This window comes from Chenopodium album, chromosome 2 (genome assembly GCF_948465745.1).
Source record: "Chenopodium album chromosome 2, dcCheAlbu1.1, whole genome shotgun sequence".
Lineage (NCBI taxonomy): Eukaryota > Viridiplantae > Streptophyta > Magnoliopsida > Caryophyllales > Amaranthaceae > Chenopodium > Chenopodium album.
In genome coordinates, this window is record NC_137835.1 from 7444995 (window position 1) to 7497753 (window position 52759).

At 32.9% G+C, this 52759-nt stretch overlaps 2 protein-coding genes, 2 long non-coding RNA genes and 2 pseudogenes across 4 annotated transcripts; 2 read left to right on the plus strand and 4 right to left on the minus strand.

The window, feature by feature from the left end:
• Window positions 1-743: 743 nt before the first annotated feature.
• Window positions 744-6467, minus strand: LOC145594933 (protein NRT1/ PTR FAMILY 6.3-like). Its single transcript, XM_081651287.1, has 5 exons — window positions 6249-6467; window positions 5929-6106; window positions 5527-5566; window positions 4355-4920; window positions 744-1924 (listed from the first exon to the last, which is right to left on the minus strand). Exons 1-5 carry the CDS (start codon window positions 6364-6366, stop codon window positions 1045-1047), a joined length of 1782 nt encoding a protein of 593 aa, XP_081507413.1. The 5' UTR covers window positions 6367-6467; the 3' UTR covers window positions 744-1044.
• Window positions 6468-15941: 9474 nt separating this feature from the next.
• LOC145567675 (14 kDa proline-rich protein DC2.15 pseudogene) lies at window positions 15942-16358 on the minus strand (annotated as a pseudogene).
• A 4044-nt stretch (window positions 16359-20402) lies between these two features.
• On the plus strand, window positions 20403-21242 carry LOC145594945 (putative lipid-binding protein AIR1 pseudogene; annotated as a pseudogene).
• Window positions 21243-24944: 3702 nt separating this feature from the next.
• Window positions 24945-26578, plus strand: LOC145581643 (uncharacterized). Its single transcript, XR_014099656.1, has 4 exons — window positions 24945-25064; window positions 25161-25222; window positions 25682-25819; window positions 26309-26578. It is a non-coding gene; the product is annotated as an uncharacterized LOC145581643 (long non-coding RNA).
• Window positions 26579-27309: 731 nt separating this feature from the next.
• Window positions 27310-29370, minus strand: LOC145581650 (uncharacterized). Its single transcript, XR_014099657.1, has 2 exons — window positions 29149-29370; window positions 27310-27688 (listed from the first exon to the last, which is right to left on the minus strand). It is a non-coding gene; the product is annotated as an uncharacterized LOC145581650 (long non-coding RNA).
• An 889-nt stretch (window positions 29371-30259) lies between these two features.
• LOC145594955 (uncharacterized) lies at window positions 30260-31257 on the minus strand. Its single transcript, XM_081651307.1, has one exon. It carries the CDS (start codon window positions 31115-31117, stop codon window positions 30539-30541), a length of 579 nt encoding a protein of 192 aa, XP_081507433.1. The 5' UTR covers window positions 31118-31257; the 3' UTR covers window positions 30260-30538.
• Window positions 31258-52759: the final 21502 nt, after the last annotated feature.

The following is a 52759-nucleotide window of genomic DNA, read 5'->3' on the forward strand; positions in this document are numbered from 1 at the left end:
GGAATCAAGAATGAAATCATAGTGGTTTGGTTTGGAATTTGATTCTTAATACCATATGTTTGGTATGCTTATGAAATGCAATTTTTTTTTCTTTTATTTGATACCTAAAAGTATGAGAATGAGTCAAACCCACCTCCTCCCCAAGGTTTCTAAACCCCATACCTTAATGGGTTTGAGGTATGGGTTTGAAACTCTTAAAATCATAAAACAAACATAAGGCATGGGTTTAAACCATTCTAAACCCATACCATATACCTTAGTTATGTGAACCAAACGTCCCCTGAATGGTTTGTAATGTTGATTCATTTATCAACAATACTACTCCTTTGCGTATACTGGTGAGTTTTTTTTTTTTTTTTTCCCCAATAGACGGGTTTCGCATGGTATTAATTGTCTTCTTTGTTGGTAATTGGTGGGAAATATTACAAAATAGATAACACACTCTAATTTCATTTCATTTAGAACATCATACTTAAAATAATAGAAAACATTTGGACAAATGTACTCATTCACAGCAAATCAGGCCCAATATGCATTAGGGTTGCTAAGAGGGATGATTGGGCCTATAAGTGTTTTTGATACTTGTGGGATAGCATGGGCCATCAATAGTTTACCATCAGGGCCCAAGTAAAGGTTAATAGTTTAAGCTCATTTTTATTATTACAAGTAAAAAAAATAAAAACAATAGAGAAACAGGAAAGAAAATCACACAATTGCAAGATGAGCAGATGATAAGGCGCAGAGAAAGAAAAGGGAGTTGATGTATATTGAAAATTTGTGTATGATACAAGAAGGCCCCTTATTCAAACCGTTCTTACGACCCGGTTGTAGCCATATGCGTTTCGGCCGTTGACAAAATTAAGTCATCCTACTTATGGAGTATATATATATGTAATATGTTACACCTCCATTTCTTGCTTGTTTCTATCTTATGAATTCTTGACGACGGAGGAATTACTTATGATCTTTTCAAAGACAATATAATAGTTACAAAAAAACACGCACGTACATGCAAAAGATTGTACTTGTTCTGTCTTATGGGCCTCAGTGACAGGATGGGCCTGGTGTCTCGTCCATCTCTATTTCAAATCCCTCAGCAGCCAGCCATTTCTCCTTGTACACATACCACTTTGCACAGAACAAGAATAATACAAAATTCACCAAACTTATGATTGCCAACAACCAATAGAAGTTGTATAGCCGCCCTTCGTTGAGGTTGTCCGCCAACCAAGGCGTAGTGTGGGCAGTTACTGAGTTCACTAACGAAACCACCACCGTGCTTAAGAAAAACCCTAGGGCTAGTGTGCTTAAAAACAACCCTGTGCTTATAGTCTTCATTCCCTTTGGACATTCTCTTAGGAAAAAATCTAGCTGTCCTGCATATATCATGGCTTCTCCAGCACCAGTTAATATAAACTGTGGAATCAGCCAGAATACGGATATTGGTACAATCGCGTTTGCATCATGCTCTAATCCATGGGACTTGGCCACGTGCAACCTTTTGATCTCAGTGAGGGCAGCCACCCCCATCGCGACTGTGGCAAAAAATAGGCCAACACCAACACGGCGAAGGGGTGAGAGGCCTTGTGGGTTTTTGAACAACCGAGCTGCAATAGGAGCCACAATACGGTCGTAAATAGGGACTGTAAGGAGAATACTAGCAATGAGGAAGGCCGTCATTGAGGCTGGTGGGATTTGGAATTTAGAACCAATGTGACGGTCCATAGTCACTGCTTGTGACACAGAGAATGTAGTCATTTGAGCATGAACAGTCCAAAACTCTATTGTTGTAGCCCAAATTGGAAGCATTCTTACGAGCATTTTCACCTCTTCCACATCGGTCAGTGTCATTAAGTCCCATTTGCTTACGGTGGCCAAGTCTTCGCCCATTTCAGCTGTCTTTATGGCAGCCCTGTCCAAAAACCTATATATTGATCAAGAATTATAAACGTTAGTTCTTCAGTTATTTTATAAACCAAATATATTAATAAATATCTAGGTCAAACACATGAAATAACAAGTTGAGACAATAATAGATGATAGTCTATGAATTAGGGATAGCTAGGTGGATCATAGTAGATAGTACTGTTATAGGATTGGCATACCAAATCATATGCAGCAGAAAACAAAATTAATTCAACGAATTAGATTATAATTAGGTGAACAAGATTATTTAAATTAATTAAACTTATTGCCGTATGTAGAAAAAAATAAATTGCTGGGATCATCTATAGTGTTGGTTACTTGAGGGACAAATACTTTGAAAAAAGGGGATCCAATGAATCTAGCTAGCAAACTGTGCAGTATCGACGACTAAATTATTACGAGTATTAGTATTTAATTAACATTATTAATGAGGGGCAATTTGCGAAAATCAAAAGAGTAGATTCCAAGTGAAGAAATGAATATTCAAAGAGTTTGAGAGTGGGCGGTGTGTACGCTAGCATAGAGCACAGCTAAGAGAAATATGTCACACTCTCTCTTTCTTGTATTGATCTGTTTGTTTATATAACTGGGGGAGGTCATTTCTCTCGTATTGACATTGAATAAAACAACCAAGCCCCTCCCTCATCTTTGTAAACGTGCACTGTGTTTTGCGGGTGACATGCCACTCTACTTACGTGCTTGCTCGTGACTGACATATTATTCCAAATTCAACACCTTCCTGCGAGTAAAATACTCTAGAGTTGATCTTAACATATTGGTCTACTATATCTATCCCGGTTAGGTCTAATAAAGTATGAGTTTGGACAGTCTAACTAAAAATGTGTTTTTACGCCGAAAATTAAATCTAGCTTATGGCTTTAATAGCGTGACTATAAAATGAACTAATCAATTGTAGTAGCAAAAGTATAAAGTATGTGAGAAAAGTAGTTAACAAAATCAAAATCAAAATCACTGCTTCTAAACATATTTGTGCAAACAGAGCCATTGAATACCATTAAAATCTTCAAAAGACAAAAGTTAAGTTTGACCAACTTTATAGAATCATAGGAAAGAATCTCGGAGTGTTTGATCATAATTGATGGATGTGGTGTATGGAAATATCTAAGTGGCAGCCAAAAAAGTTAGAAAAGTAGTGGTTTGTTGAATTTTATGCCAAAGAATCTGATCTGAATCTTTACAACACTAGTAACATTTTTCCAAAACTTGTCTTGACATTATTAGGTTAAAAGTTAATAAAAGCAGACAAATACAAATTTATGTTATGTGGTCACAACAGCCAAACTTAATTTTTAGGTGGTCACACTCAGATTGGGATGTGCAGCCTCTCTGTTTCTTACCTAGTTACCTTTAATTTGATTCATGCATTTAGTATTTCAGTCCTTAACATCACATGGCTCACTTCTAATATTGAAAATAATAATAATGACATTTTGTTTTTGTTTTTTTGTTTTTTATTATTATTATTTTTTTTAAATTTGTGTTCTATCTAATACGTAATTACGTAGTTGTTTCACTACAAGAATAAACATTTTAATTACTATCTACGAGCAGTTTAAATTTAGTTTAAGTGTACTATGATAATTTAGTAGGGTTGGACTTTGTTCTAATTCAAGACAAGTGTGTGATTTAAATGGTATTTAGCGGACAATTATCAATGACGCTACATCTTTATGATTTATTTGTGAGTTCCGATGAGGAACAAATTGATATTGCTAATTCATGCAACGACATTTCATGTAAATTTATTTTGTTTATCAGTATGTGTAATACTAAAACCCTTGCCTAACTAAAATAATTGAAATAGTTAATCCAGATAAGAGCTAACAAAATGAGGGACTATCATTCACTTAACATGATAATCCTAGTGGCTGATGTTAATGTTTTAGTACTCTTCTTAAATTAGCAAAACAAATACATAATAATGATAGTTTGTCTCTGTTGGATGAATATATAAAAATATATATGGTCCATATATACACAATATATCATACTAGGATGTATGATGTATCACTACTTGCCACTTATTGCCAGCTAATTAATCAGTAACCATCCCTGATTCCCTGCCCAACCATGGTCTATAACGTTCCTAATTTATTATTTTTAATAACTAATTGGCTCAAAATATAATACGGAGTAGTAGTTTTTCTACTGATTTTTTAGATATTTGTAAGAAGTTTTGTACGCAGGACAAACTATCTGAAAACACAATTTAACTAATATGAGAAGTGCACCTAATCGGCAGATAATTACAAAACATTCCAATAATGCAGCCTAATAAGTTTCACTAAACATGCAATAATAAGAGTAAAGATGATTGGTATTTAAAAAGACGAATCTAACTTAATTTCAGATGACTAAATATTTGTAACCTAAACGAAAAAAAAAGGACAAGAGTATGAAAACAGACCTGAATTGCTTGCTGTGAGGAAGTTTTTGCTTAGATTTAACACTAGTTTGTGCAATTTCATCAACGGTAAAGAGTTGAGAAGAGTCAGCAGGCAGTTCAACCTTTCTCTTTCTCCATGCGGCGACAACCACTGCGCCTACTTGAGAGAGCGGGCTACCAGCAAGCTTCTTAAAACGGTATTGTTTAGTTCCCAAAAGAAACACTATTAGGCAAACCACTACAGCACAAGCGCAAATTCCATAACCCCACTGCCTTCCCAAATTATCTTCAATGTAGACCAACACTGTAACTGCTGCTAGTGACCCAAAGCTTACTATGAAATAGAACCAATTAAAGAATTTTGTCATCATACTTCTTTCATCCTTGTCCTTGTCATCGAATTGATCTGATCCGAACCCTGATACACTCGATTTTAGACCGCCTGTTCCTAAGGCTGTCAAGTAGAGTGCTAGGTGGAGAACACCAAGTTGCGTCCCGTTGGCTTTAATACACGTTGAGGAGTTCTCCGGGCATGGGGGTGGACGCAAATTCGGAATTATAGTTGATATGGTTAATATTGTCACACCCTACACAATCAACATATACATACTTTCAGTTTCAAGCAATACATAATTATTATTAGGGTCATTTCTAATATATATATATATACAAACTGTTTATGTTAAAGTTATGATAGATCAAAAGTTATGTATTGGCCAATTGAAATATTCTGTGCATTATTAATTTATTTTGCAAATATAGTATTATTACTAAAATCATCATCAGATTCATCCCTATGATTGAATGGTAAATTTCACTTTCCAATAAAGGAGTTGATTCAATATGTAACATTCGTGAGCTTTTTAAATAGGAAGTCTTTATTTAGACGCATGGTCCATATTAATAGATTCAATTGATAGTATTGGGGAAAAGGGAATCTTTTTAGAGCGTATTTTATTCATCTAATTTCATTTAACCTTTTCTTATCTTATCTAAATTTACCTAATTCAAATAATTAAAATTTATATTAGTTGTATGTAATTTGAACTTTGGTAAGTCTTATCATAAATTATTTTCTTGAACTTATTTTTTCTTACATGCATGAGTGAAAATAAGTTAAATGAAAAAGGCTCTAAACCGGCCTATTTCATAAAGAAGGATGTTAAAAGAAGATTGTGATCTTAATTAATTACCAATGCTTGGACCGTGGCGAAGATAGCAATGGTTAAGTACCTGTTAAACAAAAATCCAAGAATAAAAGGAATCAGAAATTCAGAATACTATAATTAAGCAATCAATATCAAAAAACAATTTGCGATTTTATATAAATGCTACTTTTTGGAGGGCTAGTGACCAACAATTTTAGGGATAGCTCATGAATCATGTTAATTAATTATTGTTTTTTTAAAAAAAAAACAAATATTACGTTTTTTTGAATTTTTATCATGGAGAATATAGACCACGCTTTTTATAAAAAGTTTTTTAAATGCAATTTGTTTAGCTATTGGGAGGGCTTAGAGTTACTGTATACGTAACTTTTTTTTTTTTACAGGTACTAAAATTCAAAAGAAACGTTGGAAGAGGGAGAAACAAACCGGCCAAGAAAGGTGTCAGCAATGAAACCACCAAGGAGGCAGAGCATGAAGGAGGTACCGAGGAAGTTGGTGACCGTGTTAGCCGAGGTAGCATTCCCTAAATGCATTACCCCGGTTAAGTATGTTACCAAGTTAAATGCGATCCCTAGTGTTATCAACCTCTCACATGTCTCCACACCTAGTCCACAAAAAACAAATCTAAATTAGATGTGTTTTCAAATAATGTGACAATTATATAACGAGTATCTTCTTTCTTGAAAACAAACAGACAAACTTAAGCGAGAGAATGAAATATATATATAAGGATAAGAAATGGCGACCTAAAATCATGGCGGAGGGAATCCAACCGCCAGTCTTACTGCGGTTAGCAGGAAGACCTTTGTAGTCCCAGGCATCACTAAGAGTTTTTCCAAAATCATCAGTTACGGGAAGAGCCATTATTATTTTGGAAGTGAGTTGCACTTTGTTGTTTGAGCTATATTCTTGTTATGAGGAGAAGAAAATAAGAAATGAAAGTAGTAAGGTAATAGGAAAAGAGAAACAAGGGAAATGTGATATATTCACGTTAAAGAGGAATCCAACCCCTTTTATAGCAGTGGCTTAGGGAAGACTCTCCTAAAATTGTATCCTACGTGTTGTGATACATAATAGGACCCACTTTTTATTTGTTATAGAATATACTAACTGTATTACGTGACTGCATCTTACTTTAATGGTCCATTCGTTTACATAATTTACGGCCGAGAATCAAGAGTGGACCTTAACAGAAACAGAGACAGAGGAGGGTTGTTATTGGGGAAGGATAATTATATTATTGCTACACCCTACATAGTACATACCATGGTTTTAAAAGATTGTAAAATTAACAATACTGGTATTGCACACAACAAATTTTAATTACTACCTCTGTTATAGATTATGTGCAATGATTTGACATAAAGCAGAGAGGGAAAATGTCTAATCGTTGCACATAACTTATAACGGAGGTAGTAAATCATTTCTAGTAATAATATACAAGTACCAAAGAAAGTTAGGTTTCCACTAGTGTTGGAAAAGTGTTTGTTACTTTTGGAAATCTCCTCCAATGTTGGGTCCAATGCACCAGGAAAAGTCAGAAAAAGGCTGTTTAAAAGTAGTCATATTGATTTTGGGCATCTGCCACCGTTCATGGTGCTTCATTTTATCATCATGCCTAGTACTAATTGCATTGCATGCATGTTTTTATTTCCGTTTTTTTGTTCACTACTCAGTAGTCATCTAGGGCTATTTTCGGAAACTTCATACAACGTAGGTTAACCTATATGTGTTCATTTCGTATACAATTAGCTTAATCTACCTTTTCCTTTACTTCATTTTCACCAAATCATAACACAAGCTTCCTATAGCCTTCCCACATAAATTCTGAAAACTTTTTTTTTCTTCCTTTTGGATGGTATCGAAAAGTCTTATTACTACCTCCGTTACACGTTATGTGCAACAATTAGACAATTTCCCTCTCTGCTTTATGTCAAATCGTTGCACATAACCTGTAAAAGAGGTAGCAGGTAGTATTATATACTAATAACAATTTGTTTTCATTGTAAATTGATGAACTTATTTCATTCATTAGCTCTATGAATAATCTCTTTTATATAAAAAAAAAAAGTATTTGTTTATATATATATTTGTTTGCATTGGTTCATATATATATATATAAAAAAAAACTTATTATAAATGAGCATTGGTTCATATAATAACATATACTAGTGTAATGGATTACGTTGAATGAAAGGAATAAACAGTGGAAAAAAAAAACTACAACTTTATATATATATTTGTTTGCAAATAAATTAAAGAAGCCATTGCGTACGTCAAGGATTCTTGGATATAACAAATCATACAAGCTCAATTGTCTGAGTTGCTCATCATCAAGGACCTTCACAGCTCAACATATGTCAAAAGCCTATGGAGCACCTAGCTCTATACGAATTTCCCACCACAAACCTCGGATTTAATTAATTAGAAATATAGAACATGATTTTTTTTTTTTTCTTTCTTTTTCTACATTAATCAATTTGAATGTTCCAAATTAAAGTTGAAGTTCCAATCATAAATAGAATTAATAAGTAATAAACATTTTTATTGGTCAAGGTTAAGTTTAAGTGGCCTTTAACAACTATATGGTGACATCTATAAGAGTAAAATATTAAACAGAGGGCCAAACTGACAAAGTTGTAAATAAGGAGTTAATTAAAAAGTAAAAAAATACGTTAAATACTTTTTAGTATCTTATGACTGGTGATTTTAGTTTCTAATTTAAGCTTTTTTACACTATATGCAAGAATGCAACAATTTAATTTACATCATTGTATTTTGAATGCCATATGATTCTATATTATCAATACATACATCAAATTAAGGGGATGTATAATCGTTATTATGTAATAATTAAGGGCATGCGATTGCAGAATATTAAAATTTAGGAGAATCATATATATTAAAGTTAATAATTACATCATGGGTTACAACTTATAAACCCCATATATATAATCCATAAACGATAATTGGAATGATTAATATGGATAGGTTATTGCTTAAAAAAGAAAAGACTATCCTATGAAGTTGGCATTGTTGCAAAGGAAACTTTACTTATAGAGAAGAATTAAGGGAGATCCAGAAAAATAAGTATAACCAAGAGAATATGAGGAAAGACAGATGATTCACTTATTGAAGAAAGGGTATATACAGGAAACATCAAATAATTAATGTGCTACTAATTAAATTAAGTCAAATGGCTTGATATCATTAATTTAGTAATATTTAAGTTTTGTATGTAGCCAGCTCTTTCAGGAGATCCAAAAGGCAATGGGATTCCATCGACCACCACAATACAACTTGATTCTTCTTTATAAAACGTCATTAATTATTTATACTTAATATATATTATTATACAATCAATTATTGAGATGTTGAGTTTCTTATTGTTTTTTCTTGGGGGGTATGAGTTGTTAAACTTCAATTCTTACTTAGCTTAATTGGACATGCATTATAATTTCATTATTTGGACTGACGTAGAGTGTATATATTGTTCCCTTCAATATAAGATTACACCTAGATAATTGCCGTTGATATATAGTAAGTTTAATTTACGTACTAGTCCTATGTCTAATGCACTTCCTAATTACGTTGTATTTTTCTTTTGTCACAAAACTAATTTCGATCAAGTAGTCTGATCATGTGATTTTTTTTTTCAATGTACTTAATAGTTATCTAACTGTTTGATTAAAAGAAGAATATTTATCATAGTCCACTTTACATGAAAACATACACCCTTTAAACAGAAAACTCTATGGAAATTTTGTGCATGTCAACAAATTAGATTGATTGAGGAAGGAACTCTGATCTAGTTGAGTTGTTAAACTATTGAAGAGTTGAAGAAAGGCTTAGAAGAAGAAAAAAGGATCATCAATTGAAGGGCAGACAGAGCGCGTGGGGTGTACTTTCGGTGAGAGCCACTAAAAAAAAGCTAAAATAAATCCACTAAGGAGATGGGTTGACCGATTAATTGTCCAAAATCCAGATGTAGCGATGTAATTAGGCCCAAAGCTTTTGGAATACGAAAGTCAAATCTCCTATAACAAAAGATTCTTTGCAGTGTTGTAGGGGTGGCAAAAGTGAATCATTTTGGGTCCCCTTTAATTAAGCTCTTATCTTTCAATGTTTCTTTGCATAATACAGTATGGAAAACATCCAGGAAAGACCAACGAGGAGCAATTATTACATGGTATTTATTCCCTCTTAAACTAATTAGGCTATGCTATGTTCATCTTAATCATATCTTAATATTACATTGGTTATTCAAAACTTTTTAAGGGTGCACGGTGCATGTTTTAAATCTCCAACCTCCATAAGAAACAGTTTTTATTTCTTAAATTTTTTCAAGGATGGAAGGGTGTTAGATATTGGAATCTATAGGCTAGAGTAGTATATTCTCTAGAGAGGATAAAAAAATAAGGATAGAGTTTGATGATGGGTAAAAAACTGTAAATGAAAAATCCAACGTGAGAAAATATGCGTTATGCTTGGGAGGCATCATGCATGTTTCTCGGTTTGCGACATGAGTAAGATAGACCCATTGGGACAACTTAAGGCCGGGACATTATATAACATGATTCCTTCAATTTTTATTTTTTAATTAAGAAAGGATTCCATCAATTTAATTATAATTAAGGTATTCCCTTTTCCAAATTCAGAACAAGACTAGCTTGCCCAAGTTCATACATTTATCAGTATATCAATATATATATATGAGCATGACAAACGAACCAATATAAGTTAATTTTTAATTTGTTATTAGTATTATTTATTTATTTTATGGAGTTGATGAGTATTTTATTAGTTTCAAACACACATAATCAATCAAATTATTTGTTTAAAATTGGCTTTTTAATATTTGATTAGATGCATACCCGAAAAGAATAATTTTGATCTATCATTTTTCTTGGTTTCTTATTATGGAAATTTGTTTCAATGTACCAAGAGGTCATTTAATGCCTAGACCGGGGCCTTAGTTTATGTAATTCTAGTTGGATTATTGGGTTTGTGATACTATGTATCATTTTTGTACATCAGTGGTCTAAAATTTTACAAGCGAACAACTCATTATCAAATACTTATATTTAAATCAGTCATACTTTTCTAAATTTAATAATTTATACGAAGTAATGTCTATATATACATACAAGACTAAAAGTAAGAATTATATATTATAATTATAATAAATAAATAAAAGCGATGGTGTAGTAGTAGTAAAATTTTACTATAGGGGAATGAAGTCAACTGCATTCGTGGCATCGTCCAGAAGATGTTGATCTGTTTGCCGTCAGTGTAAGGATTAAGGAGCCGAATACAACTGTATATGTTAGTAATAATCCTCAAATTGATTCGGTAAGCTAAGAGACAAAATTATTGTATAATACTGATTCATCGCATACAAAGTACTAATTGTGAATAAACAAATGAACAATGATACAATTAACAAATATGAAAATTATACGAGTAAAACAATCAAAACTAATTTAATAGTGTGACGTGAATATCCGACCCTGATTCTACCGTGATGTGAATATCCGACTGTGGATCCAAAAACCGTTATTTAATTGTTTTTGAGATGCCTTTTGCTCTTTCTCTAAAGGCATCTCAATTAAAATAGAATTAAAGACGATAAAAACTTGTTTACACGTAAATGATTCAATTAGATGATGATGACCGCATCACTTATTTAATTAGCACCTCCCTCAAACATAAACTATGTAGATAAGTGTCGTGGAATCAGCTGATGTAATGTGTGTTCAAATTTTAAATTTGGAAGGTCAATTGATTGGATTTGTTTAGGAATTTATAATTCTACATATGATACGTTTATAAGAAATTTAATTGCTAAATTACCATTTCAACTAAACTAGTTTGTGGCTACTTGTTCATTATTACAAGGTACGTTGAATTTTGGGCTTACATCAAACCCCATTTATCCTAGTCGCCACGAGAATTCAACCTCATCAGGTTGATCTCCCACTTGGAATTTAAAGGGAGCTACTTCACCATCACCTCTGCTCAAGTTAATTGCACCCCATTAATTAGCTTATATTATTTGACGAAATCCCAATTCTTCTAATTTAATTTTAGCCAAGAAAATTGTTTATATGCATACCTGTTGAAGTGTAATTAACCTTTCCAAATCTATTAAAAAAAAAAAAAAATTAACCTTTCCAAATAACACAGGTAATGTTATACGTTAATAAAAGAAGAGAAAGCCCTAAACAATTTATATATCTCTAATTACTCTTTTTATTGCAAAATAATTTAATTTTGGAATGAAACCTCTTTATTTAGACTTTTGTGAAGTGGACTTTTTCTTGGTGATGAGTGTGACCCAAACATGTATTTAACAATGTCAAACTTGTAGTTCAACTTGATTTTTTTTTTCTTTTCTTTTTGCTGAATTTTGCTAAATAGTTTAAATTTGTTAGAACTTACTAGTATTTTAACTCAGCTATAATAAGACTCAGCTATAATAAGGGTCTATTCACATTTACTTAATTTCTGTTCAGTTCAATTCAGCTCCTAGTTTCCCTCTCTAATAAAATATTCATCTTAGCTCAGTTCAATTCAGTTTAGTTCAGCTCCAATCAGTTTAGTTAGCTTCAATCAGTTCAGTTCAGCTTATTTTAGTAAATGTGAACATACCCTTTAGTTGAGGTAAGCATATTCGAAAGGACTTTTTGTCAAAAAACTATCTAATTTAAACCCAGATTTTGTGAAAAACTACCTAATTAATAGAGAAAATATTGTAATAAACTACCTAATAATGATTGTAAATAAACTACCTAAAAAGGTAAAATATTATAAAAATACTACCTATACCGGGTTTTCACCGTTGACCAACCTCAAAACACTCTCAAAACCACAACTTTCATTCCCAAAACTAACACAACTTGTTTGAAATCACCTCCACCACACCTAAACAAACTTTCAACCCCAAAACCACCACCTCTTACCCCAAATACCACTATCTTGAAGCACTAATCTACCCTCATCATCAACTCGGAATATCCTCCAACTACCTCAAAAATAACCTTACCACCTTGAAAACCAACCCTCATGGTGGTTTCGAGGGAGTTTTAAGGTGGATCAACGTCGTAATTAAGTCAATGGTGAAAATTCGGTCAAAGTTAGTATTTTACAATATTTTACCTTTTATTAGGTAGTTTATTACAACATATTTTTTATTAGGTAGTTTCTCACAAATTTAATTTTATAAGGTAGTTTATCACAAAAAGTCCTATTCGAAATTGTCTTTGTCATTTTTTATGATTCTTCTCAAAAGGGTATTTTTTTTCAATATTCTATATTAATTTTTAATGCCTTGTTATTGAATTTATAGTCAATATTATTGATATGATACAAATAAAAGTGTATATGCACAATATTTGCAATACTCTTGAAAGGGAATTTTTCCTCTATTTTGCATCGGCTCTTCCAAACATTTTATATAAGATATAGGTAGGTATCACGAAGTAGTGTAATATTCATCGATTGATAATCCTTTCAGACTTCGTAAGTATGCATGGACTGTAATTGCGCCCCTAGCAATTGGCCGACTTGTCATATATTTATTAAAAACTACATATATAGTATATATATGAACTTGGTAAATCATTAGATTGCACAATATAATAAATATGACGTAGAAGATGGAAAATGACAATCTACTAAAAGAATAAAAAGGAAATTGACAAGAAGTACTTGACAAAATTTACAATAATCTTTTAGGTGTAAATAAATAAGAATAGAGGAATAGATAATAGAGGATGATTGGTGGTTAGAAAGAGTTGTGGACTGAAAGTGTTTGAGCAAATTTATGTATAATTTGAGTCAACTACTCAAAATAGTGTGATAAGGAAACATGTAATATTGTATATGTGCTTGTCACCTTTGAAGGTTGCCATGAGCCATTATAAAGAATTTGTCGTATCAATCAATCGCTTATATCTTATCCTATCATTAAACCTTAGTTATGTATGAACAGTTCGTCACATAGGTCTCCACTAGAATAACCTTAATCAATTTATTCATTATTATTTCATTTTTTGTATCTTGATCATATGTTGAGAAGCGGAAATTCAAGTATAACTAGTCTAAATAATTAGTTCATTCTGATGCAACTGCTGTTCTTGCTTCAGACTTAGTTTCTGATTAATTTAATTCGAATATTTTCTGTCAAAAAAAAAAAAAAAAAAAAAAAAACCTAGTCTAAAATAATTACTACAATTATCTCAACATTGAAATTTATGCTATGAAAACTATTCTCGGTGTGTGCTTCCATGTTTAATTTGTGTTAATGATAGCTTATCTAAAATACTACATTCAATTATACAAATCGAGTAATAATTGGAATTTTTATTTTATTTTATCAAAGTTTCGGCATTCTATCCTTTGGGTATTGTACAACAATCTTAATTTAAAGCATTATCCAAAGCTTTAATCAATTATTTGACATAGTATACATACAAATTCTTCAATATATCTTGTTCACATAAATTTAGTGTGAACCATTAATATTAGATTTGTTATAGTCGTTTTATTAATAAAAAAAAAATTATAATGCTAAAATAAAGGTTATTATATTAAACTGAAAGTCATTGTGTGTAAAAGTTAATTTTTTAATGGACTTTATAAAATACTAGTCATTTGAATAACAAAGGCAACTATGTTAATATTTGTGAAAATTTGAGAACAAGGATAAAGAAAAATAAAATCTTTTTGAAAAAGCAACATATTACATGTTGATCTTATAATTATCGCAAAGTATTCGGTGAGTCTGGTTTCATCATGAGTTCGAGTGTGTTCGGCAAAATATAGCTATGAAGGTAGTTGTAGCTGTGGCATGTGGAGGCATCTGTTAGCTGTGTAGGTAGATTTTTGCTGTCAACAAGCTGTTAGCTGTGAGGATAAATAGTTTAGATATGAGTGTTCGGTAAAGTAGTGGTTGACTAGCTGTTACATATAAAAATTAATATTTTGTTTTTAAAACTATAGATTAAATTTTCATGAAAAGGTACCTCTAATTTCAAAATCTAATCTTTCTAACTTTTCACAAAAACTACCTTCACCACTAAAAACTACCCTAACCACTACTTTGCCAAACACTCACATTTTTTTTGTTAAAAAGCTACTCAAAAGGTAACGCCGAACACGCCCTTTATCCAATCATACATATATAACTAATATATAATGCTAAACTTTTAGCCTAGGCACGAGACAACAACACATAACATTTCAACTTTTCACCAAGTGTCGCACCACGTTGGATTGTTTAGATATATACTTCATAGGATAAAATTGTTTAGTTTAGAATTTTATTTTCAATCAAATTTGAATTAAATTTAGGTTAAAATTGTTAATTTAGTGTTCTATTTTTGATAAACTGCCAATAAGTATCATATAAATTTATTTTTTATATCATAATATTTTTTGGAGTGTAGAAAGCAGTTCAAAACGTACCACATTTATCAATCGGGTCGGGTAACAAGTCATTTCGAATAAGGTTAAGAAATGTTCAACCTTAGCCCAATGTTTTGGGTTTGGGTCAACCCAACGGGATTGAAATAAGTTTTTACTTAATTTAATTTTAATTTGCTAATTTTTAGAAATTTTTAATATTTCATGCTTACTTTGCTAATTTTTTATTATGTATTTAAATTACCACAAAAACACATCAATTCTTAATTAATTTTGTATCAATCCAAATTTATCTTAAAGTACTGTAAATAAACAATCCATACCGTGAAGCGTTGACGTAGCATAGTGATGATCGAAGGCTTGCAGTAAGCATTCTAGAAATATGACCTCGTTTATATACTAAGGCCCAAATGAAACATGGAAGTAGGTTGGGCTAACATTAGCCTGACATTACAAAATCCGATTGGAGAGATCGAGATCTCTTCCTGTGGATCGTGGTCCGCCCAACTTAGCAGCATTGGCCAATGGCATTTTTATATATGTAAAGAAGCATAAATCATACAGTGATTAATTTATGTCTCAACAATATCAGCCAGACAGGGCTTCCATTAGTAGAGAAAAATGATGGACCAATCAACATACATAATGCTTAATTACTTTAATTCATTGAGAGCTATTTTGCCTCAATAACGTACGTAATTAATACAAAGACAGAAGCAAAAACTTGAGAAAGCAAATTGATTTTACTACATTTGATGGAGTAAAATTGACATGAATACATTCATTTACTACCAAACAAGCATAAGATCTTACTCATCAGTATGCATGCATGAATAGATAGTACGTAGATAGGACTATCAAACATCGACAGGAATATATAATAGGAAAAATCAAAGTTAAAACGTTCCTAAAACAAAACCCACAAATCAAAATGAATACATTAAAATCGAAAAAACATTATGTTGTCGATCAATAAACCAGTTCAATGTATGATTCCGATGTACGCGGATCAATTAGGCACATTGGAAGTCGGTGGGAGTTTTCTTGCCACAAACATTGATAAGAAGGTTAAGAGCAATGGGAATATTAAGATTAATCCCAAGAATATTAGCCTTAATGGCAGTGCAAAGGCATATGGCAGCTTCTAAATCAAGAAGGCCAGCAATGACACTACAGCAAGGGTGGGTTGGCGGGGTCCCAATCACGGCACTCACGGGGCCATTCAACACATTGGCGCATATGCCAAGTTTTAAGGCATCCCTTGGGCAGTGACCACCTCGCGAGCTACCACCCCCAGGGACAGGGTTGTTTGGATATGGTACATTTGGTGTGTTAGGCTGCCCACAAAGGTTACAACTCTGAACAAGGTTACATGAAAGGAGGTTTAGTGAAAGGAAAACAATGGCAATAGTGGAGCTCTTGCACTTCATCGTCTTTTTGATGTTAAGTGTACGTGTTTTGGGCTAATTCAATGAGTGGATATATAAGAATTAGAGCTTGGTATTTATAGACCGGAATAGAAGATTAGGATTATATATTGTATAAATATACTTTAGACTACGTATTTGTTTAAAAAATAGTTGCACCATTTCATATTTTTGGTATGCCCATATGAATGAATTGGTTGTGGTGCTGCTTTGGTGTAAGTTGCGAATGGAAACAAATGATGTACGTGATGTTAGGCTGGTTGGAGATTTGTCTTATGCAAATTTAGTAATAGGACGGATTCATTAAAATAGGCTCCAACATCTATGTTAAGTTGGCCCGTGAAGAATAACCACATTCAGGAGTTGTCATTGGTGTATATGTCGATCCAAGTGCATAAACCACCTTATTCTGCCCATTGATTGGCTCTTCCAATATCATCCTTAGCTAGTTTTAAATTTATATCACAAATTGATCTATCCACATTCACAATATATAGGGAGAATTTAATAAGTAAAAGTAGTATTCTTTCAACAACCCCCCCCCCCCCCCAAAAAAAAAAAAAAAAAAAAAAAAAGTAAAAGTAATATTTGTGAAGGTCTCTAGCATTCACTCTTATACTGTACTTAACTTAGTCTTTGGACAACTTCGTTTAAGATCACAGCACAGTACATACTTGTTTCAAGAAGATAACAAGCTTATTGTATATGAATTTCAATCATATATATGACCTTATGTTTTTGAAGAAGTAATTTTCAAACAAGTGTAGATAAGTCTAGCTAAAATGAATACTAGTTATAAGTGTTGAGAACCAAGTATAGAGAGCTACGGTGTACCGTATGGAGTAGCTAATAATTTTATCTCAATTCTTAGGTGTCACTCTTAATATATATATATATATATATATATATATATATATATATATATATATATATATATATATATATATATATATATATATATATATATATATATATATATATTTTTTTTTTTTTTTTTTTTTTTTTTTTTTTTTTTTTTTTTTTTTGTAAAACTAATCTCAGTGACATCCTCACCTAGTAACATAATTAGTTGTGAAGGATTTTATTTGTCTAGGTGAGTCTGTTAAATGATGTTTGATATATATAGTTAAGGGTGATTTATACGGAGTATCAAGTTCAAAAGTGGATAATTAGCGTAATAGCCAAGTGGATAAATAGAGTAATAGCCAAGATATGTGGTCATAACTCATAACTAGAGATTTTTCCAAGCTATATGATTGAGGAGATTAAAACCTACATTTTGCACAATCCGCTAATTGATAGTTAGTCTATGATGAGCAATTTATTTAGTTTGGACTTTGATAATACGAGATATTCCACACCATTGCTATAAGATTAAAAACCTTTGTTTAAAGGTAATGATTGAAGATTTATGATGATAAGGGCCTCCCAATGGGCCTTTTTTTAATAGCATGGGCCCATTATATTTCATTAGATCTTTTCATAGGAAAACAAGCCCATATTAAAGTAAAGCCTCAAGCTCAACCCTAACTTTTTCCTTTTTTTTTTTTTTTTTTTTTTTTTTTTTTTTTTTTTTTTAAAAAAAAAAAATAACATCTACTCGTATATTAGTGACTTACTGTGTTTTTCAATGCCCAAACAGTTGAGCAATGCAATTATTTGGGAATAATATAAGCAAGTGGAGAGAGTAGTGCAAGCTAGAAAGAATACTTGAGGCACAAGCAACGGCAAGTCGGCAATGACATATTGAGGTGGAAATGGAAAACCCTTTTTTCTTAGAAAAATAATGGGGTTAGTAAGGCCCGTGATTACGTCCAACTTACGAAGCAACCTTGACCCAGCTAGCTAATTGCTAAATTACAAACGTTTTCTGATTTCTCGACAAATTGCTCGCTAGAATGCTTGATTGTTTTGCTTAATAAAGTCGTTACATGCTGTCAGCAAAACATCATTATATATAATTGAAATTAGTATACAAACTTACTATTCCACTAACACCAAAACATTTTGAACCAATCGATCGGTCGATCCCACCTAAAAGGTTCAATGCCAAGATTGCCAACCGTCATATGGATTGGATGCCAATTTCATTTTCAATATTTTACGCATATATTGTAAATAATTATTGAAAGGGATTTGTACACTACTCGTTGTGTCTCACTTCACTTTAGTTGGGATAAGTGTCGTAGTTGATAGACATAGTAAAGTTGACTCAATTTAAATACCCGATATGAAATACCTTACTCAACTTCATTTTATTTTATTTTTTTAAAGGAGAAATATATTGTTTTAATAAACATTCATTATATAGTATTTTAAGAAAACGATATCGCCATATATATTACATTATTAGTACATAGAGTTAATAGCGTACCAAGCAAATCTTGGTCTAGTGAAAATGATTGTACGGAGGTTTGATGTCCAACAGGGACACTTAAAAGATGGGAAAACTTTATCATTTCTCCCTTACTTTCAAAGTGTTTAACCCGTAAATACTATACTAAAAAAATTATGAGGGTTGAGGTCTAATTAAGGTCCTCCTTACCTTAAAAAATATAAATTAATATAATTAAAAAAAAACCGATAGAGTTAATAATGACATGCATTACATAATCACTAGTACTATCTTGAAGCGATTTCATTTTTTTTTTCTAGGTTGGAAATTAATCAATTAAGCATTTAAGCTTTATATATACACCTCTCGAGACCCCTTGGGTATACGACTTCAATAATAAAAAAAAAACTCAACCAAACAAAAATTAGATGAAATGGATTCTAACTCCATTTTAACTAATTCCAAATGATCCAACCAAATAAACGCACCCTAATAGAATTTTACCTAAACTAGGCAGCCAAAGCGTGGCCAACCCTTTTGGCTTAATTTTTCTTGGCTTGTGTTTGCACTTGACAAGGAGTTAATGGACTTATAGATGAATATCTCTCTATTGCTTAGCCTTAATTTTTCTTGCCTTGTGTTTGCACTTCACATGGAGTTAATCGTCCGCTACCGAAGGCTCTTGTCTTTTATGTTGTAGAATATTCTTGGAAATGTGATACAACATGCTGCACCCTTATTTATTTAAGTAGTGAAAAAACACAACGTGCTAACATTTTATATAGGAATTTATGATTTTAATATATCTTTTGCGTTCATTGACCTATTTGGAAACTAAAAGGTACATCATATAGCAGAACATGATGGAGCGGCATTAATACATTATAGTATTCAAATACACATGATTTCACAATGCTAAAAAATTAACAAATATTCAGATTATGAACTCGGACAAAATGCTTCTAACAATTTGGTTTTGCAGTAAATTAACCCTTTGCAACCCATAGTTCCCTTAATAATTCCCTTGAATCCCTTCTTGCTTTTTTCCCCTTTTCACCGTAGTCAATTTGGTTTCCTTTCTTTTTAGTACATCTAGTTCGGCACAATCATAGATTAATTTCATTAGTTTTAATGTCCTTAAACACAATTATGTGTAAGTCGTTAATTTCGACCTTCACACAAAAAAAAAAAAAAAAAAAAAAAAAAAAAAAAAAAAAACCTCCCAAATAAAGCAACAACCTTTCGTTGTCTAGTGACTAATGCTGTCATGTAATAAAATCATAACCCCCTTTAAACTATATATAGAAAATTTTAAACTTTATTATTCTATTCTTCATTTAATTTCTAATTAATTGATGGGTATTAAGAAAAATTACAAAATTTCACTTGGGAGTAAGGTAAAAAAAAAAAAAAAAAAACATTTTGAGGGGTATAATAGTCCGTGCACTATTCATATGAACAATCTCCCACTTTTTATAAAGTGGGGAAGTAGGGAAGTAAGGATAGCCTATTTGACATAATGAATATGATGTAATACCGTTAACACATACAAAGTATATATAACTCAAATATACTAACATGGAATTAATTATTGCCTCCAAAATAAAAAATAACTTGATGAGAGAATAATGTTGTTTACCTACAATAAATAATACAACTCTATTCATCAAATAAATAATGCCTTTAATAAGCCTATATAAACCCCTCTATGACCTTCCTTTTATATCATCCCAAACCCTTCTCTAATAATAATAATCATACCCAAATTTAACTTGTAACACAATGGCCTCCTCTAAGACCACTTCAGCACTAGCCCTCTTTCTCTCTTTCAACCTTCTTATGTTCTCTGCCACCATTCATGCAAATTATTCTCCTTACACTCCCTCTGTACCTTCCGGCGGAAGTGGAGGTGGAGGAGGAATTATAGGCGGAGGTGGAGGTGGAGGTGGAGGTGGAGGAGGAGGTGGAGGTGGTGGAGGCATTGTAGGTGGAGGTGGCAGTGGGGGATCGTCTAGGGGAAAATGTCCTCTTGACACCTTAAAATTAGGGGTATGTGCCAACTTACTTGGAAACCTTCTTAACCTTCAAATAGGTACTCCTCCAGTTCAGCCATGCTGCTCCTTGATCCAAGGCATTGCAGACCTTGAGGCTGCAGTATGCCTATGTACCGTGATTAGAGCTAATGTTTTGAACCTCATCAACCTCAATTTGCCTGTTAACCTAAGCTTGCTTCTCAATGCATGTGGAAGGAGAGCTCCCAGGGGCTTCCAGTGTCCTTGATCAATTAATTAGGGGATCATATGATGTCTTCTAATCAAACAAATTTGTTCTAGTACGTTATGAATTTTGGTTAAATTAAAGCTTAAAGTACGTGTGTGAGTGTGTGTTTGTGGCATTTAATACTATGCAGAGTGGTTTGTTGAATGATTTTCTCATCTATTTGGCATGGTGTAATATTGTGCTTTGTTGAAAGTAAGCACGCTTTATGTTTCATTTGTTTTTGTACGATCATTTGATGTTGATGAATAAAGGACTAAAGTACACTACGTAAATGTATGTGAGTAAGTGCTTAAATGTTTTGTTTCTTTGTGTAATATAGAATCAAAATTACCCAGCCATGCATTCTTAATACTACCTCCGGATCGTATTATATGCAACTTTGGAATTTTTTATATCCCAAAGTTGCATATGATACGATCCGGAGGTAGTATAATAATAATATATCTATGTCATAATATAGCAAGCTAAGCATTTGGCTATTGGTTGGCTTTTGTCTCTATTTCTTGTAAGTTTTGTGACCATTCACCTAAATTTAATAACGTACATATATATACAGCTCCAATGATTTTATATATATATTCATGATTCAATAATCATGATGATACGGATGCTTTAGGGTGGGATTGCTCTAGTCTGTTGTTTACAAGAAATAAAGCCACAAATTTACTTACCTAAGAGAACTAGCTAGTTAAACAACTTTAATTAATTTATTTTTTTTTACCCAAAAAGACCTCTAAACATATGAACATGTTAGACATATGAGATATCGGAAAAATATATGTGTGATATATTTTCCGTAGATTTCATTTAAGAGATTAATATATTTAGTTTATGCTAAGATATTATTTAGAGAATATATCATTAGGATATATGGTATATCTTTTAGGAATATTGTTTCCTATCTTATGAGCGTAGGTTTTGTATAAATACTCTACCTATTGATGAATAATAAACAAGTCATTCCATTCTCTTCTCCCTAATTTGTCAGAACACAAATACAAATTTACAATTATTTCAATTTTTGTATTTATCAATAAGAGTAGATGAGTAAGATCATAATAATTCTATCAAGTAATGTACACATAAGAAATTGCCAAATTTGCTTAGGTGACTCAATAATTGTTGATCTCTAATAAGTTTATCAATTTCAAACTCATTCAGTTGATTGCCATGCCCACCTATATGGCAGTATGACGCTCCAATTAAATCACTAAATTTCCCCCAAAAAATCTGCTACATATAAATCATGCATAGAGTTTTCAAATTACATTTTTTTTTTTTTTTGGTGAACACAGGGCAAGCCCCAAAAGAAGGAAAAAGCTATAAGCTACGAAAATGGAAAAAAAAAAAAAAAAAAAAAAAAAAACAACCCAAAACAAAGCAGAAAAACAAAACCAAACAACAAAAACAAAAAAGAACCAAAACTAAGAAGAGCAAGAGCTCTTTAATTTATTCCCGTCTCCGGAGGAAGAGGAACCATCCTCATCATCGACACTCCCCTCAAGTCCTCCAATAAAACGGCACGAAGGTCCTTCGAGACCGCCTCAAAGAAGACTATTTTTTCCACCGACGTTACTCTAAAATTAGATAGCCAGTCTGCCACAGTTAGCGTCTTTGTAGCAATGTCCTATAGTAATCTCCCAATTACGATGAGCAATTAGAGACTTACACTTTTTAATGATATGTAAGAACGGGGAATTGGCTAGAGTAGGGTCAACCAACATATGCATAATAACCTCAGAGTTAACCGTGACTTGAACTTTGCGATGCCCACTATTCCAAGCCACTGCTAGCCCCCTCATAACAACTAATAATTCAGCTTTCGTGTTAGAGTAACCGCCACAGTTCATAGCAAGCATCTGGAACAACTCTCCTCTGTGACCACGAATCACACCACCTGCTCCAGAGGGACCCGGGTCCCCTTCGACGCGCCATCTGTGTTGAGACGAACCCAACCATCACGGGGGGAAGTCCACCTGATTGGAACTTCAAATTACTTTTTTCAGCATAAATAAACCTTTAAATAAGTATTGGGACAAATCAAACAAAATCATACATTAATAGATTTTTTCTTACCTATTCTGTTTGCTAAAGATCGCTTATATTTGTTAGATTTCTTGAGCTTTTTACATCTTCCTTGAACATTTGTAACTACGGGTTATCTATTTTAGGTAACTTTCACTAGTAGAAAAAACGAAATTGGCACCGGTTCAAAACCCCTCAATGTCACCGGTTTTGAACCGGTGAGTATTTAGGGGGTGCCAATAATCGCATGAAAAGCCACCGGTTTGAACCGGTGGGAGTACTTCTTCTTGGCACCGGTTAACCAGTGCCAAAAGTACCCAAAAAAATATAATTGTCTACTTTTGGTACCGGTTAACCGGTGCCAAAAATGTCCAAAAAAAATATATTTTTTTTTTTTTTGTCTTTTTTCACTTAAAATTTGCAGAAAATAATATTAACAATAATCACACAAGCGCAAAAAACAATGAAATATAACATTATATTCAACTGTTATTGTACAATACAAAAAAAAATTACAATGAATATAATCATACAATAAAATTCAACGTTAAATTGTTATTGAACAAAAAAAAAATTACAACATCAAAAACAATATTCCAAAATCAAAGTCTTGAATCCTTGTGCATCAATTAAAACCCAGAAATCAATAAAACTCACAAAAAATGCGAAAAAAAAACCAGAAAACTCATGCATCACTTGTGAACTCAGAATATAATGTACGAACTCAAAAATCAAAATAATAAAATAAATAAATAAATAACCGAAAAAATCCAAAAAATTCGAAACACAATTAACCCCAAAATTTTCGAAAATCAATTAAACCCCAAAATTTTTGAAGATCAATTAACCCCAAATTTCGAAAATCAATTAAACCCCAAATTTTTCGATGATCAATTAACCCAAAATTTCGAAAATCAATTATTCCCGAAATTTTCGAAATCAATTAAACTCAGAACCCAGAAAAATCAATTTCGAAAATCAATTAAACGCAAAAAATTTCAAAATCACCCAAGAAAATTCCAAAATCAATTAAACCCATCAATTTCGAATAATATTACAACAATCAAACCCAAAAAAAATCAAGGCATTTACCAAAAATAATCAAACCCAGAAACCCTTACCTCGAATATTAAACCCAAAAACATGCAGGGTGGCGGCGGTGGTTAGTGGCGGTGGTGGTGGTGGGCAGAAGACAGAAGAGAGAAGAAAGGTCGGAGAAGAGATCGAGGGGAAAGAAGAGGAGATAGAGGGGATAGAGATCGGACAGAGAAGAGATCTCAGGTCGTGGTCGGAGAGATCGAGAAGGAAGGAGGACAGAGAAGAGAGAGGCGCCTAATAAGAGAGAAGCCGAGTTCTCATTTAGGGTTAGGAATAATATAAATTAAAGGACAACTAAGGAATAAAGCTTGAGCCGGTTTTTTTTTTATTTTTTTTATCTAACAAGGCCACCGGTTCAAAACCGGTGGGATTAATGTTTTACCCACCGGTTCAATTGAACCGGTGGCAATAATATACCCGCCCATTTTTCGCCTATTTTTTCCCACCGATTTTCGAAAACCGGTGGCCATTGAGCGGTGCCCTTTTGTATTTTTCTACTAGTGTTTATCGACTTAATATCATTTTTCAATCGAGGATTATACAAACAAGAATATATATATATATATATATATATATATATATATATATATATATATATATATATATATATATATATATATATATATATATATATATATATATATATATATATATATATGGAGAGGCTCATGTGAGAACACCACTCTTATATGAGAACACTTTATATGTGAGAATAATTTATTACCATTGGATCAAACAAGATCCAACGCTCCACATTTACCCTGGTCAAAATAATGGCAATATTGTAAATTTTAGATTGTATACAAGAAAAATTAAAAAAAATTGTCTAGCTTTTTCTCTCTCAAGAAATTGAACCAGCTCTTCCCTTTCTCTCTCTTCTTTCCCCAAAAATTTCTGAACGAACACTGGTTTGATCGATCTTAATGCTAAGATATCTTTGAATTTCGACTTGAATCTACAAATATTGTTAGGTATTTGCTGTTTTAACTATTTTTCCTTTGATATTTGGCTTCAATGTTCAAATTTTTGTATTGAATAAGGTTTTTGTGATTTTGTTGAAACCCTAGAAATCGCAAATTCTTCATCAAATGGATTCAATCTAAGCTATTACTACTTATGAACGAAGGATGTAAGTATCAATTTATTGATTTTGGGCATTTTACTTTGTTTTTATGTGAATTTTGGTAGTATCAATTTAAATTGAAGGATAATAATATTGGTGCTCTAAAGCTAAGCTCTTGAATCTGTTAGTTTATAGGAAATTGATTGTTTATTTTGGGATGTTTACTTATTGGATTTAATGGATCAATAATATGATTATGATGTATTTCTCTCTCTTCTTCATTATCATCATTGTTTATAATCTGCAATAGTATTCTTGATGTTTGATTTTTTGCAAATTTAGAAATCACTTTTAGATGCTCATAACCTATTCGATAAAATGCCAAGCTGAAATTTAACTGCATGTTGCGTGTATGATTATGTAAATCAATATTGTTGTTTTGACTATCTTAGCTTAGATTAGCAAGTGTAACCTTGTTTTTAATCTCTGTTTTAAGCGTCTTTTTTTTTTTTTTTTTTCAAATAGAGATGGTGATGAAGCACTTGTCAAAAAGAAAAAAAGTGATGGTGATGATGAAGCTGTAAAAATTGATGATCAGTGGTCTAGAAGTCCAATTGTGGAGTCATCTTTACTAGAAGCTATAAACAATGATCAAATTCAAAGGTTGGTTATCATCCATGGATATTGTTCAATTTTTTTTATAAATGTTAGATGTGTTCTAAAATTTTACTCATATGTTTTTTTTTTTTTTTGAGATTAAATTTTACTCATATGTTCTAAAACTTTACTTGTATGTTCTAAATTTAATTCAATTCTAATTTTAATTCTTATTTTACTCACATTTTATGTTTTCTACTAGAATTTTGTTGAGTATGCAGTATATATACATTCTAGTCCAATTGTTAATTTTTGCTACAACTTTATATATGTCTAAATTTTTTACCCATATGTTCTAAATTTTTATACATATGTTCTAAATTTTTATACATATGTTCTAAATTTAAACTCATAAGTTCCAAATTGTATAATGTAAGTAGCAGATTTAATTGAATCATGTAAGTTGTGTAAATCTATATTTTTTTTTTTTATAATGATGTAAAAAATGGGATAGCGGATACCAAAGTCTAATGATTTTATCTTATTATATTGCAGATCGATCAAATGAAGAAATTGAGGGTGGATTTTTGTGCTAAAATATTATCACACAAGGAAAATGAGCTACATCATGAGATTACTTCAAGATCACGGAAATGGCGAAAGAAAATAATTTGTAATAAAATTTTAGAAATAGCATGTAGAATTTTATATAGTATAATTATACTAAAACTATTTTTCTAAAAGGTTGTATTCGAATATATAAGCTTGTCTTGTCTTTCTTGTGATCTACTTCATTGTTATGCATGCAAGAATATAAAAATACAATTTATTATATATTAATACTCATATGTTCCAAATTTTTATCCATATGCTATAAATATTAATGTGAAAATATATAATGTTATATAAATTTTTATGTTCTAAATTGCTATTTAGAAATCCCCTTAGAACAAAAATATAGCATGTTATTGTAAAATATTAGTCATATGTTCTAATTTTTTACCCATAAGCCCATAAGTTCTAAATTTTTATAAATTGGTTCTAAATTATTACTCATATGTTCTAAAATTTTAGCCTTATATTCTAAATTATATGTTTATATATGTTTTAAATTATAACTCATATTTTTTATATTAAAACTCATATATTCCATTTTTTACTCATATCCTCCCACCCAAATACATCTGAATGAAATTTAAAGTCATGCAGCACACCCTCCCACCAATTTAAATCATTATGGTCTAAATTTTTAATTTTGAAATCCCATCGAAAACATACAAAACACATGAATTAAAAAATAGTACTTATGTATTCAAGAACTAAGAATTTAAGTGATACATACAACACACATGATTACTAATTATGGTCTAAATTAAAATTTTGAAATCGCATCGGAAACATACAACACACATGATTACTAATTATAACTCATATGTTCTAAATTTTTAGTCATATGTTCTAAACTTCAATACATACGAAGTATATGTATTAAATTCAAACTATAATCATTTTTATACTACAAAAAAAGTGTTATTCAATACACAAATTCAAAAAAATGTTCTAAAATCATTAAGTATCATCTAACTTTCTTTGGACAATTTTGAATATCATGGTGACTCAATTCCCCACAACATATGCTAGTAGCATTATTTTCAACATTACTTCTTGCATTCCTCTTAGCTTCCAAATTCAGCCTCAATCATTGAAGATTAATCACAAAGTCTTTGATATCTTCATCATCGCCCTCTGCCAAACTAACACAATCATGTTTTGAACAACCACTCAAATGATTCAATATCTTCCTTTGCTATGAAACCAGCCGCAAAAGTGATGCAACTCTTGTGATGATCAACCCTTGTAAATGGAGTAAATGCCATGTTGCACTTGTTTAGAACAAGAAGATCAAATTTCATTACACACGAAATATAGCAGTACCTATTTAGAACACGTGATTAAATATTTAGAACATATTAAAAATTTAGAACACGTGATTAAATATTTAGAACACGTGATTAACTCAGAACAGAAGACATTATTTAGAGAATAGATTTAAGGCTGAAGTTTACTTAATTATTTAGAGCATAAAGGTAATGAGTTTATAAAACATAATTTGGACCATTAGACTAAAACTTTATAACATTAAAAATAAATTTTACAACATGTGAATAAAATTTAGAACATATGATAAAAAATTTTAGAACACGTGATTAAATATTTAGAACATATGATTTGAACAGAAGACTAATTTTTAAGAGCTTAATTTCAATAATGAAGTTTATTTAATTGTAATCGGAACATAAGAATCACTATTAAGTACATTTGAATGAAGAGTTAGTTGTTAAAGCTTATGAGCATATAAAATATAATTTGGAACATTAGACTAAAAATTTAGAACATTAGAAACAATTTTTAGAACATTTGAATAACAATCTTAGATCATGTAAGTTTTTTAGAAAAAACAATTTAAGATTTAGAACATATGAGTATGAAATTAGAACAATATTATAATAATTAATTCAAAGTGTACATGCAAATTTGATTTAAAACAAAGAGATTTATTATATATAGAGCATAAATTCAAAACTAAAGTTTACCTAATTAAGATGTTTGTTCTAAATTTTTACTTATATGTTCTAATTTATGACTCATACGTTCTACATTGTTATTTAGACACCCCCTTAGAAAAATCAGAACATGTTCCAAAATTTTACTCATTTGTTCTAAATTATTTATCAAATGCTCTAAATTATTCATCAAATTTTACTCATCTACATCCTCAATTATTACTTTCCCTTGCTTTTTTAACACGTTCTAAATTTGTACATACATGTTAGAAAAATTTCAACCATGTTCTACGATTTTTGTTCATCCATAATTTTCAACCTAATATTATGAACCTGCAAAAATTCAGATTACAAATTTCAAATGAAACACTGATAATATACACAAATTCAATCCAAGCAATCAAGATCAATAAATTTATATATATATATATATATATATATATATATATATATATATATATATATATATATATATATATATCAATTTAAAATAAAATTGAAACCATATTTTTGATTGTAAGAATCAAATTTAAATCAAAAATTCGAAAATAAGATGGAAATTCGAAAAAAAACGCATATAAATCGCAAAAATCGAACAGAAACCAAAAATCGAACATAAATCAAACATAAAACGAACAAACTCGAGCATAAAAATCGCCAAAATCAGGGAAAAAATTGTGAAAAAACTAAGAAAAATTGCATAAAAATCGAAGCAAAAAATCGCTTAAAAAATTGGGAAAAATCGCATAAAAATGCTCAAACAAATCACAGCAAAAATCATAAGAATATAATGAGTAAAAAGAATTGAATCATAAGAATTGAATTACTTACCTAAGAACAAGAGGAGAGAGAAAGTCAAGCTTTATGGAGAGAGAGAGAAGCTGGTAATTTGAGCATGGGTTTGGAGGATGAGTTGAATGTGTGGGTAGGAAGGGTTTTATTTGAGCGCAAATTTACACTTTTGCCATTACTCTTGGAGTGATCTCAGCTGTTGGATCTTGTTCTATTTAGGGTTGTGATGTATTCTCATATATGATAGATTTCTCATATAAAGAACTATTCTCACCGGATCCCTCCCCTATATATATATATATATATATATATATATATATATATATATATATATATATATATATATATATATATATATATATATATATATATTTGTTGCGACACATTATTGTCCAGTGCTAATGCCAACAATCCCAGACTACAACAACTAATTGGTAAATTTGCATTTGGTGCTACTAAAATCCGATTGTTACAAAGGGCTACTCCCTTTGCATTCTATATAAATGACTGGTTGGAATAATAATTGATTGAACAAATATTTAGTCGTCAATAATTCAGTTCTGTTTACGTTTCATAAAGTACATTATTAAAGTTATAATGTGGTTAACTATCATCCAAAATTAAAAGCGTTAATAATGGCCCTCAAGATAACTTCTTTTTTTCGCATTGAACATTTTTGGAGTAGATCGATTGGCCTGCTCTACATTTGTACCCCAATCTCTTGAAACATGACCCAAAGAGACCCTTAGTTAAATGTATGTGCAAATAATGATATTGGAGTGTAAGTAACCTTATCAAGCTTGATGCTTCCATCTGTCTTTGAACTGCAGTCCATGCCAATATCTTAAACATTGGTCCCCTTAACATCCCCATTGATCTTATTCTTCTAATCGTAATTAGCAAATGTGGAAATGAAGTTCCAAAGAGTTATGAATGACCACCACTACCCGTGCCTAATTTTCTACTTCCTTTGGGGTACGCGGTGGTTGTAATTTTGTATTGTTGTACCAATTTCAATTCCTAAACATGTGAAATTTGCTTTCACCCTTATTAGTATTATTTGGGCCGACTGAGGGTGTTATCTCACAGGTGAAGTGTCTATTAAATATAGAAGAACAATCTATTTATGTTCTTCATTTGGGAAGAGACGTATTCAAAACAATTAATAGCACATAGTATAATACTCGTACACAATAGTAAAAATTGGTAAATGGTAATTAAATACGAAATACTATACTGCAATGTGGCAATTAAATGGAAACAAGAAGTTAACCATTATGCCATCGCTTATTCATTTTTTTGATGTCAACTACAATAGTAGTACATCATATTAGATCAAGCTAGACGTTATAGATTAAGACGACTCGTCAAAATAATAATGGACACGGCCACGTAAGATGGTATATGGCATATTAAAGCTAGTCAATTATTAAGGACACTGGAAGCCCCGAGGAACATTGGTGCCGCAGTAGTTAACAAGCAAGCTAAGAGAGAGAGGGATGTTCAAGTTGATGCCCAAGATGTTAGCCCTAATGGCAGTGCAAAGGCATACAGCAGCCTCGGCATCGATGAGCCCTTGAATGAGGGGGCAGCATGGTGTCTTTGGTGGTGTACCAATGTTAAGGTTGAGCAAACCACTTAGCACATTTGCACACACACCCAATTTAAGGGCGTCAGTTGGGCAAGCCCCAATTGATGAGCCTCCACCCCCGCCTCCACCACCACCACCTCCTCCTCCTCCTCCTCCTCCACCTCCTCCTCCTCCTCCTCCACTTCCACCTCCACCTCCACCTCCGGTTGAGGGGGTGCCTCCAGATCCTGGGTAACCCCTACCTGGGGTTCCGCCGCTTCCAGGGTATGGTGTACTAGGTTTGGGGCTGGGTTTGGGGTTGGGCTTAGGGTAACCGCTTCCACCACCACATTCTCCACAAGCGGAGACGAGGGAGAAGAAGAGAAGATTGAGGGCAAGGAAAAGGACTAGGGATTTGGAGAATAATGTAGATGCCATGTTATTATTGTTTTATATAGCTCTACTTAATTAGTATACGTAGAGATGAAGAGAATGATGTTAAAGGGGTGGTATTTTATAGGTTTTATGCATGACATTGTAAGAACGAATTTAGACAACATTTTAGTGTATAGTTTAATTTCTCTATATAAAATAAACCAAAAAAAGATCGAGTTGCATCTATAGCATGCATGTGTGAGCTTAGAAATTTAGCTGGCAAAACACATATAAAAGGGGACATAGTTTTGGTCTTTTGTGAGACAATATGGTTGGAATTGGAATCATATCACAAATTGCTCAAACTAGTTGTACTTCTTCAATTTTTATAATAATGTGTCATCACTCATCAAATCAGTAGTGCAAGTGTAATATATATGTAAAATAGTTGGGTATTTTTTTTGTGAGATATTAAAAAAATTTAATTGTTGCTTATAATGTAAAATGGAGGAGTACTCACTTTTCAATTCTTGTAAGAGATTCGACTTGTTTGAACAAATAAACAACGTATGTAAACATTTAGAATTCTTACTTATTAATGCAATTAGGGTTAGTGTAGTTGGAGTAAAGGAGGGTAGTTAATTAAGAGTAATATGTACATAATTATTGGATATAAAAACATTGAATCTCATTAAGATAAAATTGGACAAAACCTTTTTACTTTCACTCTGATCTATTGAAAAATAATGTACTTGTAACCTGACCGGTTTAGTTGATACCCTATAAAAGATAATAGCTGTAAGAATAATTTTAAATGTAATCTAACAAACAATATAACAATCAAATATCACAATGTATACATTTATTAAATGAAATGATCATATATCAATATGAAAGTATTTTGGACATTTATCAATATGAAAATGAACATTAATAATTTTAATTTAAGAATGAATTGTAAGATAAGTGTTGGTTTGATCACTACTTTACCCGGTTTCATCTTAAATTATCTTTTTGGTTAGTTTTATGAAAATAGTGAAAAGCCATGTTTTGGGTCTCTACTCTCCCCCCTACAGATTTATCGGTCCTAATTTACCACTCTATTTTTTTTAGGGTACGAAATATTATTGTTCGGGAAATCGAAAAGACTATCACGATTAATGAAGTTGTTTGAACATTTAGATTTTTGTTTATGAACATATTGCTTTTCTTATATGAGCATTGAGTTTTGTATTATTGATCATAAATGACTGGTTTACTTTCATAAGGAAGAGCAATCAATATTAAAAATATCGAATGCATGAATAAGATGTTTTGTATCACATAGCTACCAATATTAGAATGAATTCATAAATTATTAGAAATAAGCATTTATTTAGTAGATTCCAAAATGTAAAAATTTGTTAGGAAATGATCCTACATGTTCAATACGAGAATGAACAAGTATTAAAATATAAATGAACATCTTTCAATATGAACCTGAACAAGTGTTAAATTCAAACAAGCATATAAAATATATAGTTTTCAATATTAACTAAATTAATTAGACCTATAGAAAATATATGAATAAGGTGGCCAAAACTAGACAATATTAGAATTCTAAATCGTTTATTAATATGTGAATGACCGTTTACTAATATATAAATGAACATTTATGTAAAGGAATATTAATCGACCCAACACACTCCTTAAAATGATCAAATATACTATGGTATTTGTTGATCATTTAGATTACAATAGAGATCTATATCATTTTTTTAAAAATATGATTCTCATATTGCTCATCTTTAAAGAATAATATATTATTATTTGCTTAGAAAGAATGATGGCCTCCGAATGTAAAATCTAAATCATTTTCTTGGTTTTATCATTCATTATCTTCTCTCTCTCTTTTTTTTTTTTTTTGAAAATAATATTTTTTCTTGTATCATACTCTTTTTTTTTCCTTTTTTTTTAAGAACGTTTTTTCTCTTTTTTTTCCGTTCTATTTCTCTTTTTTTTCGTGTGAGGCAATCATCCCAAGTAAGGTTCTCGGGATTTTCTTTTTAAACCATAGAAGAGGTAAATAAATTATACTCTTAAATCAAGGTTGATCAATTTACAACTAAAAAAATAATGAACACGAAAATGTTTACGTTTAAGAATAAACATATTGATGACGTCCTATTAAGGGATGCGAACTTCTAATGACGAACCTCATAAGAAGTAATGTCATTAGTTCAATTATAAAGTACGTAAACGAATCATCATAATAAAAAATATTATCGCGCGCAATATTCCGTCTTGCGCTAAGGTGGTACGTGGCTAAGTGCAACTTCAAGAGTAGCATCTACCACATGCTTTCTTTTTTTTTTTTTGCAACGATAGAAAACTTTGTTTTGAAATTTTTGAAAAAGGCGATAAAAGTAACTAAGTTAGACAACGTTGTTAGCTAAAGAGATTTTTAGCACCTACTTAACGATAAACCTTGAAGCGGTAATATCGTTTTCTCCGTATGACATTTCTCATAGCAAGTCAAAGTCAACATAGAACAGTGGGCTCGCACAAGTCAGAGAGTTGCGCGGAAGGGCCGCACAGAACTTCTGAACTTGCGCTTGGAGGGCGCGCGCAACTTTGGCAGTTGCGCGTGCCACATGGTATGTTTGACAATTTTTTTTTACAAAAACACAAAATTAAGTGAATAATGCATTTCGTTAGTCCATATATAAACACTTCAACTATGATCATCTAGCATGAAGAACAGGTTTTTGTAACATCATCGCACTTCCTTTCGGGAAAAGAGGCAAAAAGTAGGTGTCTACACCACCAACCCAATTGGACTCTCGAGGGTATTATGGAGCATGGTAAATATTTCAGCAATTTTTATTTTCAGGCAAAAAAAAAGTCGAAAAATTCCAAAATTGTAAACTAATATCCACTCTTTTTGTGAATTTTTTGTAGGTTTCGGGGCCCGGTGAAGAAAAGTCTTGAGATTTTAGGAGATACATCTCGAGGTCATATAATACCGTTTGGAACCATATATGATCATTATATATTATCATAAATGTTCGTGGTAGGCTTGATTCAATGAAATCGATGCAAATTGTAAACCAGTAAATTGTTGGCCGTTTAATGGAAAATTGGATGGTTACACCCACCCAATTGGACACCCGGAGGGTATTAGGGTTCGGTAATTTTTATCTCTGGACGAAAAAAAGTCAAAAATTCCAAAATTGAAGGCTAATATCCACGCTTTTTCATAAGTTTTGGAGGTTTCGGGGCTCGGTGTCGAAACTCCTTGAGATTTTAGGGGATACATCTCTTGGTCATATAATGCCGTTGGAACCATAATTGATCATTATATGTTGTCATAAATGTTTGTGGTAGGCTTGAGGTGATGAAATTGGTGCAAATTGTAAATCGGTAAATTGGTCGTTTAAAGGCAAATTGGATGGTTCCACCCACCCAATTGGACTCCCGAAGGGTATTAGGGAACATGGTAAACATTTCAGCAATTTTTATTTCCAGGCTAAAAAGTCAAAAAAATTCCAAAATTTAAGTCTAATATCCACGCTTTTTGAGAAATTTTGGATGTTTCGGGGCCCGGTGTCGAAAAGTCTTGAAATTTTAGGAAACACATCTTGGGGTCATATAATAACGTTTGGAACCATATATGATCTTTATTTTTTGTCATAAATGTTCATGATAGACTTGAGTTAATAAAATCGGTGAGAGTTATAAACCGGTAAATTGGCCGTTTAAAGGCAAATTGGATGGTTCCACCCACCCTATTGGACTCCCAAAGGGTATTAGGGACCATGGTAAACATATCGGTAATTTTTATTTTCGGGCGAAAAAAAGTCAAAAATTACAAAATTGAAGGCTATTATCCACACTTTTTGAGAAATTTTGGGGATTACAAGGCCCGGTGTCAAAAAGTCTTGAAATTCTAGGGAATACTTTTCGGTGACATATAATGCCGTTTGGAACCATATATGATCATAATTTATTGTCATAAATGTTCCTGGTAGGCTTGAGTTAATGAAAGATGTGCAAGTTGTAAACCGGTAAATTGGTCGTTCAAAGGCAAATTGGATGGTTCCACCAACCCAATTGGACTCCCGGAGAATATTAGGGACTATAGAAAACATTTCGGCAATTTTTATTTTCGAGCGAAAATAAGTCTAAAAATTCGGCAAATATCCACACTTTTTTAGAAATTTTGGAGGTTTCGGGGCCCGGTGTCAAAAAGTCTTGAGATTTTAGGGATATTTCTCGGTGTCATATAATGCCGTTTAGAACCATATATGATAATTATATGTTGTCATAAATGTAAGTAGTAGGCTTAAATTAATGAAATCGGTATAAATTGTAAACCGGTAAATTGGTCGTTTAAAGGAAAATTGGATTGTTTCACTAATCCAATTAGGATCCCAGAGGGAATTAGGGACCATGATATACATTTAGGCAATTTTTATTTCTAGCCTTAAAAAAAAGTAAAAAATTTCAAAAATTGAAGACGAATATCCACGTTTTTTAAGAAATTTAAGAGGTTTCGGGGCTCATTGACGAAAATCCTTGAGATTATATGGGATACATCTCATGGTCATATAATGTCGTTTGGAACCATAATTGATCATTATATAGAGTCATAAATGTCCGTAGGTTTAAGGTAATGAAATCGGTGCAAGTTGTAAATCGATAAATTGGTCGTATAAAGGCAAATTAGATGGTTCCACCCACCCAATTGGACTCCCGGATGGTATTAGAGACCATGGTAAACATTTCACCAATTTTTATTTCATGGCGAAAAAAAGTCAAAAAATTCCAAAAATAAAGGCTAATATCCACGTTTTTTGAGAAATTTTTGAGGTTTCAGGGCTTGGTGTCGAAAAGCCTTGATTTTTTAGGGGATACACATGGTCACACTACTACAAAAACAAGCAAAGAGATCCGTCCAAATATGCCTTACAAACCCCTTTTGAACGGGTCTCTATCTCAGAGGTCTGTTTGATAAAGAGACCTAATATAGAGAGGGGGTCTGTTTTGAAGAAAGAAAAGACCCGTTGCAAGAGAAAAGGGGTCTGTTATACTCATTAATCAAAGAATATTTTAATGGGGGAAGAGAGCCGTCTTTGGAGAGATAGGGTCTCTCAACTAAAAAAGTTCAGACCCCGTATTAAAGATATGGGGTCTCTTTGCCTCCCCAATTTTTTTAAAAAAAAATTATATTTATTTTATTTTACAAAACCCATAATATTTAGAATTATAAATATCAATATAAAAAATAATTAAATAGCTACGATATACGACTAAAATTTATTTGCTACTATACTTTACAAATACCAATACATACTTCACAAATATACGACTAAAGTTTATTTAAAACAAAGATCAATTAAGATATATTTGCCACTATACTTTACAAATGTCAATACATACCATCAGTACCATTCATAAATCAAATCAAGAATCAGGACCCTTCAAAAAAAATTAAAAAAAAAAAACAAAATAAAAAAATCAAGAAGCAATTAATTTTGGTCATACTTCCTCCAATCCGTTAGTAACACCTTTGATGGATGGATTCCCGGTGAAGGCGTTCACATCATCTTTACTCTTCTGTTAATTGTGAACAACCCACTTCTTCCTATAGACTCGGTCAACGTTTCCCAAATAACGCCTGAAATAAACCACGAATAACCTGCTGGAATTTGGCGTCTTTGAGCATAATTAAGCATTGATTGGATATTACACTTGCTTCCGAGATCAAAGTGAAAGAAGCGCACAATCACGCAATGGACGCTCGACGAATCTGTGACACGAGCCGTTCTACTTTCCCGCGAGAGTTGGAGAATCTTCGTTAATGTCTTGTCTCTTGTGTTTCATCGAGATTATGTGGTTTTTTTACAAGAGAGTGGTAGGGAAGTTGAATCCCATTTGCTCATGTAATATACGAAGCAAACAAAGATAGAAAGAAGTGCTACAACTGCTAATTTAAATTCGACTATTTGCAGATCTTTAATGGAGTATAATAGAGGAAGGACGAGAAACGGCGGAGTATTATGAAATTTTTTGGGTGGAGAGGTTAGGGTTTTGAGGTGAGAGAATGACAAATGAAGATGATAAATAGAATATAGGAGAGCATCAGTTCGTTCGTGAACAAAGATAAGAGAACCGTTAAGTTATCTATGGGTCTATTATTTCTCATATTTTAATCCCATAGAAGGTGTGGGCCATAATTGATTAACATAAGAGACCTGTTATATCTGTCGACAGGTTTCGTATCTCTCCTTTTTTTTTTTTTTTACTATAATCAAAGATGTGGGCCCTAATACACATAACAGACCCGTTATTTTAAATATTGGATCTCCTAGATTAAACAAACCCAATATTTAAATAATGGGTCTCTTATTGGGGATTTCTTTTCCAAGTTTTGTAGTAGTGTCATATAATGCCGTTGGAACAATAATTGATCATTATATGTTGTCATAAATATTTGTGGTAGGCGTGAAGTGATAAAATCGGTGCAAATTGTAAATCGGTAAATTGGCCGTTTAAAGGCAAATTGCATGGTTCCACCCACCAAATTGGACTCCCAGAGGATATTGGGGAACATTGTAAACATTTCAGCAATTTTTTATTTCCACGCAAAAAAAGTCAAAAAATTCCAAAATTGAAGTCTAATATCCACGCTTTTTGAGAAATTTTGGAGGTTTCGGGGCCCGGTGTCGAAAAGTTTTAAAATTTTAGGGAACACATCTTGGGGTCATATAATGACGTTTGGAACCATATATGATCATTATTTTTTGTCATAAATGTTCATGATAGACTTGAGTTAATGAAATCGCTGAGAGTTATAAACCGGTAAATTGGCCGTTTAAAGGAAAATTGGATGGTTCCACCCACCCAATTGGACACCCAGATGATATTAGGGACCATGGTAAACATATCGGTAATTTTTTATTTTTGGGCGAAAAAAAGTCAAAAATTACAAAATTGAAGGCTATTATCCACACTTTTTGAGAAATTTTGGGGATTACAAGGCCCGGTGTCAAAAAAGCCTTGAAATTCTAGGGAATACTTTTCAGTGACATATAATGCCGTTTGGAACCATATATGATCATTATTTATTATCATAAATGTTCCTGGTAGGCTTGAGTTAATGAAATCGGTGCAAGTTGTAAACCGGTAAATTGGTCGTTTAAAGGCAAATTAGATGGATTCACCCACCCAATTGGACTCCCGGAGGATATTAGGGATTATGGAAAATATTTCGGCAATTTTTTTTTGCAAGCGAAAAAAGTCTAAAAATTCCAAAATTAAAGGCAAATATCCACACTTTTTGAGAATTTTTAGAGGTTTCGGGGCCCGGTGTCAAAAAGTCTTGAGATTTTAGGGATATATCTCGGGGTCATATAATGTCGTTTGGAACCATATATGATCATTATATGTTGTCATAAATGTAAGTAGTAGGCTTGAATTAATGAAATCGGAAACCGGTAAATTGGTCGTTTAAAGGAAAATTGGATGGTTCCACTAATCCAATTGGGCTCCCGGAGCCCGGAGGGCATTAGGGACCATGATATATATACATTTCGGAAATTTTTATTTCTAGGCTTAAAAAAAGTAAAAAAAATTGAAGACTAATATCCACGCTTTTTAAGAAATTTAAGAGGTTTCGGGGCTCATTGTCAAAAATCCTTGAGATTATAGGGGATACATCTAATGGTCATATAATGTCACTTGGAACCATAATTGATCATTATATGTTGTCATAAATGTCCGTGGTAGGCTTAAGGTAATGAAATCAGTGCAAGTTGTAAATCGATAAATTGGTCGTTTAAAGGCAAATTAGATGGTTCCACCCACCCAATTGGACTCCCGGAGGGTATTAGGGACCATGGTAAACATTTCACCAATTTTTATTTTTTGGCGAAAAAAGTCAAAAAATTCCAAAAATAAAGGCTAATATCCACATTTTTTTGAGAAATTTTTAAAGTTTCAGGGCTCGGTGTCGAAAAACCTTGACATTTTAGGAGATACATCTCATGGTCATATAATGCCGTTGAAACCATAATTGATCATTATATGTTGTCATAAATGTTTGTGGTAGGCTTGAGGTGATGAAATCGGTGCAAATTGTAAATCGGTAAATTGGCCGTTTAAAGGCAAATTAGATGGTTCCACCCACCCAATTGGACTCCCGGAGGGTATTAGGGAACATGGTAAACATTTCAGCAATTTTTTATTTCCAGGCGAAAGAAGTAAAAAAAAATTCCAAAATTAAAGTCTAATATCCACGCTTTTTGAGAAATTTTGGAGGTTTCGGGTCCCGGTGTCGAAAAGTGTTGAAATTTAAGGAAACACATCTTGGGGTCATATAATGACGTTTGGAACCATATATGATCATTATTTTTTGTCATAAATGTTCATGATAAACTTGAGTTAATGACATCGGTTCAAGTTATAAACCGGTTAATTGGCCATTTAAAGGAAAATTGGATGGTTCCACCCACCCAATTGGATTCCTAGAGGGTATTAGGGACCATGGTAAACATATCGGTAATTTTTATTTTCGGGCGGAAAAAAAGTCAAAAATTACAAAATTAAAGGCTATTATCCACACTTTTTGAGAAATTTTGGGCATTACAAGGCCTGGTATCAAAAAGTCTTGAAATTCTAGGGAATATTTTTCGGTGACATATAATGACGTTTGGAACCATATATGATCATTATTTATTGTCATAAATGTTCCTGGTAGGCTTGAGTTAATGAAATCGGTGTAAGTTGTAAACCGGCAAATTGGTCGTTTAAAGGCTAATTGGATGGTTCCACCCACCCAATTGGACTCCCGAAAGATATTAGGGACTATGGAAAACATTTCGGCAATTTTTATTTGCGAGCGAAAAAAAGTCTAAAAATTCCAAAATTAAAGGCAAATATCCACACTTTTTTAGAAATTTTGGAATATGAAGTGCTTAGCCTCCGTGCCTAAGTTACCCAAATGCTTTCATCATTGAGTCAACCATTGAGATAGCCTAGGATGGATTAATCCTTGCACCTTGAGAGACAGTATCAAATAACATCTGACTAAGCTCATTCAACATGCATTTTCAACCTTCGATTCTTTTTCGCCTCTTTCTTTTTCGGGAGAAAGTCGGTACCCTCCACAAAAATGACGGAAAATTTTTGCATTTTCGAGTCGCACGATCACATTGCAATGCACACACGAGTCATGTACAAATTGAGTCATGTCGTGACGTATCACTTTGATTTGAGTCACGCATGTCATTTCACTTTCAATCGAGTCAACCTCGAGTTAGTCAATAATATCGAGTCAAGTTTATGCCTTGAGTCGTGTCAAGTCAATGAGTCAAGCAATGCTAAACCTTAGGTCAATCTTAAGATAATTAAAAAGATTGGCAAAGTTCTATAGTCAAAATAAATACAGGTGCAGCAGAATAGGGAGGACCCTACTCCAATTACTGGCGCCAGAGATATTTCAGCAGCGACAGAACAACAATTTTGGGTTCCTTGGTACGCCAGTTAGCCCCTATAAGCAATTTGACATAATTGAGTAGTCGATTTGATTACGGTCTAAGTGATCGAACTGACGAAAGATCGTCTCACTTAGCTTAAGCGCCTAAGTATTGGCTCATTACAAGCACCAAAGCATCGGTTCAAAAGCAAGCACTTAAACGACAATATTTCCAAATATGGATTGTCGCGCATTCTTATTAAACGACAAAGATTTCCAAAAAATGGATTGTCATCCCCAACCGACAATATTTCCAAAAATGGATTGTCGTGCATCTTCTTCAACGACAATTTTTCCAAGATTGGATTGTCATCTCTGGCAAAGTTTCCAAGCGTGGATTGTCGTGCTCCTTCTTTATTGGCAAGTTTTTCCAAGTTCGGATTGTCATACATTCATACATCGCTGGCAAGTTTTCCGAGATTGGATTGCCATACACCCAGTTCCCTATGGCAAAATTTCCCAAAGGATTGTTGTAGGTCTCTATTCATCATAAATTTCGGCAAAGGTTCCTCAACGTGGATTGTCATTCATTTCAGCAAGTGGCAAATTTTCCCGAAGTGGATTGCCAGTCGACTCTTTTTTGCAAATGTTCCAAGACGCGGATTGTCAATTGTGGCAATATTTTCCTAAAAGGATTGTCGCATAAGCGTTGGCAAATTTCCAAGGTGGATTGCTTTCAAGAGTTATATTCCAAGATGTGGATTGTCGATCGTAGCAAAGTTCTTATGAAAGATTGTTACGAAGCATTGGCAACTTTTCCAAAAATTGGATTTTGGCAAATTTTCCGAGATACGGATTGTCGCTTCATCGTGGCAACATTTCCAAGGATGGATTGTTACGTGGCATTGACAACTTTCCCTAAATCGGATTGTCATTCATCATACGAGAGTTATGTTGGCAACTATTCCTAAAGAAAAGAGGATTGTCATCACAGCAAAAGCACTGACATACTGGTTCACAAGCAGCAAAGCGCCGACGTACTGGCATAGCAAATATTAAAAAGCAGTGATCTTTTCGAAGACTATCACAGCGGAAAAAAAAGAAGCTCTTTGAAGCAGCAAGGTGGCATTCCCTAGATTGTGGAAAGTTGTCACGAACAACTGGAGGTAATTTCGGGCGAAGTTATCTTCGATGGTATTCCCTAGGATGTGGAATATTATCAATGAGGATTGTTTCAAGAGAAATAATCTTCGATAGTGTTCCCTTAGACGTGGAATATTATCATAGCGGGGGAAGATCGTTTCTGGCGAAGCAATCTTCTAGTTGGAAGCAGTTACAGGCGTAGCAGTTTTCAAGCGGGATGGCACTCTCTAGCTTGTAGAGGTCATCAAGACAATTGGTTACTTTTAGAGACGTGTGCTCGACGGTGCAAGATATGCGTTTCTTAACTCTTTTATCTATTTAACTAATGCTAGTTTTGCAGGTATCGGCGTTGCAAGATTGATTTAGGATCGCAGAACGTTCTGAATCATTCTCCGTCCCTATCGATACTTTGACTTTTGTTTTCGAAACTTGCGTTTCTCCAAACTCAGTCAAAGTGAGGGCTTCTGTAGACACCCATTTGTGTCTCCCCAAAACCAAACCCAGTGACGAGTACCTATCACGTCGAATCATAATCGAATGAAACGAAAGTGTGGAAAGGTCTAGTGTTGCGGATAGTTTTTATTTCTTTTCTCTTCTCTCTGTTTTTGAAAACTTATTTTAAGAAAACAGCCAATCCAGTTTGGTTGGTCCATGATATGGGTCCAATAGTAGTGTAGTTGGATGGGGCTTACAAAGACCTTTCCAACGATATATTATAAGCCCAATTCCGATGAATATTGAGGAAGTTATGGCCAATTTACCAAACTGGGCCTGGTTTGAGCTTTATGTACGGCCCAATGATATAGGGGAGGGCCTAATATGATTTATCATTCCTAATGTAATTAGGAATGGTTTTAGTCTTCTAGATTCTTCTAGAAGGTTCTTTTCATTCCTAATTCAATTAGCATTGATAAATTGACTTTTGTTGACTTTTCAGAGTTTTATTTAAAATCAAATAGCATTTTCAAAGAAATTATATTATTTATCCTCCCGTACGGTAAACTTATTGGATTTTCGAAAACGCGTTGGAATCAGGCTTGGCGCCTAACCCCAGGCCTTGGCGCCTGGAACCAGGCCTGGCGCTAGCCATTGGCGCCTGGCGCTAGTGCTGGTGCCTGGCGCCAGCTAGCCAGGGTTGGCGCCAGCTCTGTTTTCTGAGCGTCATACTCTGTTTTGTCTAATTTATCTTTTTGGCTGATTTTCTCTACAAATATCGTATTTAAAACTCCGTTTTCATTCATCAATAATCATCGACAATCATTAATTCTTTAGCATTCTCTAAATCATTCATCTCTCTTAAACATTCAATTCTTTCTTTCTTTGCTTTTTTCATACAAAATTCCGCATTCGCAAGATCTAGAAACACCTAGCCATATTCGAAGTTGTCTTCTCCCTAGACGTGAAAGGTTTTAATTTCTGAGGGTTTGGTCCCAAATCTCTATTTCAATTATTTAATTTAATTGTTTTGTTGATTATTTTCCTTGAAGTTACTAACGTGTGTATTTTGTTATTAGAAAGAGGTACGAGGCATCAAAGTAAGTACTTTAATGGTTTTTATTGATGTTATGATGTAGAAATCATGTTTACATTGTTATTATGATATTCCTAGTATCATGTCTAGGGTAATTTTAATATTAAATATGATTGTTACGATGCTTCCTATGTTCTTCCTAATATTTATGATTGTTAGTATCATGTTAGGGTTAAAGATTTGATTTTTATTGCTTAGTGACATGCTAGGATTTGTTATTAATCTTGTTAGTATCATGCCTATGATCTTGCTATTTTTATTATGCTTTAACATGAATATTATTATAATTATTGTTATGATTATTATAATTATTATTAATTATGATTGCTATGATTATGATTTTATGATTATAATATTTATTATAATTGTTATAATTTATGATGATTATTATTGTTATGATTATTCATGATATTATTTATTGTTGCTTGATATTTATTGTTATTGCTTGATCACGTCTTTATGCATGTTTAAAGGGAATTTGGTACTTGTAATCACGCTTATATAAGATAATTAATAATCTTGTTAGGTTAACTTTGATTATAATTTCAAGTGATCGCCAATAATAGATTTATTTGTACATTATATTCAACCAACATAGATAAACAGGTTTAGGGTTAATCTTAATGATTGCATGTTAATTAGAAAGCGCACATGAATACGATCAGAATAAAGTAGAGGCCTATTATTAGGGCAGGTTCAATCTCTTTTAGGTTGGATTTGTACCATCATCCCCGAACCCTTATTTGGTTCATGACCTTATGGAGTTGACGATCTCTTGGATCATTAAGGGGTGTAACCTTCATCTCGTGAACGGTTTACAAGTTCCTAAAAACTTGTTGGCGACTCTTTTGCTCTATCTTCTTCCCTTTTGGACGCCACTGTACTTTAGTGTATGATCACAGTGGGGTTCAAGCTAGTGGGATTTAAAGGCTTGAAATTATTCCCTACAATAACGTATTTTTTTTATTTGGTTCCATTGGAAACAAGTTGTGTTACATTTTGTTGTTAATTTATATGTAGGTCAGTTTTTGCTATTATGTATAAAATTATTGTGAAAACCCTCTTCTTATTATTTGTTGCTATAATGACTTCAAATAGAGACGGATTTCAATTTTGTCTCTAATATTTCGTTCACTTATTATAAATTATATGTATAGAATTAATTAAATAGTACTTTGTATAGTTGGTAAGAGATTCACCATTTGACTTTGAGGTCACAAGTTCGACTCCTACCAACTGCGATTCTTAAGACAGGGGATTCAAAGAGCCTTACATGCAAAAGTCGAGCCAAGTTGACCTGACCTGAGTGAGATTTCAGATTGGTAAAGGCCGAGATCGGGTTGAACCGAATTGCTAACAGGGATTAGGTTTTTATCTCGTAGTGTTGATAGCAACGAATATTTATGATTTGTTGCTATTTTTATGAGCCAACTTTAATAATTTGTTGCTATTTTTAGGAACCAACATTAATAATTTGTTGCTATTTTAGGAACTAATATTAATAATTTGTTGCTAATTTTCGCAACGACTAATGGTAATCTGTTGCCAATTTGGCAACGAATGTACCAAAAATAGCAACAATCATGGTAAATGTATTTAAATGTATGCAATATTGCAACAAAATTGCTTTGCAACTGGTAGCCAAAATCCCATAGCAACAAGCCTTTTAGCAACAACAAATTTTTGTTTCCAACCCGTTGCTAAATAGAGTTGGCAACAAATTTTTGATGAATAGCAACAAATTTAGTTGATGCTATATTGACTTAATTTTGTAGTGATTAGGAACCATGGTAAACATTTTGGAAAAAAAAAATTCAATGCATAAAAAAAAGTCAAAAAATAGAAAAATTGAAGAATAATATCCACGCTTTTTGAGAAATTTAAGAGGTTTCGAGGCTCGGTGTCGAAAATCCTTGAGATTCTAGGGGATACATCTCATGGTCATATAATGTCTTTTGGAACCATAATTGATCATTATATGTTGTCATAAATGTTCGTGGTAGGATTGAGGTAATGAAATCAGTGCAAGTTGTAAATCGGTAAATTGGTCGTTTAAAGGAAAATTGGATGGTTCCACCCACCCAATTGGACTCTCGGAGGGTATTAGGGACCAGGTAAACATTTCAGCAATTTTTAATTCATAGCGAAAAAAGTCAAAAAGTTCCAAAAAGAAAGGCTATTATCCACTTTTTTGAGAAATTTTGGAGGTTTCAGGGCTCGGTGTCGAAAAGCCTTGAGATTTTAGGGAAAACTTCTCTTGGTCATATAATGCCGTTTGGAACCATGATTGATAATTATATGTTGTCATAAATGTTTGTGGTAGGCTTGAGGTAATGAAATCGGTACAAGTTGTAAATCGGTAAATTGGCCGTTTAAAGGCAAATTAAATGGTTCCACCAACCCAATTGGACTCCCGGAGGGTATTAGGGAACATGGTAAACATTTCAACAACTTTTATTTCCAGGCGAAAAAAGTCAAAAAATTCCAATATTGAAGTCTAATATCCACGCTCTTTGAGAAATTTTGGAGGTTTCGGGGCTTGGTGTCAAAAAGTCTTGAAATTCTAGGGGATATTTCTCGGTGAAATATTATGCCATTTCGAACCATATATGATCATTATTTATTGTCATAAATGTTCCTGGTAGGCTTGAGTTAATGAAATCGGTACAAGTTGTAAACCAGTAAATTTGTCGTTTAAAGGCAAATTGGATGGTTCCACCCACCCAATTGTACTCCCGGAGGATATTAGGGATCTTGGAAAATATTTCGGCAATTTTTATTTGCGAGCGAAAAAAAAGTCTAAAAATTCCAAAATTGAAAGCTAATATCCACGCTTTTGAGAAATTTTGGAGGTTTCGGGGCTTGGTTTCAAAAAGACTTGAGATTTTAGGGATATATATCAGGGTCATATAATGTCGTTTGGAACCATATATGATCATTATATGTTTCATAAATGTAAGTAGTAAGCTTGACTAAATAAAATCGGTGCAAATTGTAAACCGATAAATTGGTCGTTTAAAGGAAAATTGGATGGTTCCACTAATCCAATTGGGCTTCCGGAGGATATTAAATTAGTAACCATGATAAAAATTTTGGCAATTTTAATTTCTAGGCTTAAAAAAAGTCAAAAAAATCAAAAGAAGACTAATATCCACGCTTTTAGAGAAATTTAAGAGGTTTCGGGGCTCGGTGTCGAAAATCCTTGAGATTCTAGGGGATACATCTCATGGTCATATAATGTCGTTTGGAACCATAATTGATCATTATTATTGTCATAAATGTCCGTGGTAGGATTGTGGTAATGAAATCGGTGCAAATTGTAAATTGGTAAATTGGTTGTTTAAAAGCAAATTTGATGGTTCCACTCACCCAATAGGAATCCCGGAGAGTATTAGGGACCTTGGTAAACATTTCACCAATTTTTATTTCCTGGCGAAAAAAGTTAAAAAAAATCCAAAAATAAAGGCTAATATCCACTTTTTTTGAGAAATTTCGGAGGTTTTGTGACTCGGTGTTGACAAGCCTTGAGATTTTAGGGGATACATAACATGGTCATATAATTCCGTTTTGAACCATTATTGATCATTATATGTTGTCATAAATGTTTGTGGTAGGCTTGAAGTAATGAAAAAGGTGAAAGTTGTAAATCGGTAAATTGGTGGTTTAAAGGAAAATTGGATGGTTCCACCCACCGAATTGGACTCCTTGAGGGTATTAGGGAACATGGTAAACATTTCAGCAATTTTTTTTTTCCAGGCGAAAAAAGTCAAAAAATTCTAAAATTGAAGTCTAATATCCACGCATTTTGCAAAATTTTGGAGGTTTCGGGGCCTGATGTCAAAAAGTCTTGAAATTTTAGGGAACACATCTTGGGGTCATATAATGACGTTTGGAACCATATATGATCATTATTTTTTGTCATAAATGTTCACGATAGACTTGAGTTAATGAAATCGGTGCAAGTTATAAACCGGTAAATTGGCCGTTTAAAGGCAAATTAGATGGTTCCACCCACCGTATTGGACTTCCAGAGGGAATTAGGGACCATGGTAAACATATCGGTAACCTTTATTTTCGAGCGAAAAAAGTCAAAAATTAAAAAAATTGAAGGATTTCGAGGTCCGGTGTCGAAAAGTCTTAAAATTCTAGGGAATATTTCTCGCTGACATATAATGTCGTTTGGAATCATATATATATGATCATTATTTATTGTCATAAATTAATGAAATCGATGCAAGTTGTAAACCGGTAAACTAATCGTTTAGAGGCAAATTGGATAGATCCACCCTCCCAATTGGACTCCCGGAGGATATTAGGGACCATGGAAAACATTTCGACAATTTTTATTTGCGAGCGAAAAAAAGCTAAAAATTCCAAAATTGAAGGATAATATCCACGCTTTTTGAGAAATTTTGGAGGCTTCGTGGATCGGTGTCAAAAACTCTTGAGACTATAGGGATATATATCGGGGTCATATAATGCTGTTTGGAACCATATATGATCCTTATATGTTGTCATAAATGTAAGTAGTAGTCTTGAATTAATGAAATCGGTTCAAATTGTAAACCGGTAAATTGATCGTTTAAAGGAAAATTTGATGGTTCCACTAATCCAATTGGGCTCCCGAAGGGTATTAGGGACCATTGAAAATATTTCGGCAATTTTAATTTCAAGGGATAAAAAAAAAGTCAAGAAATTCAAAAATTGAAGACTATCCACGCTTGTTGAGAAATTTAAGAGGTTTCGGGGCTCGGTGTCGAAAATCCTTGAGATTCTAGAGGATACATCTCATGGTCATATAATGTCGTTTAGAACCATAATTGATCATTATATGTTGTCATAAATGTTTGTGGTAGGTTTGAGGTAATGAAATCGTTGCAAGTTGTAAATCGGTAAATTGGTCGTTTAAAGGAAAATTAGATGATTCCACCCACCCAATTAGACTCCCGGAGGGTATTAGGGATCATGGTTAACATTTCAGCTATTTTTATTTCCAGGCGAAAAAAGTCAAAAAAAATTCAAAAATTAAAGTCTAATAATATCCACGCTCTATGAGAAATTTTGGAGGTTTCGGGGTCCGGTGTCGAAAAGTTTAATAATTTTACTGAACGTATCTTGGGGTTATATAATGACGTTTGGAACCATATATGATCATTATTTTTTGTCATAAATGTTCATGATAGACTTGAGTTAATGAAAACAATGCAAGTTATAAACCAGTAAATTGGCCGTTAAAAGGCAAATTGGATGGTTCCACCCACCCTATTGGACTCCCAGAGGATATTAGGGACCATGGTAAACATATCGGCAATTCTTATTTCCAGGCGAAAAAAGTCAAAAATTACTAAATTGAAGGCTATTATCCACACTTTTCGAGAAATCTTGGGAATCTCGGGGCCTTGTGTCGAAAAGTCTTTAAATTCTAGGGGATATTTCTCGGTGACATATAATGCCGTTTGGAACCATATATGATCATTATTTATTGTCATAAATGTTCGTGGTAGGCTTGAGTTAATGAAATCGGTGCAAGTTGTAAACCGTTAAATTGGTCGTTTAAAGGCAAATTGGATGGTTCCACCCACCCAATTGAACTCCCAGAGGATATTAGGAACCATGGAAAATATTTAGGCAATTTTTATTTGCGAGCGAAAAAAAGTGAAAAATTCCAAAATTGAAGGCTAATATCCACACTTTTTGAGAATGTTTGGAGGTTTCGGGGACAGGTGTCAAAAAGTCTTGAGATTTTAGGGATATATCTCGGGGTCATATACTGCCGTTTGGAACCATATATGATCATTATATGTTGTCATAAATGTAAGTAGTAGGGTTGAGTTAATGAAATAAGTGCAAATTGTAAACCGGTAAATTGGTTGTTTAAAGGAAAATTGGATGGTTCCTCTAATCCAATTGGGCTCCCGTTGGGTATTAGGGATCATGGTAAACATTTCCGCAATTTTTGTTTCTAGGCTTAAAAAAAAGTCCAAAAATTCAAAAATTGAAGATTAATATCCATGCTTTTTGAAAAATTTATAAGGTTTCGGGGCTCGGTGTCGAAAATCCTTGAGATTCTAGGGGATACATCTCATGGTCATATAATGTCGTTTGGAACCATAATTGATTATTATATGTTGTCATAAATGTTCGTGGTAGGCTTGAGGTAATGAAATCGGTGCAAGTTGTAAATCGATAAATTGGTCGTTTAAAGGCAAATTGGATGGTTCCACCCACCGAATTGGACTCCCGGAGGGTATTAGGGACCATGGTAAACATTTTAGAAATTTTCATTTCTTGGCGAAAAAAGTCAAAAAATTCCAAAAATAAACGTTAATATCCACGTTTTTTGAGAAATTTTGGAGGTTTCGGGGCCCGGTATCTATAAGCCTTGAAATTTACGGGGATATATCTCAGGGTCATATAATTTCGTTTGGAACCATATATGATCAATATATGTTGTCATAAATGTTCGTGGTAGGCTTGAATTTATGAAATCGGCGCAAGTTGTAAATCGGTAAATTGGTCGTTTAATGGAAAATTGATTGGTTCCACCCACCCAATTGGACACCTGATGGGTATTAGGGGCCATGGTAGACATTTCGGCAATTTTAATTTTTGGGTAAGTCAAAAAATTCCAAAGTTAAAGACTAATATCCATGTTTTTTGAGAAATTTTTGAGGTTTCGGGGCCCGATGTTGAAAAGTCTTGAAATTTTAGGGGTTACATCTCGGGGTCATATAATGTCGTTTGACACCATATATGATTATTATATGTTGTCATAAATGTTCGTGGTAGGCTTAAGTTAATAAAATCGGCAGAAGTTATAAACCGGTAAATTGGCCCTTTTAAAGGCTAATTGAATGGTTCCACCCACCCAATTGGATTCCCGGAGGGTATTAGGGGCCATGGTAAACATTTTGGCAATTTTTATTTACGGGCGAAAAAAAATTCAAAAAAATCCAAAATAAAAGGCTAATATCCATGTTATTGAGAAATTTTGGAGGTTTCGGGGCCCGGTGTCGAAAAACCTTGAAATTTTAGGGGATACATCTCGGGGTCATATAATGTCGTTTGATACCATATATTTTTATTATATGTTGTCATAAATGTTCGTGATAGGCTTTGAGTTAATAAAATCGGCGGAAGTTGTAAAACTATAAATTGGCCGTTTAAAGGCAAATTGAATGGTTACACTGCACCCACCCAATTGGACTCCTGGAGGGTATTAGGGACCATGGTAAACATTTCCGCAATTTTTATTTCCGGGCGAAAAAAGGTCAAAGAATTCAAAATTTAAGGCTATATCCACGCTTTTTGAGAAATTTTAGAGTATTTCGGGCTTGGTGTTGATAACTCTTAAAATCCCAGGGAATACACCTCGGGGTCATATAATATCGTTTGGAACCATATATTATGATTATTTGTTGTCATAAATGTTCGTGGTAGTGTTAGTTGAGACGAACACTATAAGAGGGGGGTGAATTGTAGGTGAGTTCTGTAAGGGGGTGATTTCATCGTAGGGGGTCCTTCCTTAGATGCCCATGGTCATTTAAAAGCCTAGGAATTTACACTTGTTAAGGTCTAGTAGGATTTGAATTCCTGAATGTTTGGGGGACCTTGAATTAGAATTGATCTTGTCATCACGCTTTTTGTAAGAAACAAGTAGGGAGTCGCAATTGAGTTTTAGGAAAACTCATAAACCTCGTTCATGTCTTTCTCCCATGTGGAGTTCATGGGATAATTAGCACGAATCGTAATTTTACCCATGCCCAGATTGGTCTACATAAACCAGAAATGAGTTCGAAAGCGAGGGTACTAAAATAACGTTCCTTTAAGGGAGGAATCGCTATTCTAGCCCTAGTACGGCCTCTACTAGCTCTTCATTTTTCACAATTTCATCACCAAACAATATATGCAACGCGATACTTAAAACTAAGTTAGTTGATTTTATTTACACGCATTAATCATGTAGGAATTACATTGCAAAAGTCGTTATTCTTATTTAATCAATATTCGTGAAAGAACAATAAATAAACAATATTCTCCTTGTCTTAAGTGATAAAACAACAATTAATTATTCAAATTCTAGTCTTGATTAACGAAAGAGTACTATATGAATTAATTAATTGAAAGTTTGTATTACTACTTTTTGCGAAAATTAAATAAACTGTAAAGGAACTTGTAAATGCACACAGATTTTACGAGGAAACCTTCCAGGGCCCAACTGGAAGTAAAACCTCGACCCTTTCTAAGGGACTTCCAAAACCAAGTTATTACACTATAATAGGGCAATACCGAATTACAATCTACTAAGCACAGACCTTTACTCACAAGTTCCACACTGAAATTGCTACACAGTAGGACCCTATCCTACCTAATCTAAGTCCCAAACTTAGATTCACTCGTACTCCCAAAGTACTCTCTCAGCCTCACACTAGAAGCTTACACACTGTATGCAAAATATAAATTACACACTCACCCAAGAACCCAACCAGTACAAAATATAAGACCCTAGGATATTCTAGGCAAGTTATGCACGAAACCCGAAACTAATATGACAAAATGATAAGTTTGGCCAAGCAAACTTACACAATTAAGCACGAATGATCTCTTCAAGCATAAACTCACAAAAACTATGGAATGAGATCTCTACTATTTATACAAGATTAACTCGTATAGCAAGTAGGGTTTTCAAAAAGATAATTATGTTAATTTCAACCAAATCTAGAAAACACGATTTTTAAGTAAATCTAATTTAAAGAAAATCTTTTCAGAAAAATAAGATAAAGAAAGATTATTAAAAATAATAATATCTTTTTAATATTCTGATTTTAAGAAATATCTTTTTAGAAAATCTTTTCCTAAAATCTATCTTTTTATATTTTCCCTTTTTATTAGATTTTCCAAGCTCTTTGTCACGCTTCTAATAAGTTTCGTGCAAACCCTACTTAACATATTTAACAACAAATCTAGAAGATAAAATCTTAACTAAATTAAGTTCATGCGCCGTTTTATTCTATACTCAAGGATTACTTGGGCTTCACGCAGACTAGGATCAAGGACCTGTTGTCTTCAAGTTCTTGTTAGGGAACTTAAATAGTTCTTGTTAGAGAATTAAGCTCCTGTTTGGGAACTCTTCTTTTATCTTGATTAACCTTCTTAAAGTATTCTCTTAATGTTCTTCTTAGTTAAGGTTACTCTTCCACCACCAAGGTCCACTTCACCTGTTCTTAGTCAAACACTTACAAAAATCTTTAGTCAAGTTTGCTTGAGTTTAATTCTATCATCATCAAAACCTTTAAGCTTCAACAGGTAGGCTTGAGTTAATGACATCGGTGCAAGTTGTAAATTGGTAAATTGGCCATTTAAAGTCAACCAATTGGCCTACCAGAGGATATTAGGGACCATGGTAAACATTTCGGCAATTTTTATTTTCGGACGAAAAAAAGTAAAAAAATTTCAAAATTGAAGGCTAATATCCACGCTTTTTGAGAAATTATGGGGGTTTGGGGTCCAGTGTCGAAAAACCTTGAAACTTTAGGAGATACATCTCGAGGTCATATAATACCTTTTGGAACCA

Coding starts and splice junctions, on each gene's coding strand:
- LOC145594955 (XM_081651307.1), bottom strand. CDS start 31,117: ATGGCATCTACATTATTCTCCAAATCCCTAGTCCTTTTCCTTGCCCTC.
- LOC145594933 (XM_081651287.1), bottom strand. CDS start 6,366: ATGGCTCTTCCCGTAACTGATGATTTTGGAAAAACTCTTAGTGATGCC. Junction 5,567..5,928: donor GCTGACACCTTTCTTGGCCG/GTTTGTTTCTCC, acceptor TTTGTTTAACAG/GTACTTAACCATTGCTATCT. Junction 1,925..4,354: donor CCTCACAGCAAGCAATTCAG/GTCTGTTTTCAT, acceptor ATCAATATATAG/GTTTTTGGACAGGGCTGCCA.